This window comes from Elaeis guineensis, chromosome 12 (assembly GCF_000442705.2).
Source record: "Elaeis guineensis isolate ETL-2024a chromosome 12, EG11, whole genome shotgun sequence".
In the NCBI taxonomy this organism is placed as follows: domain Eukaryota; kingdom Viridiplantae; phylum Streptophyta; class Magnoliopsida; order Arecales; family Arecaceae; genus Elaeis; species Elaeis guineensis.
In genome coordinates this window covers 77156417-77223859 of record NC_026004.2, presented here as the reverse complement: position 1 = coordinate 77223859, position 67443 = coordinate 77156417, and the positions used below count along the sequence as shown (strand labels likewise).

The following is a 67443-nucleotide window of genomic DNA, read 5'->3' as shown; positions in this document are numbered from 1 at the left end:
AGATTTTAAATATTAGATAATAAAATTAGATCTAATATATAATAGATCTGAAATAGCATAAGATAAAAAATTTTAAATTATTCCGCCCCAGATTTGATGAAATCTGAAAGATCCTACAAAGAAAAAAGATGATTTTTCCTTCAACAGGTATCAGAGCCAGATTTTTGGCTCTATTTCAGATCTAATTTAGATCTAATTTTTTATTTATTTATCTAATATTTAAAAGATTTTAAATTATCATATCAGATATGATAAGATCTGAAATTAAAATATTTAAAATTAAATCTAAGAAGATCTAACATGCATGAGATGTATGACTAGACTAGGATTAGTTGAATCCATGAACAGTCTTAAGTTTTATATTTTAATGAGATTAAAATATAAATTAAATCTAATTTATTCTCTATTTTTTTGATATTATAAGTGTTATAATTAGATCAAAAAATAAAAAATAAAATTTTAATTTTTTCATAAATTGATCTGTTGCATGCCTAGACTAGTTGTAGAATTGTTTCAGTAACGTATCTAGAATAGATTTAATTTTGAATAGTTCAATTTAAATCTTATTTTTTAGATATTACATGTGATGTATCAGATCTGAAAGCATATTAATTAGATCAATTTTTGATACATGAGATGTATGCAAAGCATGTATTAGTTAGATCTTAAATTGTATATGAGATATGTAAATTTAGATCTAACAGTTTTGTAGTTAAATTTATATTTTTGATTAAGGTGTTCTTCATGGCCGTCCGGTCATAAGAATGAGGTAGAATTTCAAGACCCTCTCTTCTCATTCAATGGGGTGTTCTTATGATGTGTAGGAGTGCCGTGCGTTCATCCTTAATCAGAAATCAAAACTTACTTTTCTGCAAAATCTTAGATCCTGAAACCTTAAGATTTATTTTACATATTTTGTTTATGAACCCAAACTTAATTAATGAATTAAGTTTATGAAATCAATTTGGTCTAAAATTGAGAATTTCAGATCTAAGACATTTTCATAAAATTAGGTTCGGACTTGGATAGCTCAATTAGGTCTAGCGGTTGATCAAACTGAATCAAGAGTTGGTTAGGTGGGATCATGAAAGCTAATAATTAACAAGCCTAATAGGATTAAGTCTGGGTCAAAGTCGAATTACATTTAGATGTGACTCGATCAAGTTAAGACCTAATTTGGCTCAGTGGTTAGAGCCTGGATTGTAGGCTAACCCAATTAGTTTTGGTTCGATAATTTGGTGTCTAAGGTAAGTTGGGTAGATGCGATCGATTGATTTTTAATTGAGAACTATTCGACTCGAATACATTCTTGTCGAGTTAATGGCATATCCCTTCCACCGGTCTCACTTACCTGGCCATATGTGTTAACCTAGTTCTGATTTGAGGTGGCTAACAATTCGAGCTGACCTATGCTACTAGGTTAGTCATAATTGTTATGACTATGTTTAATGAGACCTAAATCAAATCTTTCTAAGAAAATATTAAGTCTAAATCTTCCACCATTATGGATGTGCGGGCCCTTCCCGGGGTTGATTGTTCTCGGCTGGTTACAGTGGCTCAGTTGCATCGAAAAGATGCAACTATATCCATTAGGCATTAGATGCTATGAATTAGAGGATGGATTGGGCTCAATATTTCGGATACGATGAGGGATCCAATCAGGAATCTAGTTCGTGCAAATGGTGGGTCTAACTTAACTAAAGATTGGAGCAATATTTCAGACACGGTGAGCTTCATGAATTAGAGACCAAATTTTGGATGCACCATGATTAGAGAATCATTGGACAAGAGTTGTCCATTCATCGGTTGACCCATCACCAATAACTGTTAGGTGAGGTGATGAGCCAGTTAGTGAGACCGCACCACCCACTAGAAATCACTGATCACGAAGATTTTCACATCTCTTCCAAGGGAGTGTAGGGATCTGAGAAAATAGTGGGAGCTTAATTTGTTTAAAAGTAAAATCTCTAAACAAATTGGTTAAGTCTGATTACAAAATCAAACTAGAAACTTTCGACTCTCTACAAGAAATATGTCTACCTTCAACCCCCTGACCAAAATACTAGACACCCATAGATTGACTGGATCAAATTTCAAAGACTGGTTGAAAAACTACAGAATTATTCTGGATTTCAAAAAATTGACTCATGTCTTGGACCAGGACCCACCTGCCATGCCAGCACGTCCGACTGCTGAACAGAGAGCGTCTCTAAAAAAGTGGACGGATGATGATAACAAAGTAAGGTACTACATGTTGGATGCAATGTCTAATGACTTACAGCACCAGCATGAGAATATTTTGACTACCCGCCAAATATTGGCTCACCTACAAGAGTTGTTTGGTGAACAGAGTCGCACGGTTAAGTATCAAGTCTGTCAAAGACTTTTTAAGGCCAAGATGCGTGATGGACAGTCAGTCCAAGATCATTGTTTGACAATGATCAAGGATCTTGAGGAGCTTGAGAAGCTCGGTATCATCTTAGACAAAGATTTTCAGATTGATGTGATCCTTCAGTCCTTGTCCGATGCATATGGTCAGTTCATCATGAACTTCCATATGCATAAGATGCAGTGTACCTTGGCCGAGTTAATGAACATGCTGGTTACGGCTGAGCTTTCTATGAAGGGTTCAAAATGCTCAGTTCTTACTATGGAGCAGACTTCTTCCAAGAGAAAATCTTTTGAAAAGAAAAAGAAGTCTACGGAGAAGCAGAAGGTGGATGGCAAGAAGAAGAAGACAGAACCGAATAAGAAGACTGCTGATAAGGAAAAATATTTTCACTGCCAATCAGACGGCCATTGGAAGCGAAATTGTCCTCAATACCTGGCCACCCTAAAGAACAAGAAGGATGGTTCTTCTGGAGGTATGCTCATTTTAGAATCTAACCTTACAATTTCTTCTGCATCCAGTTGGGTGCTTGACTCTAGTTCTAGTGCTCATTTGTGCACTTCTATGCAGGGTCTTGAGGAGAGCAGGAGGCTGAGGGATGGGGAGATGATCCTACGCATCGAGAATGGAGCAAGAGTTGCTGTTGTAGCCATGAAAACCTATCCTCTGTGATTACCGTTAGGATTAGATTTAGTTTTAAGAGACTATTATTATGTGCCTGCAGCAAGCAGGAATTTGATTTCTATTTCATGTTTAGCACAAGAAGGCTATGTGATTAGCTTTCATAAAAACCATTGTAATATTTTTTATGAAAATAATAAAGTTACAAATGATTTTATCATTAACGGTCTCTATCAGTTACATGTTGATGTATCTGTATTTAATATCGAGCAAAATGTGAATGCCATAGGAATTAAAAGGCCTAGAGATAGTCTAAATGATAGGTATCTGTGGCACCTAAGGCTAGGTCATATAGCGGAAGACAGGGTTAACAAATTAGAGAAATCCAGACTGTTGAGTCCGTTGACTTTCAAGTCATATCCAGTTTGTGAATCATGCCTTCAAGGTAAAATAATCAAGCTTCCTTTTGTGGGACATGGGGAAAGGGCCACAGACCTACTTGTCCTAGTACATACAGATGTGTGCGGTCTATTTGATGTGCCGGCTAGAGGCAACTACGTCTACTTCATTACCTTTATCGATGATATGTCTAGGTACGGATATGTGTTTCTAATGAAACACAAGTCTGAAGCTTTTGAAAGGTTCAAAGAATTCAGACATGAGATAGAAAAACAAACAGGAAAGCCCATTAAGGTTCTTCGATCAGATTGAGGAGGTGAATACCTTAGTCGGAAGTTTCTAGACTATCTTAAGGATAATGATATAATCTCTCAATGGACTCCACTTGGAATGCCATAACTCAATGAGATTTCAGAACGGAGAAATCGGACTCTATTAGATATGGTCTGTTCTATGATGAGCTTTACGGACCTCCCTGAATTTCTTTGGGGATAATGTCTCATGACAGTAATTTATGTATTGAATACGGTTTCCTCTAAAATCGTTCCTACCACACCGTATGAGATATGGCATGGTAAGAAGCCAAGTCTGAATCATTTTAAAATTTGGGGTTGTCCGGCTCATGTCAAGAGACAGCAGACGGACAAGTTAGAGTTCAAGTCTTTTAGAGCTTGATTCATAGGATATCCTAAAGAGTCATTAAGATACTATTTTTATATTCCGGAGGACCACAATGTGATTGTGAGTCGAAATGCTATTTTTCTTGAAAAATAGTTTATTCAAGATGGTGGCATCAGAACAATAATTAAGCTCAAGGAGAATGTCTTCCAAGAGCAACGAGCTAAAGAACCTGAGGAACCAAATCAATCAGAACCAGTCCTAACATAACCTCTTCCACCTCGTAGATCGACTAGGATTTTTCGTCCTCCTGAAAGATACTTAGGTACCATACAAGAGGATGTAGAGAAAATATTCCTCATGAAAAATGGGGTTCATGGTGATGATCTCAAAACCTGTGACAAGGCGATATCAGATATCAACTTTGAGAAATGGTTAGAGGCAATGAGATCAGAAATTGACTTGATGCACTCAAACCAAATCTGGACCTTGGTAGATCCACCTGAAGGTATTGTACCTATTGGGTGTAAATAGATCTTCAAGAGAAAGATAGGTGCAGATGGGAATGTAGAGACATTCAAGGCTAGGCTCGTAGCGAAAGGTTATAGTCAGCACGAAGGCATTGACTATCAGGATACCTTCTCGCCCGTAGCCATGCTAAAATCTATCTGCACATTGCTTGCTATTGCAGCCTATTTCGATTATGAAATATGATAGATGGATGTGAAAACGACGTTCTTAAATGGATATCTTGAGTACGATATCTATATGGAACAGCCGCTTGGTTTCATATCCAGTGATGATGATCACAAGGTCTGCAAGCTGCAAAGGTCCATTTATAGACTTAAGCAAGCATCTCGGAGCTGGAATACTCATTTCAATGATGTGATCAAAATGTTTGGTTTCATCAAGAACGAGGAGGAACCATGTGTGTTCAAAAAGGTCAGTGGGAGCGCAGTTGTCTTCCTCGTATTGTACGTAGATGACATCCTCCTAATTGGGAATGATATTCCCATGTTGACCTCAGTCAAAATATGGTTGTCTAAGGAGTTCTCTATGAAAGATCTAGGAGAGGCATCCTTTATACTGGGTATTAAGATCAATAGAGATAGACCAAATAGGATGCTCGAACTTTCACAGAAGATGTACATAGAGAAGGTGCTAAAAAGGTTTAGCATAGAAAACTCCAAAAGAGGTTTATTACCTTTTAGACATGGCATTCATCTCTCCAAGAAGATGTGCCCTAGCACACCTGAGGAGATTGAATGCATGAGCAAGATCCCTTATGCTTCGGCAATAGGGAGCCTCATGTATGCCATGCTATGTACATGACCTTATATAGCTCATGCTGTGAGTGTCACAAGCAAATATCAGTCAAATCCAGGCGAAAAGCATTGGACTTCTATGAAATGTATCCTTAAGTACTTGAGAAGGACTAAGGATATGTTTCTAGTCTTTGGGAATAGAGAACTTCAGATTCAGGGATATACAGACTCAAACTTTATATCTGATATAGATGATCGAAAGTCGACATCTGGGAGTCTATTTATTTGCAATGGTGATGCAGTTAGCTGAAAGAGTTTCAAGCAGATGGTGATTGCTGATTCCACCATGGAGGCAAAGAACATTGCTGCACGGAAGCTGTGAAGGAGGCATTCTAGTATAAGAAGTTTGTCGCAGAGCTTGGAGTGATGTCATCGGATGCCATACCTCTTTACTATGACAATAATGGCACCATAGCCCTAGCTAAGGAGCCAAGGTCTCACCAGAAGTCTAAGCAAATCGAGCGGCAATTCCATCTGATCTGTGATTACCTCGAAAAGGGTTATGTCGAGGTCAAGAGAGTCGACTCCACAGACAATATGGCAGACCCACTGACAAAGCCATTAGGCCAGCAAAAGATCGAAGCCCACCTTGAGAAGATGGGACTTAAATATGTAGCCAATTGACATTAGGTCAAGTGGGAGTTTGTTAGATGTGTGCCCTAGATGCCAGATTGGCTGACACATTCCTATACAAATCTAAGGACAAATTTATAATTTTGACTATAAATTAATAAATGGGTTATTCTTCTATCACATTGTGTATATTGTGTCTGTGATACATCCTTTGAGTTAGTAGGAATGTCAATTCATATTTTCAAGAGTTGAAAATTTAAGACATGAATTTACATAACTAACTCATAAAGAGCTCCTGACCATAGGATCATCACAAGGATGATGATCAATCCAGAAGGTTGGTGTACGATCGCTTTTTTAGGGTAGATGTGTCTTGAGTCTACGGTGTGGAGACATCGAAGTGAGAGTACAGGTATTCGTTGAGAACGAGAGTACTGAGCGTGACCATATCGAGCAATCATAATGAAGTCTACCTTCTCGTCGATGACTTGCTCGATGCTGCAGTTATGTGTCTAATTTTTTTGACTTGAGGTGCATCGATAGTTCACCTTGAGTGTGTTATAGTTTGACTACACCATAACTCGATCTCCTAGCCATTCAGAATCCTGAGGTGTATGTTGGCTATAGCATATTCATTGTAGGAACTAGGTCGCACCAAGACGGGATCTATCAACCTCGGTGATGAGAGGAGTAGCCCTATGATGATCGAAAGATCGAGTCCTTAAGCCCTGACCATGGCAGAGTGAAATAATGGAAAAAAAGTTTTCTATTAAGGTTTCACATCGGACTTGGATCGATCGATTGATTCATATGACTGATGTTGGGTTTGACAAGTTCACCTTAACCCTAATTCAGTCGGGACTCATGATAGAGGAACTCAATCACACAGGTAGCTGCACCGAGAGGTTCGTATTCAGTTCTGATGGGTTGCCACCACATACTGCTAGGTATCACTAGTGGATTTTGAGAGCAATTAGAATGATATTGATGATCGATCATTCTAATTGTCTGAATCAGAAGAGTTCTGATCCATCGAAAGGAGTTTCGATGATATCGATGATGAGATCACGACATGTCTCATTACCATACGGAATTGAACCTAACTAGATCACACAAACAAGGATTAGGGTCTGGATGTCATCAATTGGGATAACCCAATTGATTTGGATAAGATCCAATTAGGTTCAAAAAAATCGTGCTAGCACACAATTGAGCCTAACTTTCTCCTCGTGTAATCTTTTCTGTCTCTACTGAGCCAAATATGATTTGACTCATCCAGAGAATCTTGAGAAGGTTTCTCTCAGACTAAATAAAGCTTGTCCAGTTTAGAAAAGTCTTATCTTAATTCATGAGATGAATTTAAGACAACACCTAATTCCTGTCACCTGCCATTTTCATTTTAGGACATCTGTCAAATGTTGACATATGGGTCTTAAACTAAAGAGAGCTCATTGGAGGATTTTTGTGGAGTGTCCATATGCCAAATCCACATTGAATTGGGCACCATAATCAGATTATGGCATAAGCCCAATTGGATTAAAGTGAGTGCCCCAAGTGGATAAGGATGGAAGGTGTCTTGATCAACATGGACTCTTGGGCACCACCTCGCTTGTGCTTATCCAAAATTGGCACCAACATAGGAGAAAGGGTGGGGGTTCTTATCTGATGTGATCAGATAACATCACTCCATCAATCAAAATTTTTTTAGAATTTATTAAATTTTTTTGATTGGTCGAATGATATGGCACTGTGCAGCATACAGGGTCTGTAAAATCCCTGTCTGCGCTTTGGGTTTGAAAGTTTCTGCTCAATACCCAACTAAAATGAGAATTTTCTACTCTTCTCCACATCTTCCCTGCTCTCCTCTCTCCCCTCTTCACATCCAAGGAGTTGGATGTCATCTGGCAAAGGTCCAAGGCGTGGTGACGCTTGGAACAGGAAGGCTGCAGGACATCTTCGACAAGCTGCTGCTCCAACTTCAGAAAGAGTTTTGAAGTACTTCCAAATCAGATAGAGATCTAATTTTTGGAGTGTAGATTCGCAAGGAGAAGATGTTCCAAATCCTGCTTGAGTGGATACCGGTAGAGGCCAGACGCTTGCGTGGCTACATCAGAACCTCGGGCTGTGCAGAGATCATCTACAAGGTAATCAGATTACCCTTGAGGTATGTCTATACTTCTCATACTTTTAGATTTAATTTTAAATTTTAAATATCAGATAATAAAATTAGATCTAACATACAATAGATCTGAAATAGCGTAGGATAAAAAATTTTAAATTATTTCTCTCCATATTTGATGAAATCTGAAAGATCCTACAAAGAAAAAAGGTAATTTTTTCTTCAGAAGCTAAGTCTGAGTCATCTCAGAATTTGGGATTGTCCAGCTCATGTCAAGAGACAGCAAGCAGACAAGTTAGAGTTCAGATCTTTTAGAGCTGGGTTCATAGGATATCTTAAAGAGTCATTAGGATACTATTTTTATATTTCGAAAGATCACAATGTGATTGTGAATCGACATACTATATTTTTTGAAAAATAGTTTATTCAAGATGGTGGCATCGAAAGAATAATTAAGCTCAAGGAGAATATCTTCTAAGAGCAACGAACTAAGGAACCTGAGGAATCCAATCAATTAGAACCAGTCCTAACACAACCTCTTCCACCTCGTAGATCAACTAGGGTTTTCCATCCTCCTGAAAGGTCTTAGGTACTATACAAGAGAAAGTAGAAGAAATATTCCTCACAAAAAATGGGGCTCATGGTGATGACCCCAAGACTTATGACGAGGCGATATCAGATATCGACTCCGAGAAATGGTTAGAGGCAATGAGATCAGAAATTGACTCGATGCACTCAAACCAAGTATGGACCTTGATAGATCCACCTGAAGGTATTGTACCTATTAGGTGTAAATGAATCTTCAAGAGAAAGATAGGTGCAGAAGGGAATGTGGAGACATTCAAGGCTAGGCTCGTAGCAAAAGGTTATAGTCAGCGCGAAGGCATTGACTATCAGGATACCTTTTCGCCCGTAGCCATGCTAAAATCCATCCGCACATTGCTTGCTGTTGCAGCCTATTTCGATTATGAAATATGGCAGATGGACGTTAAAACGGCATTCTTAAATGGATATCTTGAGGAAGATATCTATATGGAATAGCCGCTTGATTTCACATCCAGTGATGATGATCACAAGATCTGCAAGCTGCAAAGGTCCATTTATGGACTTAAGCAAGCATCTCAGAGCTGGAATACTCATTTCAATGATGTGATCAAAATGTTTGGTTTCATTAAAAATGAGGAGGAACCATATGTGTTCAAGAAGGTCAGTGGGAGCGCAGTTGTCTTTCTCGTACTATACGTAGATGACATTCTCCTGATTGGGAATAATATTTTCATGTTGACCTCAGTCAAAATATGGTTGTCTAAGGAGTTCTCTATGAATGATCTAGGAGAGGCATCCTTTATACTGGGTATTAAGGTCTATAGAGATAGACCAAATAGGATGCTGGGATTTTCACAGAAGATGTACATAGAGGAGGTGCTAAAAAGGTTTAGCATGAAAAACTTCAAAAGAGGTTTAGTACCTTTTAGACATGGCATTCATCTCTTCAAGAAGATGTGCCCTAGCACACCTGAGGAGATTGAACGCATAAGCAAGATCCCTTATGCTTCCGCAATAGAGAGCCTCATGTATGCCATGCTATGTACATGACTTGATATAGCCCATGCTGTGAGTGTCACAAGCAGATATCAGTCGAATCCAGGCGAAGAGCACTGGACTTCTGTAAAATATATCCTTAAATACTTGAGAAGGACTAAGGATATGTTTCTAGTCTTTGGGAATGGAGAACTCTAGGTTCAGGAATTTACAAACTCAGATTTTATATCGGATATAGATGATCGAAAGTCGACATCTGGGAGTCTGTTCATTTGCAATGGTGGTGCAGTTAGCTAGAAGTATTCCAAACAAACGGTGATTGCTGATTCCACCATGGAGGCAGAGTATATTGTTGCATTGGAAGCTGTGAAGGAGGCATTCTAGTACAAGAAGTTTGCCACAGAGCTTGGAGTGATGTCATCGGATGCCATCCCTCTTTACTGCGATAATAATGGCGTCATAGCCCTAGCTAAGGAGCCAAGGTCTCATCAGAAGTCCAAGCATATCGAGCGGTGATTCCATCTGATCCGTGATTACCTCGAAAAAGGTTATGTCGAGGTTAAGAGAGTCGACTCCACAGACAATGTGGCAGACCCACTGACAAAGCCATTAGGCTAGCAGAAGATCAAAGCCCACCTTGAGAAGATGGGACTTAGATATGTAGCCAATTGGCATTAGGTCAAGTGGGAGTTTATTAGATGTGTGCCCTAGATGCCAGATTGGCTGACACATTCCTGTACAAATGTAAAGGCAAATTTATAATTTTGACTATAAATGAATAAAAGGGTTATTCTACTATCACATTGTGTACATTATGTCTGTGATACATCCTTTAAGTTAGTAGGAATGTTAGTTCATATTTTCAAGAGTTGAAAATTTAAGGCATGAATTTACATAACTAACTCATAAATAGCTCCTGACCATAGGATCATCATGAGCATGATGATCGATCCGAAAGATTGGTGTACGATCATTTTTTAGGATAGATGTGTCTTGAGTTTACGGTGTGGAGACACCAGAACGAGAGTACAGGTATTCGTTGAGAATAAGAGTACTGAGTGTGACCACCTCAAGCAGTCATAAGGATGTCTACCTTCTCGTTGATGACTAGCTCGATACTGCAACTGTGTGTCTAGTTCTTTGATCTGAGGTACATCGACAGTTCACCTTGAGTGTGTTATAGTTTGACTACACCATAACTCGATCTCCTAGCCATTCAAAATTCTGAGGTGTATGTTGGCTGTAGCATATTCATTGTAGGAACCAGATTGCACCAAGATGGGATCTATCAACCTCGGTGGATAAGAGTAGTCTTATGATGATCGAAAGATTGAGTCCTTAAGCCCATGGCCATGGCAGAGTGAAATAATGGAAAAGAGTTTTTCATTAAAGTTTCACATTGGACTTAAATCGATCGATTGATTCATATGACTGATGTTGGATCTGACGAGTTCACCTTAACCCTAATTCAGTCGGGACTCATGATAGAGGAACTCAATCACACAGGTAGCTGCATCGAGAGGTTCATCTTTATTTCTGATGGGTTGCCACCATATACTGCTAAGTGTCACTAGTGGATTTTGAGAGCAATTAAAATGATCTTGATGACCGATCATTCTAATTGTCTGAATCAGAAGAGTTCTGGTCCATCGAAAGGAGTTTCGATGATGTCGATGATGAGATCATGACATATCTCATTACCATACAGAAATAAACCTAACTGGATCACACAAACAAGAGTTAGGGTCTGGATGTCATCAATTGAGCTTGCCCAGTTCGATTGATTTGGATTAGATTCAATTAGGTTCAAAGAAATCGTGCTAGTACACGATTGAGCCTAACTTTCTCCTCGTGCAATCTTTTTCATCTTGACCGAGCCAAATATGATTTGACTCACTCAGAGAACCTTGAGAAAGTTTCTCTCAGTCTGACTAGAGTCAATTCAGCTCAGAAAAGTTTTATCTTAATTCATGAGATGAATTTAAGACAACACCTGTCAATTCCTGTCACCTGCCATTTCTATTTTAGGACATCGGTCAAATGTTGACTTATGGTTCTTGAACTGAAGGCCACTTGGCAAGAGGTCATTGGAGAGTTTTTGTGGAGTGTCCACCTGCTGAATTAGGTCTCAAAGTGGGCGCCAAGATCAGATTGGACGTGCGCCCCAAGTGGATAAGGATAGAGTCCCATGAGATGAGGACTCTATGCCTTGATCGACTCAAACTGTTAGGCGCCAATCTCACTGTGTTTATCCAGTGTTGGCATCAACAGTAGGAGGATTTGGTGGGGTTCTTATCTAATATGATCAGATGATATCACTCCACCAATCAAAATTTTTTCAAAATTAATTGAAATTTTTTGATTGGTCGAATGATGTGACACTGCATGGCACAGCAGGGTTTATTTAAACCCTGTCTGCGCCTAGGGTTTAGAGAATTTGCTCGATACCCAGCAAAAGCCTGATATCCCTCCACTTCTCTATGCCCCCTCTGGTCCTCTCTCTCCTCTCTTCACATCCAAGAAGTTGGGTGTCCATCTGATGCTTGTCCAAAGCGTGGTGGCTCCCTGATCAGAAGGCTGCAGAGATTTGTCGAGAAGCTGCTGCTCCAGTTTCAGAAGATTTTTTGAAGATCTTCTAGATCAGATCCAGATCTAATTTTTGAAGCAGAGATTCGCAAGGAGAAGACGATCCAGATCCTGCTCGAGTGGATACCGGTAGAGGCCAGGCGACTACATGGCTATTTTTGAACCTCGGGCATTGCTGCGATCATCTACAGGGTAATCTAGTTACCCTAGAGGTATTTCTCTAATCCTTAAGTTTTAGATTTAATTTTAGATTAAATATCAGATAATAAAAATCAGATCTAATAGATCTTAGATTTGAAATATCATAGGATAATTTTTTTTTTAAATATTCCACTCCAGATCTCATTAGATCTGGAAGATCCTACAAGGAAAAAGCCAATTTTTTCTTCAGTTTGACCCATTGAAAAGTGGAGGTCAGTTTGTAGATTGCCTCTCAGTCAGGGATATGCCAAATTCGACTGCCATAGACCTTTGGCTCTTGATGGTTAAATCAAGCAAGGACTAGAGCACCAGGCTCTGATACCACTTGTTGCCCAGATATGGAGCCCAAGAGGGAGGATGAATTGGATTTTTTTAAAATTTTTTAAGATTAGTACACTTAAGTAATATGCTAAAGTATTGAGTGGAGTGAGTTGATTTACAATGAAAATAAAATCAAACATAAATGATAGATAAGTAAGTATAAAGCACAAAGAATAAGTAAAGAGATGCAAGCACAACAAACACAAAGAATTTATAGTGGTTCGATACTAACCTTGCACCTACATCCACTCTCCAAGTCCCTACTTGAGAATTCAATCCACTAAAAAAATTTTAAAAATATAATATGTCGGACAATCCCGACCCTTGCTATCCAAGTAAGAATACTTATTTTTCAAGTACAAGCCAATCCTCAACAATCCGATTTCAGGTTCGAATCAATCCAACCGAGTTTTGAAACCTCTCAAAACTCAAAAACCTAAAATACAATGTGAAAAAAATAGGATACAAAAATTTCAGTACAAAATCTCCTTAAATAAACATAATAAATGTAATAGAAATATAATACTTAAGAGAAAGAAGCTTTTGTTGAACACCCTCAATAAATTGCATACTTGATTACAGCGAAGAGTGATTGATGAGCTGATTCAATGCTTCTTTTCCTCTCTATTAGAGATTTTTAAACTTTTCACAGATGTGAGCTTTGAATACTTGTAAACTTATGATTTTTCACTTCAAAAGAGCATTTATAATCATCATTTGCTCTTGAGAATGTCTTAGTGTCGGTTTAGAGCCATTGGAGAGTGTTTAATGTGTATTAAATACATCAAAAATGGGCTGAAAACTAATTGTTACGTGTGTTTGTCAGAATGGGACGTCTCATGGGGCACCCCACTGGTAATGCGACGTCCCATGGGATGCCCCAATTGGCCAGACAAAAAATTCAGCTTTCTGTTTTGGTCTCAGGGTCTCAGGGGTCGTCCCATATGGGTCGCCCCACTTCATGGATCATCCCATATGGGTCGTCCCACTGCATCCCATGAGTCAAAACAATACGTACCGGCTACCCAATGAAAGGGGATGATCCAGATGGGTCGTCCCATTTTGTACCAATTCAATTTTTCATGCATTTAAGGTTCAAAATTTATCAGAACACTTTCAAATACTCTCAAATGGATTCAAATTAATTCGGCACTCTCAAGAGGCTTCGAAAACTTCTTCAAATTGTAGAAACATCAATTTTAGCACACTTGATGAGGCTTTTCAGATCCAATCTTTTGGACTACCTGAAACATCGTAAAAATATTTTTCAAAAATAAGAAACTCATTAGTAGTCCTCTCAAATAATTTGCGATTATCAAAATCAATTCTTGGAGCAATAATTTTCATACAATGAAAATTGATGGATTGAAACATGATTTGCCACATTCACGGCACCAAATATCGTGGTAAATTGCAGCATTAGATATTGACCAATAAGCACCAAAACAAGTCATTCTACTCCGTAAATGATTTCAATATTATGGCCATTTGACAGGTTATGGTCTCCAAGAGGTCACATGACCTTCATCCATATGCAACTTTATATGCATAATCGAGTCACGAAGAGAGTCATCTCCATCTAAGGGGAGTGACTTTTCTTAGCCAACTCCTTCAGAATGGTGGAACTTGCATGATCACTAAAGTTTTCGACTCTCTGTGACACTAGAGGAGCAAGTTCGAACAACCCCACTTGAAAGTATGGAGGCTCCTCAGCATGAAAAGATAGACTACTTGGTTGTCTGACCACTGATATATTAATTTTCTCTTCTATGGTGGCATGATAACTACTATGCAATGGCCCTATTGGGCATGCCAAAGAAGTTATTTTGCCCTTTTTTATCTTTTCTAGGTGTACTAAAAAACTTTTTGGCTGGCAGTAAGGGTGATAAGTCCCATGACAAGGGGTAGCTAGATGCTCGGACATGCTATCGATGTTAGGATAGCTAGAAAAAAGATAATTGAAGGGAAGATATAAGAGTAGCATAAGTTTAAATGCCTTGACCTTCAATAACTCCTGCTACCATCAAACCATCATTTGAAAAAAATGAGTTAGGATAGGATGTTGCCTGAGCTATGGTAGGAAAAATCTAATTAACACTAAGATAAAATCCTACTAGCAAGTAAAGTATAAAATAAAATAAAGTTAAGATAAAATAGAATCTACTAATATGTTGAATTTCAAAAGGTCCCTATACAAAGTATAAGATTTACTGATTTATACACAACACAAAACCTATAAAACAACTGTTGGTCCTTTTAACCGCTTAAGTTGCTGTAATCCTCAGTGGTTCTGGAGGTTTGCTTCCACAATTTTGGGTGTAATATAACCGCAAACCAGACTATGATCCAGCATTCTTTGGCCTATGATTCGTACCTATGTATTGTGATTGATCATAGACAGGTGCCGATCCTTTGGCCTGCTTATTAATATCATGGCTTAATTCTACCTCTTCGGCATGTGTCTCTATAGTTGGTAGAATTTATCCCCACAACTGAACTCTATTAAATTTTATGAGGGTCATATGACTTTCACTTGTTTTGACTCCCCCTAATCCTGTCTACATGATGCTTGCCCACAACTATCAGGTAGGTAGGTTATTGAGATGTGATATAAACAATATGGTATAATGACCAACATCTTGTCTTCTACTAAAGTCCTAGCAGCATAGATTCCAACATAAATTACTGCCCTCACAGATTACTTCTTCCATTTCATGTCTTGTTGGAATTGGTTCCCTAACAAAACCATGTTTTATATATCACATACATTTTTGAAGCACTAATAAAGTTTTTTTTTTGTTGTGTTCATGTACATCTTTTGGTAATTTATAATAGCATTAGATGCCTATTTATTGTTAGAAACTTGAGATCCGAAGGAACAATATAGGAGACTTAGTCAATTGATAGGTCAATAAAAATGGAACTAAAACTCCGATCCCTTGTTCCCTAATTATCGCAACTAAAAAAAAAGAGATTTAGGGACCTCATTTACATAGCTGCTAATTGTTAATAATGATCATAAAATGGTGGTAGTATTTTTCTCAATTGCCCAAGAAAAAACTTAGCACCAATATGTAGTGTGATACATCATATATTAATTTTACATTGAGGGTATTTGGTATGGAGTGATCATCTCAAGATCAAGAGAGACATAGGTGGAGATGATAAGATCACTATGTCTAATTGCACCACAACGATCCTTCATAGTAATGATTTCAAATCACCTCCACTCCTCAAATCACCATTCAATTTAATAATGAGATACCCATCCTTGAGGTCGGTATCCAAGATCACCATAGGGTACTGATCTCGAGTTAAAATTTAGGGACAAAAATGCCCCTCAATCCAGTGAAAAAAATTGATAATATCAATATACCATTGGTATCTTATATCAATATTATGTATATTATATATATTTTATTGATATTACATATATCATATTTATGATATATACTATATTATAATATATTAATTAAACATATTATTGTCCAGTTATTATTCAATGATAATTCTAAATTATAATGAAAATATATTATTATACTTTATATTTATATAATGAATTATTGAATATATTGCTTCTATTTATTTTATTTTCTTAATAAAAATAAATATGATTATTAAAAATAATATGTTATGATTATAAATAAAAATATTAATTCTATAATAAAATATAATATATCTTTATAAAATTGATAACTATAATTTCATAAAATATATTAATAAGTAATATACTAATAAAATAATAAATATATTAATATATTATTATAATATATTTTTTATAATTAATAAATATATTTTTATAGAACATATCTAGAATAATTTTGATATTATATGATCAATGATCTTGAATTTTTATGGAATACCAAATAGTTTACTCATGGATACACATGAATCTTTAAACACTAGAATGTAGCATACCAGATGCTATGATCTTGGATCATCGAGGATCATATTACTCTAGGATGAGGATCATGAATGGTCTAACATAACCCCTGTGATCTTATCCAAGTCACCAAATACCACCTATACATTAATGCACTAACTCTCCCATTTCTCGATTTACACTATCTAAATGTCAATACAATGCAATCACTAACCTTAATATATGATCGCAAATTCGTCTCATCCAATTGGACATCAATCATCCAGACGCTTCATCCCACCCCTTTGATTAAAAAGAGATGCAACTTTCACCCCAAGGACTCTAAGCCACATGTCACATTTGGAGATGAACACCCCTTCACACCTAGATTGTCACTAACTGACCAATATTGTGTATCAATTAAATGCCAACCTAGATCATGTTTTCCACCACAAGTTCCCAGTAAAACGTCAATAAGGATGCAATGAGATGGGTGAGTTGGGTAGCCCATTACCCATACCCACCTTGTAATTGGAAAACAAGAACCTATACTTGCCTTGCGAGTGAGGGCAGATTGGAGCGAGTCGAGGTAAGCAAAGCTTAAAAAAAAATCATTTTTTGGCATACAAGTCTATATATATATATATATATATAAACAAATTCTAGCCCTTTATATAATATTAAATTAAGAATCGAAGATGAAAAATATAATAAATCAAAGTTTCAACAATAATAAAAACTAATGTTTCTTAGAAAGTTAAATATTCCTTAAACTAAGAAAAGCAATCAAACTAAAAAAATTGAACAACTTTGCATACAACCTATGACCTTTCATACAATAAATATTTTTATTGATATTGATCACGATACTTTATTTTCCCGTACTTAGGTTGAGTTTGGAGCCAGCATTGATCCGTTGCAAGTTTTAGAATGAAGACCGGTCCTTGCTGCTGATTATATACAAGTCACATAAAACCCACCCTATTAGGATTCGGTCAAGTCGATCCCATGCACATGGAAGGAAACATGGAATGTTGATATTTAAAGCAAACATGGAAGGAGAAACAGTGTGGAAAGTGGAGAAGGCTCACATGAAACGACGCCACACACAGTTCAACAAACATTTGAGTTAAACAATAACAAAATAATACTGCAAATAAAATGCCTGCCAATACACGAACAGGGAAATTCCTATAAAAATGTCCCAAGCAACAAGTGGTTTTTTTTGCGTGCATAACCCCAACATACCATGCATGGCACCGATCACATGAAATGCACGAGTCCCATTTTGCTCCATGGCATGAAGCTTTTATTTTGGTGGTGCCTCGTAACATTGCACTTATCTGATAGATGTACCCCATAGCTTATCATATTCTTAGTTCTTGAGAATCGAATGAGTTTTGACATTTAAGCAACTGCATTATAATACATGGCCCACATCCACTTCCAGTGATTAATCCACAAAAGAAACAAAGTAATTCAAGTGGCATTAAGTTTCTCATAACTTCATTTATTTACAGAAAGATACCATCATGAATACGAGATACTCCACTGTACAAAGCACACACTATACAAGATCTAACTAATAACATGGTTGCTGACGAAGATAAGGAGCATATACTTCCGTAGAACACCATGTAAGAGCTCCCTTTTCTGGAGCAATAAAAAGCATACCTGTGAGAAAATTGACTTCAGCACTGACATGATAATAAGAATCATTAAAATGCTGAAGAAAACTTAATAAATGGAAAGATGCCCTTTGCCAATTCACCTTAAATCTGCCAAGGCCTTATCTATGCAATATCATTCTCAATTTCATTTCTCAGCTGATACAGTATTATACCATCAAGCAGTCAATAGATTCAAATTAGGAGGAAAACCCAAACCATATTTTAAACTGTATTGATGGAGGTGGTTTAAGCAAAGCCAGCTGACTGCTTCCATGGTTCATATTTTGGTAGCAACATGATAATAACTGAATAACACTCCCATAAAGATGGAATATAGTCTAAGAGATAATGGTTCTTGTAATGCCTGCGGCAGCCAACTACCAAGGCAAAAGGCAAGTGAACACCTCAGGGGATGGTAGGCATCATGGTTTGTGATGATCGATCTATAGGTAATTGATGAGTTTACATACTGATAACCAGCAAAGGACAACAAAAATATAGAGGAGCCATCACCATAGAAACAATCTTGGGAACCACTAGGAAGTGGGTAGAGTCTGGTTCCACGGATGTGGAATCATCACCAATGGAAGAAGCTGAAATTCCAAGGCTCAAAAACAAAATTTTGGTTCCAGTTTCAGCCAAACAAAATGAGTTTCAGTTTCAGCAGTTTTGGCTTCAATCATAGTAATTTCAATTAAGAGTTGTGAGATATCAGAAATTGCAATTAGAATTAAGAAAATGATAAAAACTAAAATAAGTCAATAGAGAATATTAAACATCATTGATGTACAATATTGCTCAGGACCATTGTTTCGGAATTAACACTACAAAAAGCATAATTAATTTCAGCATTATAATGTTCTTATCTTTTTAGACTGTAATATATCAACTTACTGAATCATTGCATAATTCAACAAATAATGATCTAGATGCCTATAAAATTTAAGTATTCCAATAGCTAAAAAAAAAGCTACATCAAAAAAGAAAAACCTAAATCTCTTTTAAATGTATGGTTGCAATGCTTCAAAATCTTTTTAAAGTCATAAAATGTAAGTTCCCTTTAGATCAAGGTTCGCCATCTCGGTACCGGACCCCATACCAGCACCATTCTATTATAGTGTCTGAACATAGTACGGCACAAAACGGCAACGCATATTGAGTGTCAATATGGTAGTCTCGTACCAGTCCAGTTCAGTATGGTACATCCGATATGGTACAGCAGCGACCGTTAACTGCAAACCTTGCTATAAATCATATGATTTTATACATCTAAAATAAAGGCAACAATTTGGCATATAAAAATTCCATATACAAAAAAATTTGATTCTTATTAATGCCAACCAAAATTCCAAACTAGTTCTGGTTTCAAATTGGCTTCCTTGGACACCAAAATATTCCAATTTTGGTCTCAGTTTCCGACGGAACATCAAACCATGAAAAGTTGCTATTTTTCAACTGCAAAAGTATATCATATTTGTTCTTGTACTTCTAACAAAACAAAGCACCAAGAGAGGGAAAAAAGAAACTACATGAGAAGGCCAAGCAAATCAAATACGTAGAGAGGTTTTACAAAGTTCAGATTTCCTTGTTGTTCCATAAGGAAAACATGCAAAAAAAAATAAAAATCCTTAACTATACTGACATACATACTGACAGAGGAATGTATGTACAGACGTGTACATATGTACATAAATATGTACATAGGCACGTAGATATACATATTTACCTACTTACGTACCTACATACGTACATACCTAAATTCCTACATTCCCATGTACCTACATACATACAAACCAAAATAGATACATACATAGATATGTACACGCATGTGTGCATATCTGCATAAATACAAAGATACATGCATACATGCATATACATGCATTCAGAGATATGTGCACATATCTATGCATGCACAATGTATTTACACACATCATGCACACATACATATGCATTTCCATGCAAACAAGCACATGTGCATGAGGACATGTATGCATTACATACATCCATATATCCATGCGTACATCCATACGTCCATCCATCCATCAATACATACACACATTACATCCATCCATCCATACATTACATACATACACACACACACACACAAAAATACACATATATGCACGTACACATACACTTAGATATAATAGAGTTCCAAAACCAAGCAAAGATGGGCATAAGTGAATCTTAAAATTATAATAATAAAATTAATAATGGTAAAGAAAAATAACTATTAAGGCTCTGGTGTGTGCACGCAATTCGTGGAGGGAATCTTTCCTTTCACTACCAAGTCAAAATAATGTATGTTCATGATCAACTGATTGATCCATCCAATTTAACATTGAAACTAAGCGCGCGCGCGCGCGCGCGCGCACACACACACACACACACACACACATATATATATATATATATATATATATAATTATTTGGTGATCTGAAAGATGGAGGAATTAATTGACTTTCTAATCAATGACAGAGGAGATTAAGGACACAAGAAAAACAGATTTAACCAATATCCATGATAGAGACAATATACTTAAGCTTTATTAAATCTTCACCTATCAGGGAGGACCTTGCTCTACATATATAGGAGTCCATGAACCTTGAGAAACCTCCAACTAATCTAAAATATATAATAAAATATATCCGATTAGTAAATAAATAGGTTATTTGAGAAAGCAAGAGAAAAGGTAAATTACATCCAAGATGCCTTTCAAAGAACCTTTGAGCCATAATAAGTTTGTTTAAGCTAGGGGTGACGATCCAATCAACTCAGGTCTGATATGGGTTAGGTCAAAAAATTTGACAACCTGAACCCAACTTGTTTATTAAACATGTCAAAAACCTACTTATTAAACAAGTAATCCAACCCGACCCACATAACTTATTTACTAAACCGTTTGAATTGAGTTAAATAGGTTAAGTGAATTTTTAACTAACTAAATAAATTTAAATAGATTATACAAGTTAAGCATGCTGGTTTAAACGGGACAAAAATGAGTTAAGTATATTTTAAGCAGGTTAAACATGTCCTGAACTAGTTAAATGGGTCAGATCATGACTCGACCCAATTATTAAATAGGTCAAAACAGATTAAATGGGTCAAACGTGTAAACTTGAACAATGACCCATTTAACAATTGGGTCTAGGTAGGTTGACTTGTTTACGACACAAATCCGAACCTACTTAAATTAGGTTGTTTGTAGGTAGGGTTGATATGCCGGGTCATAAATTGCCACCCCTAGCTTAAGTGAACTCTTTTTTGGTTGTTTTAACATTTTTAAAAGATGCATCTTATCAAGGCACCTCAAAATCATACAGAGTTGGAAAAAATGTGCAGATCACATGCTATGCTTATGGCCCCTTAACGTAAGTAGACATAACTAAGCTTTAATCATAGATCCAACTTTTAGATCTGGTCAAATAGATTCCCAAATATATCAAGTTATGACACCCATAATAAGTAGATGCGATTAAGTCTGAAAGTTAAATCTTGGGTAACTTTTAGATCTAGTCACATCAATCTCCTTCCATTCCGTCTATCTCATATAAAAAAAGCCATCTTAATGAGCTTTACTTTCATGCCTCATAATTAGATGCTTTGATGTTGAAGACCTACTTAAGGCTTTCTTGCAATCAGACTATCAGATGGCTACTCCACTACGCCAAGATCATTCATGACAAGATACGTATTCAACCACTGGATAGGGTAAAACTTTTGTTTCATTACAATCTAAAATATATGAAATCATATAACAGGTGGCACTTGTTCATGGATTGACATTCTGAACTCATGATCAGGATCTTGTGATGAATGACTCTTTTATAGACCTCCAATGGCTAAAGTCTTACAGTCTTCATTTGCTCCATGAACAGGTTTTTCAATCAGATTGCTTGTTTGATTTTAGCTTATTGGACTTGCCACCACTATCTTCAGCTGGTAGAACTGGTAGAACTTCAACACTTTCACATTCATTGGTTGGGTCCTTCATAAAAGCCATGAACTCATCAAACTTATAAAGAATATCCATTTACTTCGCTAAACCAGCAATATGAAATCATTGATGCCTCCATGTGTTCTCACTTCGGCTGCTAAACCAGAAATAATGAGATCGAAGTGTGCAAATCACACATGATGTTAGAAAAATGACAAAGTCCATCAAGCTTTGACACTGGTCTGATGTAGATCAGTTCGTGATCAAACCTTCAAACAATATTCATCTGACTATTTAGTCAAATCATGTGAAAAGAGGAAAAACCAGAACTAATTGAATCCATATATATATTGGGGCAAATTGTCAAGTGGGACAAAACTTGAACAAGAAATCTACTTGTGTACAAAAAGGGGAGAAGAAAAGTGACTGAGATAATAGATCTACTTCACCTTTTAAGGATGACCTTACAACTGCACATATAGGCCATCACAACTCAACCCCCAGAAACCCAGACACAGTGTTTACCACTGATATTACTCTGACAGATCCTAGATGCTAAAATGATAGTGAAACAAAAAAAGGAAAAATTTTATCAAACTTCTATGAGACAAAAATGATGGAAATGTCTGTGAGAGAGAGAGAGAGAGAGAGAGAGAGGTGGAGGAGACCAAGCAGAAGTAGAAACACAACCAAAACACAAATGAATAAGAGGCCCCACGTGAAAAATTCTAACTGAAGTGATTCATTCTGAACAGAACCTCCAGAATAGCCCAAAATGCTGAACTACTGTGCTTAAGCAAAATAAAATTCAGAAACACTGGCTAAAACTTATATGTTTTCATTGGCCCCAGCTGTTTCAACCTGTTTTATGCAATTAAGATGTGAATTATCGTTAACTCAGCTGAATAAAGCAAGAAAAATGATCTTCAAGATGTGGATGGATGGAATCTCATTCACTTAAACCTGTTTCACAACAGCGAGCATGCCAATTAGGATTTTGAAGGAAATAAAGCATATGCAACTAAAGCCAAGCCAATATTTATTTTTCCTCAGACACAACTATGTTAGTCTAAGTGACAACTATTTCTTCTTTATCAATGCTTGGATATTCTGTGAAACCTTGTCATGGTGATGCATAATGATGACGATATGCATGACCCATTAAATCATGCTTTTCTAGTATCTCATGCTATGCTGTATGTAATTTATCTATAGAAATAATCTACAGAAAATAATTTGATATTCAAACATAAATAATCATATCTTTTTGATAAATGTTTTTAAATAGATCTGACTTTTTTTTTAGTTTTGATTTTTAAATTCATGACAGTTTTAACTCTTCTACTTTTAAATAGACACTTACTATTTTTTAACAGCGTGGAAAAGGATCTTTCCAATTTATACATATATCTCCTCATGCAATTCATGTAACCAAAAATTTGGTAATCAAGATATTAAAAGGACTCAACTTATTATTTCTCAAAAATTGGAAACAAAAAGATTTTTATCGCATCTCACTCGTCTTTGTCAGAGGAGTAAAAGGCATATTCCATAATACAAGCTTTCTCCCTCAATGCCTTTTACCTGTATTACATGTTGTGATTTCTCTATAATCTCTTAAATCCTATGTCCATGTAGCTCAGGATATTCCTTAATCACCCATTTGATGGGCAGTTCCAAAGTGCAAATAGAAACGATTCAAAGGAGCAGAGTAGTTTGTGCCAATCAATCTGTTCGTGCATAAACCTGTTGGTTCTGCAGATTGCGCTACTCATAATGAGGAACTACTGAGATCAATTGTTGATTAGATCAAAGTTACAGGAAGCTTCCAGTATTTCAGAAGAGACAGTACACAGATGTGTCAACAAAATGCTTTGACCAGGTAATTCCATGGGTGTGATTTGAATTAACCGTGCAGAAAAGGTTTTCAACCAGGTCATAGATTAACCTTTTCATTCTCATTGAAGGTTAATAACTGCTCATTCTTTAGATATTAGAAAATCTCTAAATCCTAACATAGACACTGGAATTCACCATGAGAAAGAACAACTGAACAGAACATAATTTAAGAATGACTAGCATATTCAGAACAGAGTGTTGATTTACACCAATCACAATCAGCATAGCTCCTCAGACAAATCAAAATAGAAATATCTAAGTAAGAAGATAGTCCTTTCTTTGTGATATCAACTACAAAAGGCTAACATACCCTCAAAAAAAGACTACCTATGGGAAGAACAATTCAACTATGACTTAAAGACAGCAGATAACATTTTAGCCATTATTAGCTAATAAATCAAATAAATAACAAAAAAACCAAATTATGCAAGACACTACAATATACACATAAACTTACCTCATGACTGGAAGAGAGTGACAGTAGCTATATACCCATTCTTCATTACCTGGTGCAACAATCAAAAAGATAGAAGTTCTAGTTTTTAAAAATCAATATGTTCATGATGGATAATGAATGGATAACATTTCAGATGAAAATATAACAAATGCTAAGGCCATGCACTTATCACCTCAAAAGCCACATTCTGGTATCCATAAACCAAAGTTGATCCAAAAGGATTGTTCATGGAACCTTGTGTTTGTATTGCAGCACGACCACCATCCCCAAGGATCTCCTAATATAGATGAACATAGGTCAATTTTTTTTAAGCATTAATTGCATTCTCAGATGGAGCTATACTTGAAAGAGGTCTACTTGTCACTAGCTACTTATCACTCTGAACATGGGTGGCTGGTACCCAAGTTGCTGAACCATGACTGTATTAAAATGCATCACTAAAGCTCTAGAATTATCTATTATTCTGGTAACAATTCCAGGTATATTATGATTCATCTCATAATTGGCTTAAACATCATTGATCCACCTTTTCTTTTTGGATTAGACTGGCATAAGGATTCTTGAACTGAAGATTAAGGCCCCATTTGGCAAAGCTTTTGGAGAGCTAGAAAGCACTCTCTAGACCGCCAAAAGCACTTTTGGATGGTATAGTGATTCTTGGTAAAAAATCTAAAAGTTATTTTGGCTTTGGTAGAACACTAAAAAGGTTTATTTAGGAGGAGCTCTATTTTGAAAATTCTTCCCAAAAATGCTTTCTGGCATATGTTAGGAAGCTGTTTTGGCTTTAATAATATTTTTATAGTGACCAAAATGCCTGCAAACAAATACCATAAAAATATTATCTATGTAATAATATATTAATATGTACTAATAATAATAATAATACTTTATATCAAAATTCTGTATTATAATCATTAACTGACATTAGCTATGTTATTATATTATATTATATTATATTTATCATATCATTATCATATCTTTACATTAGATCATAATAATATAATATTATATTATATTACATTACATTATATTCCAATAATATATTACATTATTATGATATAATATAATATTGTACAATGAAATAATATTTTAATATGTAATAATACTTTATTATACTATATCATATCATATTTTATCATATTATATTATTATAATATACTATATAATATTTATGACATTACAATATTATATCACATTATATCGCTATATTACATTATACTGATACTATACTATGCAATAATATTTTAATTTATAATATTACATAGTATTATGCTCTACTATATGATTCCATGTAATCTCCTTTATTGTTATTTTGTCATACCAAAAGCATTTTCTCAATCTGGTTATCAAACACATGTTAAAGTTCGATAATACTTTAAAAATCTAATTACCAAACAGTAAATAATTTTTTGTAAAAGCTTTACTTGCCAAAAACTTTGCATCTAAAAGCCAAGGCTTGCCATACTGATCAATATTGTAACATAATAGCATATCATACCATATTCGTATCAAATTGATACTCAATTTTGTACCATACTGATACTTAGAATGCCTCGCCATCTCGTATCACACTGCATACCGATATTGTAAGATGGTATCGATATAGGGTCCAATACCGAGATGGCGAAACTTATCAAAAGCTTTACTTTCAAAAGCTCCAAAACCTCTACTAGCTACAGCAATCCAAAATAGGGCCTAAGTCATTGATAAGAATTAATGGTTAAGAAACATTAATAAAGATGGCCACTATAAAATGAAGACAGATAATACATAACTTATTGGTTTGTCCAAGAAGCCAATACTCCTAGAGAACCCAAATCACCCAATATCTCAAAATGCACAAATGTCGGTGTTCAAAAGCTTTTCGGCCCTTTTCTGCTATTCTTTAATGCATTGTGTGTGTCTTTTTCTTCTGATCATGCAGGAAGACTGTATAATTATATAAAACATGTGGGTAATGAAAAAGCACAGCAAAATTAAGAGTCTTTAAGGTGCACCACGCAATATAGAAGCATCCATCATTACTAAAATAGAAAAAACTGAATGGGAGACCCTTAAAGACCTGCATTAACCATCAGTTGCAGGTCCGTAATCCAGAATATTTAACCCAAACCAATTTGCAGTTTCTATCTGAAAGAGCACTACAGAGAATGCAAAATTTTGACACATCTTACTTTTACTTGTTCCCACTTCGTGCTAGGTGTAATGCAACATTTAGGAGTACTTCCAGGACGAATGGTTCCTTCAACTGCACACAGAAAGTGAATCATAGATAATAAAGTTGCGCCATACAAACAACTTGAGGGACTTGAAGGAAATAATACTCACTGTCGACATCATAGATAACAAAGTTGCATTTCATATAGGAATTGAAGTCTGAATGTCCTGGGAAATTAGTGTGTAAAACAAACTTCTTGATTTTATGAGTCTGCATATTCAACATACAAGTTGTCATTTGAAATGGAAAAGACTAAGATTTGTTATACTTGATACGAAAGCAAAATTAAAAACAGATATACCTGTCCATCAAATAAAATGTCCAGGCCACGAGAAAAGTAATTATAGAAATAATCCCCACAAAGGGTTGTCCGAGGACGAGGATCTGAAGCAGAGTGTATGACCATTTGATCAACCTAAAATACAAGAGAAACATCACTTTTATCTAGAACAATCATATAATAATATGATTCAATAATGGCACATTGTCTAGAAAGAAAAAAAGGAAAAGAAGGAAACCCTTTTGGAAAAGTTGATGGGACTCGTTCTTTGATTTCGCTCAAATTGTAAGTTGTGCCTATGAGATCAATATAGTTATCTATATCCCAAATCTTATTTCTCCTTTTGTCTAGATATTTTCCAAGTCTAAGAAAACTTTGAAGGACTGCTGCCTATTTACATGTAGCTGCACAAGTTCCCAAAACCAGCCCAAACCACCCAGCTCCAGGAGTACCATATCGAACTAATGCAGAACCATGTTGATAAGGGAGTTCGGTTTGGGACTCGGTAGTAATTACCAATTTGAATGGAGCAGAACCATCTAGTTTTGCTCGGGTGGACTCAGTTGGAACCAGTTCTTGCTGGTTTCGCACTAATAATTGAAGAGGGAGAGGAGAAAGAGCCTTCCAGACCACTTTTGCCTCTCCATTGAACTTGGGATGCCTTAGGAGTGTGGGAGATCAAGGAAAAAAGGGCAAGGAGGTATTTTGCAGGCCAGCAGCTCAGAATAAATAAGAAAAAAGGTAAAAAAAACTTATTCCCTCACCTTTCTCCACTTTTTCCTTTCAAACCTAAAATACACTAAAAGTTGCTAAAACAAGGGGACATCATGTCAATTTTTTGTATTTTTGCATGAGTTTGTGATTTGTTGTAGATTTAAAGATGATCTACATAATTGAAGAAGAAATCATGATTACTCACTGATCATGCAATATTTTAGATTAAAAATATATATTTGGATACAAAAATAAAAATAATGTTCAAAAATTAACAATAAATTGTTAGTATGTTTGGGGGTATGCATGTTACTTGTTGTCTATTTTTGGCAGCATTTTTTTTAACTTGAAAATAATTTATGACTACCCAATCCTAAGTAAAAAGTCCAATAAATTTCAAAAATAAGTGCTGATTAAGACAATGCGTTGGACTAACAAAATATATGTAGTAAACCAAGTAAAAGGTTCTACATTGATCTGAACAAAAATTATATTTTCAACTACTTATAATTAAATATTATTTTTTAAATTCAAAGTTAATTTGAAATATTTCAAATAGAAAATATTAAAAATTAGTATTCTTTATAAATAATTTAGAAGTATTTTCTGAAGTAATTCAGCCATTGTTTGCATTACAATATAATTATCAAATTCTTAAATATCTAATAGCATAAAAATAATTCAACTAAAAATAATGAAAAATATGGCAATATTTAGGACCACATTTATAGTTTTTACATGATTTTATAAATTATCATATATTTTATAGGTCACTAATGTTTGAGAATATACAGTATGATGGCCCACTCCATAATGACTTCGTATATGATGATGAGAAACCCTTGATTGGTTGGCTTAAGAGCCAAGAACAATAATCAAAACTTGATGAGCTAGGATTATCTGGTCAACCGGCTAATATCATAGCCAAGGAGGCTAGGAGAATGCAAAGCAGTGGACAGAGCGACTTTTCCTATGTTCGCAACTAGTTGATGCCCAACAAAAGGAGCAAGCATAGAGGTCATGAGGAGCTGGTCAAGATTGCAAGGCTTTATGTATGGGGCCTCAACCTAGACATATGATAGGAAGATGTTGAGGAGAGCCCATAATGGAACCCTGTCCAGACACGGAGATGAGGCCAGTCAGATTGGTGGGTCTAATTGAGCTATCCACCATAACTAATCAGGCATGGGCAACTAAGGAAAGAAAGCAGTTTGTCAGAGTAGAAAGAAAGGGAAAGAAAAGAAAGCTACATATCTATTTGCAAGGGTTGACAAGGAGCCTATTCACACTGATTTTGAGACCACGAAAGGACCATCTGAGTTGCTTATATCATCTCCCGATACAAGTGAAGATGTCAATGACAGTCTAAGGACTAGCAGCTAGGGAGGTAGCAACGCACATGGCAAGTGTGCTAATGACTTGCAACCATATGGTCCGAGACTCCGAGTCCATTCACTAGCCAGTTTCATTTCACTCATGCCACATAGGATGTGGATTAGAGCACATGACGTAAAGCCCATGATGGTACAATATATGTAGGAAACAGACCCCTCGAGTTGGTTCAGGATCCAGCACTACTACAGCTAGTGCTGTAGCATGCAGTGGGGTCGCAGGATGTCTCTAGATCCTCGTCATATACTGGATCCTATTCTGCATAGCCAGCTTACAACCCATGTCCACATCCTTTGTCTGAGGTTTCGTATTCAAGTGACTAGCACCCTCCATAGCCTTAACCAAAATATATTTCAAAATTTGCTGATGCGATCTTCCTCCAGGTGGCTAGCCCATTAATTAACAAAAGATCAATATAAGGGTGGCTACCCATGAGGCCCAGATTATTGTATGTTGGGGTGGAGACAATATCTAGGTTAGAGTTAAGTCCAAGGCCTTGACTATGAATGAGATTCTGATGTTTACTAATAGCATAGACACTCAATGAGGGACTAGCTGTAGGTTACGAATTTTGTAATTCAAATAGGGGTCGCAATCTGGTGGGTTCAAGTCAGATACATGTCCGGTCGGATGCTAGTTGACTCAAAAATTTATCAACCCAAACTTGACATGATTATTAAACATGTCGAAGATTCAGATCTAAACTCGATCTTATTAAACAGGTAATCCAACCTGACCTACATAACCCAATTATTAAATAGATCGAATTAGATTAAACAGGTTAGACAAGCTAAGTGGGTTTTTAATGGATTAAACAGGCTAAACAAGTTAAGCAGATCCGGTTAACTGGGACAGAAACAGATGAAGACTTTCAATAGGTTAAACAAATCTTAAAAAGGTTGAATGGGTCAGATCTTGACCCAACCTACCTAGTAGATGGGTTAAAATGGGTCAAACGAGTCAATGATCTAAACCTAAACTCGGTCCATTTAATAAATGGATCTAGGCGGGTTAATCTGTTTACGACCCAAACTCATTTATGCCTACCTGCTCAAAGCAGGTCATTTACAGATTGAGTTAACGGGTCAAGTCATAAATTACCATGCCTCAATTCAAATCCATTTGATATATGCATTTTCAAGCTAAAAACCATGTGTTGCCTATTATTATTTATTACAAGTGCATTCATCAAGTAATCACGTGGTCATGAGACCAATCTGAAATAAAAAAATAATAATAAAATAACATTAAACCATATTTCAAAGATCCCTAAACTTTAAAATAATCATAAAACAACCAAAAAAGTTGAAAGATAAGAACTAAGAAAAGCACATCGATATCGTATTGATACACTCTGTGTACCATATTAGTATGACACAACATGGTACCATATCATATCAATAACAAACTGGTACAATACCCAATACTAAGATAGTGAACCTTGGTAGCCACCAAATATTTCCTTGTGGGGTTCACACTAATCTCCTTTATCACTAGAACTTGTCATGGCTACAAATCTAGCACAATTTAAGCAGATCATGGTTATGTTGATAGGAACATGCAATTCTGGGTGGATCCTACTTTAATCCATAAAGCCAAACAAATATCACCGAAATAAGCTTATCAGTTAAGAGAGATTAGCGGAACTTGTGTACCTATAATAAAATCAAATGAATTCCTACAAGATTCAAGGTGCAAAATAACTATCATTAATGCTAATGACACTCATAAGTGGTAAACTTTACGACATTATCATTTCTACTATCCGGTCTATTTCCTCTGGTAATTAATGGAAAAACTTACTTGCAAGAAGTAAGTAAAGGTTGTAGATAAATAATGATCCTTCAAATGTAGCATAAGAGTAACACACACCTTAATAAGTAAAAAAAATTGATGGGCACAACATGACACCAGCTGCCCAGAAGCAATAAAGCATGCATCATAACTTAAGAATATGAGCTAAATTTAGCTGCCACCTAGTTGTGTAAATTAAAAACTTTCAAACAGAATTGTAAAAGCAACTTTCAGAAGTCAAAATCAAATGCTACAACACTCATACATTGACCATGATTAAACAAAACTAACATCCTAAGGCTCTATTTGGTTCCAAATAGTTTTGACAATATATCTAAATGTCTTCAGGAAGGTGTTTATTCCTCATTAACCATATAAAACTATTTGACCTCTCCCCCGAGTAATTTTAAACCAGTTAAAGTCAAATAAGTATCAAAATGGAGCTTTTTCTGAAATCCCAAAAGGTGCTCGATTGAACCACACAGGAAGTTCTTTGGCTGAATAAAATCTAAATAATGTCGATAACATGGACTTTATTCATGTTTATTCTGGAATTAAACAGGACCATAGTAAAGAAATTAAGATGTACATTTGACTTTCACCCGTACCAAATGAGAAAGGGTCAATATTTTCAACAAATGACAAGCATGAAAATGCTGGAAAAAGGAGAAAATATAGAGACCTGATCTTTGAGCTACATTTACATTTATGAACTAGTTTATTTTTGCACTTTGATTCATGGCAAGTTCACATTATATAATTCCTGCATGTAGCTTATCCATTATATTTTCATACAGAGGTTTCAGAGCTTTATCCAAAGAAACATCCCCATTAGAAATCTACAAAATTAGAATCAACGAAAATTTAGAAGGTGTATTTTCATATTCAGGTCATGGAACAAGTCACCAATTACAGGGTTGGAAGCTCTACATGGATAACCATCCCACTTAGATATCCATTAAATTTGAGTGGTTGTAAATTCTGGAGCTACAATTTATGCATTAGGTACAATATATTTTCAAGAATGCATCACGAAGCTCTTTGCAGACCAAAAACCTTTTTCATAATTTGCCGTGAAAAAAAATTGCTCACCTGCTTCTGATGGATTCCACAGGGACGACCTAATTCTGTCCACACATCCTATAAAACCATTCAAGGGTACTGAGAAATATGAATATCTCTGTGATAAAATTGGTAGTTAAATAAAAACAAATACAGAAGAACAAGTAATACATATCTTCAGACACAATGATTTGGAAACAGTAAGAACATATTTACAAAAGCATGAGGAACATAAGTATAGGTTTAGCATATGAAATTTAATACGTGCAACAGTAATAAGCTAATATTCTTTCAACAACGAGAAATTTAATGAGGCATAAGAGTCCACAAACATTGAAATACGTAAAAAAGAATATACATGACAAACAGATATAATCATAACAAAAGAAATAAGCAAACAGTGAAAAGTGAGAGATCATAGACAAAGTAGATTTGAAAAAATGGAAAACAGATTACGGCTTTTATTTAAATACAGTTGCAAATATAGAAAATAAAAACATAATGATTTCGAATATATAGAGCAGATAAACTTAGCAGATACAATAGTACAGATTTTTTCCCCTTTAGCATACGAAAGCAAAAAAATATTAGAAAACTAAAAAACAAAAAGCTTGCCTGTGGTGATGCACCAAAAGGAATATGCTGACCTCCAATAGTGAACCATAGTTCTTCTCCAAGCTGAAGAAAGAAGCGGATATGTAGAATAACTGAGAGATTTAATTTTTGAATATAGAAATTCATACTACCAGACTTGCTCTACATGACTGAAAGAGTCCAAACTAAAATGAACAGCATATTACTATTATATTTAATTAATAAAATAGACTATGAAAACATAGAAATATTCTAAAAATATGAACCATAATATGTATGCAGCTAAAGCATGAAACTATACACACATTCCCCCTTTTAATCTTTTGCAAATCTCTTATTTGTTCCTTTATGACTGTAAGATATTCTGATTTGATCGTGAGATCAAAATCAAAGGAGAAAAAAAATCCAACATAAATTAGAGATTCAATTTAATATGATAGTTTATGAGGTAACCAAGATTGAATCATTTGTATGAACTAGAAATTGTAGAGAAAAATGGTCAACTGAAAAATGGTCCGAACCTTAGCATGCACCTCTTCCATGTAAAGACTGCCAGCAGGTAATGGAGGGACTGAAGCCTTATCCATCAAAGATCCCACGCCTACCTTACTATCTGAAGAACTATCATATACGGAGACACGGCATGTAACTGGTGTTGTTCCATCAGGAAATTCAAGAGGCAACTCTGCTGACACTGCCATGATAATCAGAAAACTGAGTTGTGCTAATCAGAAAAAGCCTAATAATGAAGTGAAATGTACTGATAATTAGCAATGGATAGGAGCCCACACCTTCGCCATCATGGCAGCAATTTGTATATTGTCTGGGAATGGGAAAAGCAAAGGACAACCCCTATGAACAAAAGGTATCAAGCAAGTCAGCAGACATATAAGTGACTGAAAAATATATGAAATCAAGATCATTGTTGCAACATATACCGGATAAAATAGGGTATATATTCCTCTATCTTTATCATAGATTCCAGGAAATGTTGGTCCAAATAGTGCATACACTCCTACAAATGTAGCTGGTGTAGAAGGACCACTATGAAGATAAATCAAAACAAGTGAAAAGTATTAATAAAAATGCCAAAAAAAAAAAAAATCAAGTCACAAAGCAAAAGGAAACATACAACTCACCCAATCAGAGAAGTTGCATAGCGCATCTGTAACCGTTTGACATCGTAAACCTCAATAAGACGCAGTCTCTGTGAAAGACAAAAAAACCAAATTGAGATGTAATCATAAAAAAAACCAAATTGAGATGTAATCAGTTTTAGAGGCAAAATCAATCAACAGCTGTCCCTTACTTTCTACTAAATCTAGATCTACTTCAACAATAGATATTCTCTCCCTCATTCCCATTTCCCTATGGGAAGATGGCCCAGGAGACAGCCCCCTTGCTCATAACTTAGATCAATCTTCGAAATGATAATATGAACTTCAAAATTTAATGACAAATATATTCCTTAAGGTGGGAAAAATTATTGTCTATATTATCTCTTTGAAATCAATTATCATGTAGTATTCTACAAATCTGCTTGCATTCGCTAGCAGTTCAGCATGACCAACTGATGGTGACACCAGTATGCTGTTTCCTGACTCATGCTTACTGATTAGTTATGCACTTCCCCCTTGTTATGCCTGTATAATTCAGGATTACATGGAACATGCACCCTTAACCCAGTTTATTCAACCAAGTGCTCATCCATAGCATATACAGCAAATGAACCAAAAGCCACCTTGTTGGAAATACATAGCATATGCATTTATAGCATATATAACTCAATCAATTCAAGTTGCTTCCATATATTGCAGTTGAGTGTAAAATGATAATATGAACTCCAAAATTCTTCAACTTTTACATTGAAGAAAAAAGCATACCTGTGACCAAGGATCAAAACGAAGATGGAAACCATGGTCCGGAAAGCTAATAACAATGTCCAATTTTAGAGGCTCCTGCTGGAAATTGATTAAAAAAATAAGACTCGCAGATGCAATATATGTAAATGTGCATTAGAATTCATAATAGTTCTGTCGAGACAATGACCTTGCAAAAACATTAGTAGTCTTGTTGGAAAGTTAGCTTCTAACAATGCATGTAATAAATAACATAAGCGTAATGCTTTGTCTTTTGTGCATAAGTTAATTCTAAATGACACATTTATTTTTCCTTACCATCAAGTGCTTTAAGAACAAGCAAATGATGTCATTAGAGATGCAAATTTAAGACATTATTATTTTAACTAGAGAAAATTATCGATGATTTTTAAATAAGTTAAACTACTTCAGACAAAACTGTCACAGGCAAATCCTTTTGAAGAAGTGCACCTTTTATCATCACCTAATCCTAGCAAAAACCTTCCTGTAGCTCATAGAATCACAGACTTAATTACTCGATTCAGAAAAGAGCAGATATTTCAATATAAATAAACCACAGGTTCAGCACTTTGGAGTCACACCAAAGATCTTCCTCGATGGCATCATTTTTAAAATAAAAGGAACCAGAAAAGAACTAGATGTCAAGTTATTTCTGTGCAAATGCTGAACAAACAATGAACACAATGAAGGGTGACATGATATTAAGACCTTAGAAGAACTTACTAGCCTTTAGAGCTCAATGGAAGGTATTTTTTGCTGGTTTGTCATCTTAATCTGTGATAGTTTTTGCTGGTTTTGTCAACCTAACATGTAATCTAAATCTTTGGCTTGACCATTCTCGCAGATGTTTTCAGTATAGTCTCCATTCTAGCAAAATTGTTTTCAAACATGCTTATAGATGTAGTTGATATGACTGACGCAATGAATGCATCTACTCACTCCTTGTTAGTGAAAGTAGTAAAAATAGAGATAAAGGGTTTCATCATAACCCTACAAAATTTTGACATAGATCTCATCTCTCAAAGTAGAATATCTCTAACAATTAACCTGTTCGTATCCTCTTCTCGCCTCCACCACATTTACAGAAGCAGTATAAATTTTGTGTGGAAACAATACAAAATCTTCTTACTTGAAGTAGTTATTGTCTCACGAAAAAGAAGACAGACAAAGAAGAAGAAGACAAATGAATGAAATTTTATGTGTGAAAGTAGTACAGAATATTCTTGCTCGAAGTAGTTAATATTTCCTTTAAGTAGTTATTGTCTCGGAAGCAGAAGCATGAAGAAGAGTGGAAGCAGGATAAAATTTTCTTGCTTGAAGAAGAAGAAAATGAAGAAGAGGAAGAAGATGAGAAAATGAACAGAAGTTTGGAATTCTCTATCTACTTTCCATGGTCAAAGACAAATAAATACAATTCAACTTATAGACCCTTGCCACATGGCATAACATCATGTACCACAAGGTATAACTTCAGTCCTACTAAAACAAAAGATTCTATAAAACAAGGTAAATATTTGACTAACATGCGCTCAATAATTCACGCACTATGATATTTTTATATATATGTATGTCGGTCCAAGCAAAGGTCATGTAGGCATTGAGACCTATCCATTGCCAAGCACTTAGAAAACTTACAATAAGAGAACCAAACAACCACACCAGCCTTATTATATGTCACATGTAAACCAGAGTATTTGCCAAGCCAAGCTAGAGCTGAGGATCAAGGCACAAAGGGCTGGCCCAAACCTGGCTCAGCTTAGCCTTAGGCCTGATTTTCCTAGCCAACACAATAAGAAGAGCACAAGCCCGACCAAGCCTGGGCCAACCCATTCAGACCTAGACCTAATTTAGGAACGTTGATCCAACATAAAAGACAGATGAAGGGTGGGAAGCCGGCAGTCTCAACACTAACAATGAGAATGGCCTCCACCGGTACTGACCATCTCAATGATTGATTGAATTAAAGAAGAGAGGTAGCAATCAGATCTCATAATGACTAATGACTATCTAACTAATCAAATCTATTTTGTTAAGAACTATAACATTCAGGTGTAATAGTTCTGATGCTCTCACCTTTATGTCTATTAACAATATATATATATATATATATATATATATATATATATATATATATTAAGTTGAAAGTTTTAGCACAATATTCATTCAGCTTTTAACAAAAAAAAAGTCATATGCTGATTAAAAAACATTTACTGACAGGCATCACTAAGTCAAGTCAATTACCAGCACACAGAATGTGTCGTGTTTCATATTAGATATAATAGCACACTATCTTAAATTGTGGATCAATCCAAATGTCATTAATTAGCAGATTCTGGCTTCGAAAGACTTCTAAAAATTGAGAAATGATAAGAGTAGGAACATTAAGAGGACAATTAGTATGCTACACAATTAAAACCAATATATCTCATGTGAAAAGTTGGACATGGGATTTTTAGAATACAGGTACACCTTTTGATGAAAATAAATTGAAGTTTCATGTAGAAAATGGTAAAATGTGGTGATTACCTCATACAGCCATAACCAGAGATTGGCTGCTACAAACTAAAGCAAGTTCAAATGGGCCAGCGTCAGCCTAGAAGGCACCTCAATCAAAATTTTCAGTGACAAATGGTCTTAGCTTGCATAAACTAAATGCCGTACAAATAGCTAGGTAGCATATAGGGCCATGCTGGCCAATTAATGCACATAGGAAGCATGTTGGAACAGCAGATGTATTAAGTCTACTACTGAAATAAACAGAAAGCAGCCCAAAAGGTATTGAATACCTACGGAGAAAAAGGAGCACTTAAGTAGCTTGATATGTTCAAGGTAAAACATCAAACTCTAATTTTTAACAAATTAAGGGATATCTATATCCGTCCACCCATTTCTATGTGTTATTTGTGCATATACACATGTAAATAATTTACATATGCATCCACATGGATGTTTATTTATGGAATAAAGCAGGTAATATTTCTGTTTGTTATTGTGCACAGACATAGATACATCAATGTTAATATCAAGGATTCAGTTCCCAGCGAGACGTCCCGTTGGACACCAAGACAGAGCACCATCTCATGTGTCGGGATAGGACTGTCCCGTCAGCATCCCAGCATCTCAATTGGGACGCTTTAGGACATTCTCTATCTCAAGTATCAGGATGAGGTGGGATAGCGACGCGTCCATTTCCATAGAAAAATCGAGACAGCCCTGTCCCATGGAATTTAAAATCTTGGTTAATATGTTAAACTGTTGGGCTTGCTCCTTGCACTTCTATTCTGGCATTAGTCCACTGTTTGTCCCAAAAAGAAAAAGCAATGCACATGCCATAAAATCAACATGAAATGTTAAGAATTGTGTACAAAGTAAGCAGTTCAAACCTCATCAAGATACTTCACATGGACCACATCGTAGATGTTTGGCTGATGTTCTATTTGAGCAAATGCTTCACATATAGGCATTCCTATATCAAAGTGTGATTTGCAATGTGTGAGGAGCAGATGGCACAAATTAAAATGAAAAAAGGCACTATGTCGGAGATTTATCAATGAAATTAATAATGAAACCGTAAACATAAACTACAAGTATTATCCCAGCAAGCTAATGATTTATGACCTAAAATGACAAATAGCATAACAAAAAATAAGACTTTTAATATTATCTCATGGTCTGAAAGATAATTTTCATGCATAAGCAAGCTAACATGTTACATAAACCTGAATGCAAACCTCCTTTTGATGACATTTATCCTCTATTTGGTACAAAAAATGGATGGAAGAAAGGATGGATGGAGGAGGAAGGATACATCTTCCATCCATCCTTTCACATGTTTGGTGACACATGGAAGGATAGATAGACATAATTTTCTCCTTTATTTAGTATAGGAGGAATGAAAGGGAGGATGGATAATATTTATATAACATTTTTACTAAACTATCCTTTGATAAAAATATTACTATTATCAATTTATAATACTTATTTATACTAAAAAATAAAAATATATAAATTTATAATCATTATAATCTATAATTACATGAAAAATTATATAAAAATATTTATTTTTAATTTAATTTAATAAATAATTTAATAAATTAAATATTAATTAATTATATATTAATTATACATATAACTAATTAATGAATAATTTAATTTAAATAGTTAATTAATATTATAAAATAGTTAATTATATTTTTTAAATAAAAATAGAAAAATAGAAGATAATTCTAATTATTTAATCATTATTATCAAAATTATATACTAAAATTAAAATAATTAGTAATAAAATTTAATAGTATATGATTAATAGTATATATAAACATATATATATATAATATGAATGAAAAAAATAAAAAAATATTATAGTTTTTTCAAAAAATTAATGAAGGATAATTTTGTTAATGCAAAAATCCATCCATCAATACCCATCCATCCTTCCTTGCATCCTCCAAATTTGAAAGGATGCAAATTGATGTGCCCGGATAGATGGACAATCCCTACTTTTTCATCCATCCTTTATGTAATTTTTTGAACCAAATGATGGATGGAGACTATCCATCCTTCCAACCTCATCCATCTATCCTCTCATGACCCCAACCAAATATAGGGTTAGTGATATTAACCAACCCACCCACCCACCCACAAGCCTTATGCTACCTATACAGAGTCAGCAGCAAGGACAGAGGTAAAGATCTATCAAAGATTAAGAATTTTATTAATAGCCCTTAACAAAACATTAGCCCTCTGAATTGGTTGCAACATTTTAGCCAAAGCAAATATTAGTAAAATACCAAATTTTTAGCCAAAGCAAATATTAGCAAAATTTCAGTATTCAGGATCAATAAAATCTATAAGGAAAGGGAGATTGAAGAGGATAAGATTAAAGAAGGCTGGATACAATGGAGAAGTACAACTAGAATATTATGTGATCATCGGATACTTACCAAGTTGAAAACAAAAAATTATAAGATAGCCATACGACCAGCTATGCTTCATAGTATACAATATTGGGCAATTAGAAAACAACATATGTATAAGATGAGTGCAGCCAAAATGAAAATGTTGAGATAGATGCATCATAAAACAAGAAAAGATAAAATAAGAAAAAAAAATCATTCATATCAAGATAGAGGTAGCACTAATTGAGGACAAATTATGAAAAAGAAGATTTAAATAGTTTGGATATGATGCACTAGTACAAAAGAGTGATTTAATCTATTTAGAAGGAAAGAGGGTAGAGGTAGACCAAAAATGTCCAATGAATTAGTAAGAAAGGACTTGATATCGTTAAATCTTCTAGAAAGTGTGACCTTAGACAGAGTAGAGAAAAAGGCTTTATATAGATGAACACAACTAGTTTGGGATCAAAGCTTGAGTTAAGTTGAGTTGAGTTGTGAGCTACCGCGTAGCCACTAACAAATACAATATAATATTTGTCACCTGAAATAAATGTGCAAGTTCTAAAGTTACAAAGTTTATCACAGAGAAGAAGAATTTAAGTCATTCTACTATGGCTTAAGGGCATTAAAGTTTTGTAAATGGCGTATCTAGGAATGATGATTCGATTTGGATCTTCAAGTGAAAGTTTGTATCCTATCAAATGTCACCTCAGAAAGAAAACCCTATCTCCCATTCACCTTTGTCTAGGCATTTCTCAAATCTATGTTATCTTGGAAAGTTGCTTCTGACTACTGAGAATATTAACATACACACTATAACCAGGTAGACAGATATCCTTACTACGTGATCTGTCCATTTTCATGGAATGTTCCTCTCTTGCATAAAGTTACCTCAGCTAAGGTTTTCACTGAGGCAAACAGAAAAGATGATGGAGGAATACAGGAAGAAGAAATTGGTTCTTTTCTTTTTCTGTGAGAGCGAGGTTTTAAAAGGGAATTAGACAAATAATAAAATATTGGGAAGCAAAAGGCAAGGAAGACAAGAAAAATAATGATCTCATTATTATACCATTTTCTCTAACGGGTTCCTCTTTCTCAAGAACATCCCTCTCGGTATATTTCACCTGTCATCACTCTTGGTGCAAAGGTCCGATTCTCTTCTTATCTTTCCAACGAAATTGGCAGATTGAAACCAGTGTTAAATCCTAAAACTCCTTTCCAATTTCCCAATTAACTTCGTTAGATCTTTATGGTCTAATGATCGCAAAAGAACACAAAAAAGGAAAACAAATCTAGCAAAGGGGCAAAAAGAGCAATCATCAAGCTACTTTTTTTTTTTTTTTTGCCAAATGAGATCCAATCCATGCAAATGCCCCCTTTTTGCAATACAAGATCATTAACCATCCATAAAATCCGACAAAATATCAAAAATTGAAGACAGCACAGGGTTAAAAAAAAATAATGATAAAACTATGGTTTTTAATTCTTAAAACAATTAGATCCAATCCCTAAATCTTTAGGGGCAAATCACGAATCAATAGAATTATGGGCATTCTAGAGATAACACGAACAAGGAGAAAAAACGGGCAGGAGGGAACGAGAGGAGGAGCTACCTAGAGTGAAGGGCCCGATGCCGAGGCCGGGGCGGAGGTCGAGGGTGATGGCGCCCATGGCCGTGCCCTCGCACCGCCTCCTCGGCGGCGCCGCCGCCCCAGCCGCCGTCGACATTGGGGATCTCTGGTGGTGCTGGAGCTGCTGCATCGTGATCTCCCCTCCCGGTTCTCCTCTCCCTCGTCTTCTTCCGGTTTCTCGTTTCCCTTATCTTCCTTCCGTCGGGCCTCCTTTTCCTTTTGGCGTTTGTTTTCCTTCCTCCGTTCCTTGCGCACCAAACCTGCTCGCCGCAGTAACCCGAGACAAATAATAGCGGAAGGCACGCAAGCGGCGGGTGGGATACCCAACCGGCGGGAGGGAGGGATCCGCTGTTTAGCTCGGAGCAGCAATGAGGCCACGTAGTCCAGAGCTGGTAGTCATAAAGCCGGGACGGTCCACCCGGCGCGCGAGCCACTAGGAATGGCCTGTTAGACCGAGTCCATGATATATTTTATACATTCATTTAATTGCAGTTTGAATATAAAATAATCGTTCATAGTCATTTTCTAAAAAATTATAAAAGATAATGAAATTTCTAATTAAATGAATATTTATTTATTATATATCTTGTGCTTCTAGTTAAATGAGTGACTAGATTGGATACCTACAACTCATTTTGGAGCCAAGAGACATTAGGTTGTAGGAAAGTGGTTCAAGTGAAAAATAATTTTCTAAAAATTGATTTTTTAATAAATATGTTTTTTTGAAAATGAATTTTGTTATTTGGTTTGTCAATGTCGAAAAATATAGCTCCAAAGGTTTGAATAAAATTGTATTATTAATTTTTTTGAATATTTTATTTTATTTTCTTACTATTATGAATTAAATAATATTCATTTTATTAGTTACTAATAGTACTAAAATAGTAATATTATTCCTCACAATTTAATCAAATAATATTGTTAATAAAATATTATTTTTGATATTTAAATAATATTACATCTATTATTTGATATTATTTATCACTATTTATAGATATTAGTATTAGATATAACAAATAAGATCATATTATTATTAGTAGATATTAATTATATCATATTAATATTGGTAACTAATAGTATTAGATTATTAATATGACTAACTATGATTGATAAAAAATTATTAAAATAATTATTTAATGTAAACAATATTATATTAACTTTATATTATTTATTAATAATAAATAACAATATCGATAATATTTTTATAATTTATTACTAAAAATATGATTAAAGTTGAGATTGAGGAAAAAGTTTCCCCATCTTTTTTCTCAATTTCTCCTCTTTCAAGTGACTTTCGATGGAGATGATTATCGGTACTTCTTTTGTCCCATTCGAATGAGTGATAGAAAACTTAAATTTCTAGAAAACTCAGTTAGTTAGTAAAGAAAAACATCAACTCTTAATGGCAATAAAGTTATTATGTACGGCTATGAAAATGGTGTAGCATGGAAAAATAGGGAGTAATATGGGTCTAGGTGCATTGACCTTTTAAAACTTTTGCCATTGTCATACCACTATTAAAGGGAGATTGAGATAGATAAATATGTAGCACTAAGCTACATTGAAAAAGATATAGCGCTGGGCTAACATAGGGGTATAGTGTCGGGCCATGATGATGATATAGCGTTGGGCTATAATAGAGAGCTTAGTTATGTCTACTCCTACGATAAATTGATTAAGGTTATAAAGATAAAGATAAAGATAAACTAATTGGATTGATTATTAAAGAGTCCATATAGAGTATAATTCTACTTATTTATACTAATGCACAGTAACTATCTATAAATTCAATAACTATCCACTCTAGCAATTACTTCTTGTTGGTATAAGATTCTGCAGGGTGCCGGGATGCTGGAGTGGATGGCAAGGTTGGGCCTCCGGGGGTGTGACCGGCAAAAAGTTTTGACCAGAGGATACTTCGGTGGAGATCTCTCGATGTTCAAGTCAAGATTCTTGCTCCACAGAAAAAAGAGCATGAGAGATAGAGTAACGACATACCTTTTTTTTTTTTAGGATCCCCTTTTATGGATGGAGGTGGGAGCTATGATTGGCAAGTCGGTTAACATGATCTCATCCGGCTAAAGTGCAATTTGTGTGTAGTGACAAAATTATCATTCGAGACTCTCGAGATATGATAGTTATGGTTGTCTTATCCACCTTGTGACAGCTATCGGCTAGAAGGCATTGGATTTTAAACTGTATGCTAACTAGTGTCACTGGATCGAGGACTGATCGATCATGATCAAAAGTCAGACATTTTGTGCGTCATCGGATAGGAAAGTCTGGAGCTAGGGTTTATTCAGTAGCATAAAGTTGGTCGGCCGAATGTAGTCGATGATGAAAAGATGAAAGCCATGGTCGACGATGGGTCAGTGGAGGCCCAGTAGGTGAGCCTGCTAGGCTAGGATGTCTTGGGCCCTGGACCTCTTCATCGGTCCATATGAAGTTTTCTCCAACATATGCCCTCTACTCTCAAGTTCGAGCTTTGATCGGATGAAGGGAGTACACCTAATTTTCTAAGTCGAGGATATGAAGAGATCTTTTGGTTAATGGGACGTGCGCGACTTTTGGGGCAGAAATAAGATGGCACGGCCAAACCATCATTACAAAATTAAATGAATATCTTTTCAAAATCTCTTTTTGAAGCATAGTGTCAATTTGTCCAACTAGTGGCTGTGGTTGACAAATAGAAAGGCACCACATCCTGCAGGTCATTTGGCAAGAAGCAATTGGATATCTCTGGAGATTATTTCTTTCGATCATAACTGGAAAAAAAGCTTATTCTTTATCCTTCAGTTGTTCTTAACCCTTTTCAATTTCCCTTTTTTTTTTCCATCTTGTTTGTCCGAGTTGATGCCGTACTGATTTTACTGCAGCCTCTCAGAAGGATTTCTGAAAGTGTTTTTCTGTCGTTCTATTCTTTCGTTGTTTGTCTTTATTATCAGGTGGGTTCTCGTTCATCCTTCCTCGTCCATCTATCTTCCCCTCTTTCTTTTTCTTCAGACTATTTTTTTAGCTTTTTCACTTTGATTTGAATGACAGGTTTTGATAATTCTGTAGGTGACTGTTGCCCAGCTATGCAACCTAAGAGGGGAGGGGTGAATTAAATTTTTGAAAATTTAAAATTAATCTAGAGCCACAAGGATTAAGTAATAAAAGTCAAGTTAGTTGAAGTGAGTAATTTAAGCAAAGTGAAGATATTAGATGCAAGAGTGCAAGAAGGAAAAAAAAATAAGATAGAGAATAAGTAAGTACACCACAAACAATCAAGATTTATAGTGGTTCGTGCCAACCTTGCACCTACATCCACTCTCCAAGCTCCTACTTGAGAATTCAAATTCACTAAACCATATTCAACAAGAATACAACGTTGGTACCTCCAACTCTAGCTATCCCAAGCTAGAACACTTATTTTTCGGATACAAGTCAATCCAATATAATCTGATTCAAGATTCGGATCAATCTTTTCACATTTTGAAATCCTTCCAAAACTAAAGATCAACTCAAAAACAGAGTATAACAGTTAATCACACAAAAATACAAATATAGCTCCTTTAATGAGCAAATAAAACTTTAAATACATTTTACACAATAAGAAGGAAGCTTTTCTAATTTTTTTCAAGATGGTTGAAGACTTGAATGAGCTCTTGAGGAGTTGGTGAACTTAAAATGAAAGCTTCTTTAACTTCAAGAGGGCTCTTTGCTTAGGACTGAAATGAATGCTTAAAAAAATTTTCTTAATCTTTCCTCCTTTAAGTGCCTTTTATAGCTTCAAATGATGGTGGAGAGTGATCTGGATAGTTTTAGAGCCGTTGGAGATCATTAAATGAGCATTAAATGCATTAAAATGAGCTAAAAAACTAGTCGTTACGAAATTTTTTCGATGCAGGGGTCGACTCATACACATGAGTCGACTCATGGGGTCGACTTCTGTGGCACAGAATAAAAAATGATTGTTCTGTAATTTTGACGTGTACAGCAACAGAGGTTGACTTATAGGGTCGACTCATGCACAGAGGTCGACTCAATTGGGTATGCCAGCTAAAAAATCAGTGTGTCGTTCAGCCCCATTTGACATGAGTCGACTCATGGGGTCGACTCAATTTTATAAACATAATTTTCTTTCAAAATATACATCCAAAAATATTAAAATTACCTTTAATAGATCACAAATCTTCTGTTCTTGCTTTTGAGACTTCTGAGTTAGGACTTGATGAAATTACGATTTTACCTCTGAAAAATAATAAATTTTTTTTCAAGTCAAAATCATTAGTAACCCCCTCAAATACTTTGTAATCATCAAAATCAATTCAAGGAGCAACAATCTCTTCCTTTTTGATGATGACAAAATACTTGAGCAAAAGTAGAGTATAACATATATAAGGCATTGAACATGAATTTCAAATTTATAAAAATATATCACTTAAACATCATAGCCAGTTATTTGAATGAAATACATCATGAGTAGTTTAAAGATCAATTTAAAATTTACTTATTAGATCATTTGCTTTGAAAATTGCTAACAATTTTGGTTCTTTGACACATTTGCTTTGACAATTTTGCTCATTTGCTTTGACAATTTTGCTTATCTTTGATAATTTTGCTTATTACTCTCGATTCTATTTCTCTATTGCTTATTGCTCGATCTCAATTTTTGATTCTCTACTCCTCTTTTTTGACAGCATCAATTAAGATCTTAAGGGATTTTGAAGAGAGAAAAAAGGATAACATAAAGAACATATTTTCTTTACTCCTCCTTTTTGATACCATATTTTATTTCTTTACTCTTCCTTTTTAATTGTTTATTTCTGTACTCCCCCTCACTATAGCAATTATAAAAGACATATCAATTTGCTCATTTAGAAGATATTACTATTCATAATATTTCATCATACATATATGAGTCATTAAAACATTTTAATTGATCCCATTCATAAACATTAATTGAAATTCAAAGCATATAAATATATATATCCAAAATGTGACTGAATACATAGGTGTCCTAATACATATGAGTCAACTCAAAATATAAAAGTCATAGATAAAAACTATCCAAGAGTCAATCAGCCAATAAAATACAAAGGCCATAAGATAGATCCTAGACAAAAATAAAAAAAGATTAACTATTCTAGATCTAATAGATATCATGGCTAGAGGAATCAGAATCTGAAGAGTCAGAGATATGATGAGGAGATATAGGATCAAATCCACAGACACGACCTCGACCATGTCTACCTCGACCATGGGTAGAAGTACCAACACGAGTAAAGGGACGAGAGGATCCTGGAGCTTGGGAAGCTACGGACTGTGCTAAAAGAGAAAGTCTGATGGTGTTCAAAAGATCCAAGGCTCTCGACACAAACTGCATCAGGATACTAAACTGATTAGAGGCAATCTCACTGGAGCCCCTAATCTCTCTCCTCAAAAAGTCAAATCCACTCTTTAAAACTCTCCGATGTCTAGCCACCTCTGCAGATAGATTGGAGACCTCTGTGATGTCCTCATGCAGCTGAGGATGGGCTAAGGCTAAAACTTACCTCTACAAATCTAGAACTCTGTCTGTCAGTTTCAAAATATATCCCTCAAGCTGCTCAATACGTACGGACTGAGCAGTAAGCATCTGAAAGATGGTAGAGATATGAGGGAACATGGTCTGATCTGAAACAGTCTGAGAAGTCATCCTCTGAGGAAAACCTGAGGTGGCAAACAGCTGAGATAAAATGGAGGCAACACATTGAGACATCATCTCAATCTGATCGTCTACTAGTCTGATCTCTGAATGATCTACTCTGCTCTCAGACTGTGATACAGAAACATGTCTCTTCACAGACTCTGAAGGATTAGCCTCGTGATCAGACACGAACTGAATATCTGGAGATGCTCTGTGATCACGAGGAGGTGAAGACAGTCTCTCCTCCTCTGCTCTCTCCTCAACTGGCTCCTCTGCTCTTTCCTCGACACCCTTTAACCAACTGCATCAGTCTTTGAAAAATCTATGTGGTGCAGTGTGTGGCAGTTGATGGTGTCAGAATGAGACAACCTAGTAACTGTCTCCCTCTCAAAACTGACTCCGAACCTCCTAAAGACCAGGGTGAGTGCCATACCAAAAGGCAAGTGAGCCTTAGACCTATTTAGGATCTCTCTCATGGCCTCAATCATCAGAATAGGAAGGTTCAAGGGGGTCTCAGTAATCACATGATATATGATGCAAATGTTTCTACCAGATAGGAGGTCATGTCTGCCACTCCTAGGGACAAATAGTTTGGTTATCATGTGATGTAACAGTCTCATCTCAATAGAAAAAATTTTTACTTCTAATTTATTCAAACTTTCAGTAAAAATTTTGCCTAAGATAGCATTAATTTCTTTTTCTTTAATTGGGAGCTCCATATTAGTATAGCCTTCACAAGGCAAGTATAAAATTTATCCCAAATGCAAAGGAACAAGAATAATATCAATACCTTTCACTGTAGACTTTACTGTTCTATTGAAGTAACTCAAATTCAAATAAAATTATCTGACCAGATCAACATAAGTATTTTCTTTCAGTAGACAGTAAAACTCCCATCCTTGATTTTTAATCTTTATTCCAATGGAGAACCCTTCTTTTTCAAAAAAACTTGAAATCTATATTCTTCCCAGATTTTACTTTTCGATCAGAGAGAGGTACCTTGGTTGGACTAATTGGGGATTGTGTAGAAGCTGAAGCAGGATCTAGAGCTGGGATTGGAGCAGAAGAGGGCTCGACTGTCATTCTTTTTCTGTGCTCAGTCTCTTCCAACCAGCGAACAGATTTTCTTCTCTGTGGGAGCTTCATTTTGAGAGCCATTTGGACAAGGACTTGCAAGGAGTTTAGGAGACTAAATGAGATAGAGAGAAAAGGATTCTAGTGGAAAAGCCAAGATTTTGGAGAGGTGAAGCACCGATTTAGAGAAGAGAGGTGGAATCTAGGGCAAGCTCGAACTGCCCAAATGAGGAAGAAAGAGAAGAGGAAGTTGGTTCCTAAACGGGCGATTTGAAGAATGAAAATCGGTGGGAAGAAAGATTTGAGAGAAATCTTTGGTTTGAGGGAGAAGAGAGGGAGAGCTTTTGGTTCGGTGGGAGGAAGAAGAAGAAGGGCTGAGTCGGCTCAAAGAAAATTTTTCAATAAAAAGAGAGCGTTCGAAGGGTTTTGACAGAATTACAAGTTTACCCTAGGGTTGACCTTGGGGGTCGACTCATGGCACAGAAAAATTCATAAGAATGATGGAAAATTTTGAAAAAAATCTAAAACTTTGAGAAAAAAGTATCTACCTAGAGATTGATTATGTGAAGTACATTTTTGAGCTTTGAAGAGAAAAGAAGAGATGAGAATTGAGCTCAACAAATTTGGTTCAATGAATTTTTGGCATTAAGAACTTAGAATTAGAGAGATATTTAAGCTGATAGATCAAAGATTCCTAGTTCTCTTCTAATTTTATAAAATCTACCTTCACTTAAGGCCTTGATAAAAATGTCAGCCAATTGTTTCTCAGTACATACATAGTCAAGAATTATATTATTATCTTGAATATGTTCTCTTATGAAATGATGTCTAATCTCAATATATTTTGATCTAGAGTGTTGAATTAGATTTTTAGTTAGATTGATAGTACTAGTGTTATCACATCTTATGGGAGTTTTATTGAGTTTGATGCCAAAGTCCTCAAGTTATTGCTTAATCCAAAAGATTTGAGCACAACAACTTTCGGTTGCAATATATTCGGCCTCGGCCATAGACAGTGCTACCGAATTTTGCTTCTTGCTAAATCAAGAGATTAAGTTAACTCCAAGAAATTGACAAGTTTCACTAGTATTTTTTCTATCTAATCTACATCCAACAAAATCGACATCTGAATATCCTATTAAGTCAATTGATGAGTCCTTAGAATACTATAGTTTTAGAGTTTATGTACCATTTAAATATCTAAGGATTCTTTTAACCGCATTCAAGTGTGATTTTTTTGGATTTGATTGAAAGTGAGCACAAAGACATACACTAAACATAATATCTGGTCTACTAGTAGTTAAATACAATAGAGAACCAATCATGCCTCTATAAAATTTTAAGTCAATATTTTTACCTCCTTCATCCTTGTCAAGCTTACATGATGGGCTTATGGATGTACCAATTATGGTGAATTTCAGTGTAGGGGTAAAAAGATAATTTTAAAACTTTTTTAAATTATAATTTTACAGTAGAAATTATTAATTAATCTAATTAATTAACATGTATTAACCCTACACAAGGATCTAAATATGATATATATAGCATGCATTTAAATTTGAAATTTTGAATTCTACAGTAAACGTTTTACTGTTATGTGTTCAGAACACATTACCTTCGTGCAGGTAGTCGATCGCTACAGTCTGATCACCGTCGAAAAAGTCTGATCGTTACAATGCAGCCACACAGTATATCTGACCTCTGCGGATCATCCACACAAAGCTCTCGATCTGATCGGCTCCTCATGAATGCTAGTTTGTTGCAGAACCCTTTCGATGGCCGATGCTGATCGAACTCCTTCGACCGATGTCTGCCGACTCCTCGGATACTCTGGATTATCAGCAAAAAAACTTGAGAGATTGATGAAGCTCTTTCTAAAGTTTGGTGGGCTTGCGACACTCATAGCTCACCTTCTCACTTCCCAAACCTTAGGCAGAAACCCTAGGATACTCACAAAAGAACCCTGCACCTTTTCTGTTTCTTTTTTTTTCTCTTCTTTTCTTTTCTTTTCTCATGCACAGAGCCTTTCTCAGGCCACCCTTTCTCTCTAGGATCAGATATCGCATGCCCCACCTTCTCTCTCATTTTAAAATGGTGCAAGACCGCATCTTTTCAGTATTTTCACCGCGTGAGAGGATAAAGCTAGGTGGTTGCTCACTTGAATTCAAATCGAATTTGAATTCAAATGCCAACCAACCTATCCTTATCCACTCAAGGCATGAGAAGAGAAGGGGCGTGGGTTCTTTGTGTGTGGAGAATTTACACGAGAAACTTTTTCTCGTGTAGAGCAAGTGGCGCACAAGAGGATAAGATGGCGCATGGGATTAGTTGCTCATTCAAATTCAAATATCATTTGAATTTGAATGACCAACTAATCAATCTTTATCCATTCAAATGGTGCACAAGGGAGGGGCATAGGAAGGCTTCTGCATGGGAGAAAATTTATGAGAACTTGTTTCTCATGAATTCAAATAGGCGCAGGGGAGGTGAGATGGCGCAGGGAGATAAGTTAAGGTGGTTTCAAATATTAAATCAACCTAATTGAACCAACCTTATTAAAATAGGTTAGGCACAATTAGACAAAGTTAAACCCAACACAATTAAGCTTAATTATGCTCAATAAAATCCTAATCAAATAAAAAATTGACTAAGCCCAACTCCTGATCAGATCAGGGATCAAACCATCTCGACGATTAGGTCAACTCTTAACCTAATTGGGTCAAACACAACTGAATCCAATTCAATTAGACTTGATCCAAAAATAATTACTCAATCAAATTGAGTTAATTAGTGATCAGATCACTAATTAAATCTCTCATAAATACTGAATCTAAATCCGATCGGCAAACGGACATCAAAGTCCATCGATATGAAACCCTGATCGAAGAGTCCCAAACCAGTGGGACTCTTGACCCCGATACCCAAAATGTGTGAAACTCGTGATCAGAGAATCTTGATTTTTGATCACAGAGTCTCAGACACGTAGGACTCAAAGTCCCTGAGCATTAGGACTCTTGGTTGAAGAGTCCCAGTCTAGTGGGACTCTTCACCAGCCATCAGATTAGATAGGAACCTCTAATGTGTGTGACCCCACAGGTTCGAACCTAAACCGGTAGCACAGGAACCAATTCCTGTACTAATTGAAGTGACCATCTAGCAATGATATCCGACATCCGGATAGGTCGAATAGTCACAATCGCAACATTCAGAACCTACGCGAATATGGTTACTATATAACTCATCCTTTTTGACCCCTGTGTATAGGACGACTCTGGGTTAAACTGTCAACCCTGATCAGATCATCTGAATCGTGCTCAACTCAAACAGTCCCGTGACTCCTCACTAGGACTACCCTGGCCAAGGTTTTGCTAAATTGAAATAGGACTGTACATAGCTCTTGAACTAGAGTGATCAATCCCATCTTGACACACGCACCGACAAGTCAAGTACTTGACTACACTCAGCAGCCTTCCGTCATTGAATTAGAAATTCAGGTAATCCAGTGCCTAAGTGCAGTGAATTGCTTGCAAGTCACTATGGTAGTATCAGGTCAGAGGGACAGTTATACCCATATCCCATCGGAGCAAATCTTGACAGCAGAAAAAGCTCCGGAGTCAGTCACGTTCAGTACAGATGTACCCTTATATCTCACCTGTATGCCATACCAGTATCTCCACACTCCTTGATTAAGAGGACAACCAACCCATATGGCACACAACGACCTATGCTTGATAAACGTTGTTATCCTTGGTAACAACGTATCATTTGGTCGCGAATATGTGTAAGGACTAAACGATAAATTCTTCTTTGTCGAGTCTAAATAGTCCTAAGAATTTCACCACAACACAGGAGTTCATTAGAAGATGAAACAATTTGTGATGAAAAATATCAAAATAATTTTTATTAATTTATAATTCATATACTAATACAAGAAAGAGCACAACCATCAACAGGCTGACGATTGACTTTGGGATACTATTCCCAACAATCTCCCACTTGGCCTAAAGCCAATCAGTGCAGTATCTAATACCCATCTTTGATTTGAAGTCGTCAAACTCCTTCACCGTAATGGCTTTAGTGAATGGGTCGGCCAGATTCTCCTTCCTGTCGATCTTCTGAAGGTCGACGTCACCTCTATCCATGATTTTTTGGATAAGATGGTAGCGGCGCAGAATATGTTTCATCCGCTGGTGTGCCTTCGGTTCCTTTGCCTGAGCAATGGCTCCAGAGCTGTCACAATAGAACAGAACTGGACCAACAAGAGAGGGTACTACTCTGAGCTCGATGATGAACTTTCTCAGCCACACTGCTTTTTTGACAGATCTGATGCAGCAACATACTCTACCTCGCAAACTGAATCAGCCACAATGTGCTGCTTGGAACTCTTCTAGCAGACAGTCCCACCATTAAGGGTAAAAATAAATCCCGACACACTTTTACTGTCATCATGATCAGACTGAAAACTGAAGTCTGTAAACCTCATAAGTCTCAAATCCGATTCACCATAAACAAGCCACTAGTCCTTCATATTTCTTAATACTTCAGGATGGTTTTAACAACTTTCCAGTGATTTTCTCCTGAATCAGATTGGTATCTACTCACTACCCCTAGTGAGTATGCCACATCTGATCGTGTACATGTCAAGGCATACATGATAAATTCCACTGCCGAAGCATATGAAATTTTAACCATACGCTCTCTCTCTTGAGGTGTTGTCGGACAATCCCTCTTCGAGAGAGAAATTCCATGGCCTATTGGTAGATAGCTTTTTTTGAAATTCTCCATGCTGAACCTCTTCAGCATAGTATCAATGTACTTGAACTGAGATAAGCCAAGTAACCTTTTAGATCTATCCCTATAGATCCTCATCCCTAGGATGTAGGAAGCTTCTCCCAGATCCTTCATGGAGAACTGTGACGACAGCAAAATCTTTATTCCCTGTAATGTAGAGACATCATTCTCGATTAAGAGAATGTCATCCACATACAATACAAAAAATATCTCTACTGGACCATTAGCCCACTTATAAATGCAAGACTCTTCTCCGTTCTTAACGAAGCCATATATTTTGATCGTCCTATCAAAACGTATGTTCCAACTCCGGGATACCTGCTTAAGTCCATAAATGGACCTTTGTAGCCTGCACACATTAGACTCATCTGTGGATGTGAACCCTTCAGGTTGTATCATATATACCTCTTCGTCCAGCTCTCCATTTAGGAAAGCTGTCTTCACATCCATCTGTCAGATTTTATAGTCCAGATGGACAGCTATCGTAAGCATAATCCGAATGGATTTGAGCATTGTCACAGGAGAAAATGTCTCGTCATAATCTATACCATAACGTTGACGATATCCCTTGGCAACCAGACGGGTTTTATAGGTCTCCACCTTTCTGTCTGTGCCCCTCTTCCTCTTGAAGATCCACTTACACCCTATTGGTTTTACTCCTTCGGGTGGGTCAACCAATGTCCACACATCGTTGATCTTCATGGACTCCATTTCGGATTTCATGGCCTCTAGCCATTTCTCAGAGTCAGGTCTCTGCATTGCATCCATGTAGGTGATCAGATCCTCATCATTTTCATCAAGTTCGACAGGATCGCCATCTTAAACCAAGAAATCATAGTATCTATCCGGTTGACGTGGTACTCTACCAGACCGCCTTAAGGGTGCAGGAACAATGGGCTCCGGATCTGATCTAACCAAATTCGGTTCAGGTTCAGCAACTTGTGTCAGTTTTTCCACCTACCGAACTTCCTCAAGTTTGACCTTAGAGGCAACAGTTTCTTCACCAAAGAACTCCTTTTCCAAAAAGATTGCCTTAAGGCTGACAAACACCTTTTGCTCATCAGCTAGGTAGAAATAATACCCTTTGGTTTCTTTTGGGTACCTTATGAAATAATACTTGTCAGACCTAGGTCCAAGTTTGTCCATAATTAAACGTTTAATATAAGCTAGACACCCCAAAATCCTAAGGTGCGAGTGTTAGGAATAGTGTCCCAAAGCCAATCGACAGTCTGTTGATGGTTGTGCTCATTTTTGAATATGTACATGAATTATGAATTAATAAAAATTATTTTGGTATTTTTCATCCCAAAATATTTCATCTTCTAATGAACTCCTATGTTGTGGTGAAGTCCTTAGGACTATTTAGACTCGACAAAGGAGGATTTGTCGTTTAGTCCTTAAATCTGTTCATGACCAAATGATATGTTGTTATCAAGGACGATAATATTTATCAAGCATAGGTCGTTGTGTGCCATATAAGTTGGTTGTCCTCTTAACTAATGAGTGTGGAGATACTGGTATGGCATATAGGTGAGATGTAAGGGTACATCTACACTAAATGTGACCGACTCCGGAGTTATTTCTGCTGTCAAGATTTGCTCTGATGGGATATGGGTATAAATGTCCCTCCGACCTGAGACCACCATGGTAACTTGCAAGCAACTCACTGCACTTAGGCACTGGACTACCTGAATTTCTAATAAGTGACCGAAGGCTGCTGGGTGTAGTCAAGTACTTGACTTGTCGGTGCGTGTGTCAAGATGGGATTGACCCCTCCAGTTTAGGAGCTGTGTACAGTCGTGTTTCAATTTAGCAAAACCTTGGCCAGAGTAATCCTTGTGAGGAGTCACAGGACTGTTTGAGTTGAGCACGATTCGGATGATCTGATCAGGGTTGACAGTTTAACCCTGAGTCGTCCTAAACACAGTGGTCAAAAGGATGAATTATACAGTAACCATATTCATGTAGGTTCTGAGTGTTGCGATTGTGACTCTTCGACCTATTCGGATATCGGGTACCATTGCTAGATGGTCACTTCGATTTGTACAGGAATTGGTTCCTGTGCTACTGGCTTAGGTTCGAACCTGTGGGGTCACACACATTAGAGGTTCCTATCTGATCTGATGGCTGATATAGAATCCTACATGTTTGAGACTCAGTGATCGAGAATCAGGATTCTCTGATCATGAGTTCCACACATTATGGGTACCGGGGTCAAGAGTCCCACTGGTTGGGACTTTTCGATCAGGATTACATATCGATGAATTCTGATGCCTGATTGCCCATCGGATTTGGACTCAGTATTTATGAGAGATTTAATTAATGATTTGATCGCTAATTAACTCAATTTGATTGAGTAATTATTTTTGGATCAAGTCTAATTGAATTGGATTCAGTTGGGTTTGATCCGATTAGGTTAAGAGTTGACCTAATCGTCGAGATAGTTTGGTCCCTGATTTGATCAGGGGTTGGGCTTAATCAATTCCTAATTTGATTAGGATTTTATTGAGCCTAATTAAGACTAATTTAGTTAGATTTAAATTAGTCTAATTGGACCTAACTTATTTGGTTCAATTAGGTTGGTTTAAATAATTAAACCACCTTGACCCAATCTCCATGCGCCACCTCACTTCCATTGCACCCATTTGAATTCATGAGAAGGAACTTCTCATAAATTTTTTTCTCATGCCAAGCCCTCTCCACGCCCCACTTTAATATGTCAAATGAATGGATAAGGATGATTGGTTGGCCATTCAAATTCAAAATAAAGTTTGAATTTGAATGGGTAATCAATCTTTGCACCTTATCTCTTTTTTTACGCTCCATTTATTACATGAGAAAAGGTTTCTCATGAAATTACTCCATGCACAATTTAAGCCACGCCTCACGCCTTTAGTGGATAAGAGATGAGTTGGTGTCCATTTGAATTCAAAATTTGATTTGAATTCAAATGTGCAATTACTCATCTTTATCCTTTCTTTTGGATAAGACGTTTGACGTTGTTATAAAAGGAGGAGAAGAGTGGGGCGTGCAAAGAAGAAGATTTTTGGAGAAAAATTCTGGAGCATGAGAAGTCTTGTGTGTGAGAAGGAAGTCCATATCCTTCCAAGAGAAAAAGAAAGAAAAGAAAGAAAAGTGGGTGCAAGATTTCCGGTGAGTTCCCTAGAGTTTTAGCCTGGGGTTCGGGAAGTGAGAAAGTGAGCTACGAGTGTCGTGAACCCACAAAATCTCAGAAAGATCTTCAACATCCTTTCAAGTATGTCTGTTGATTATCCGGAGTATCCAAAAAATTGACAGACATCGTTCGAAGGAGTTCGATCAGCATCGGCCGTTAAAAAGGCTCCATAACGAGCTAGCACTCGTGAGGAGTCGATCAGACCAGAAGCTTCGTGTGGATGATCCGCAGAGATCAGACATACTGTGTGGCTACATCGTGATGATCAGACTCTCCCGATGGTGATCAGATTGCGACGATCTACTACCCGCACAAAGGTATTGTATTTTGAACACATTATAGTAAAGTGTTTACTGTTCGAATTTGAATTTCAAATTTAAATAAATGCATACTATATATCATATTTAGATCCTAGTGTAGGATAAATTTTTATTAATTAATTAGATTAATTAATAATTTTTGCTATAAAATCATGATTTTAAAAAAGTTTTAAAATTACCATTTTACCCCTGCACTGAATTTCCCCACAAATGGTATCAGAGCGGATTCTTAGATATGATATATATATATTTGTATACGTAGATTAAGTTGTAATCTAAAAGTTTAAATTTAAAATTTAAAATTTAAAATTTGAAATTTGAATTTTGAAAGTTGTTCGAAATTCAAAATTCAAAATTTTGAAATTCAAAAATTTAAAATTTAAATTTTGAAATTTGAAATTCAAAATTTAAAATTTAAAAATTTGAAATTTGAAATTCAAAATTTGAAATTTGAAATTTGAAATTTAAAATTTGGTTGAAATTTCAAATTTGAAATTCAAAATTTAAAATTCAAAATTTGAAATTCAAAAATTTGAAATTTGAAATTTGAAATTTGAAATTTGAAATTTGTTTAAAATTTAAAATTTAAAATTTAAAATTTAAAATTTGAAATTTAAATTTTGAAATTGGTATATTTAGATATACTTGATCCAAGTAGCAAGTAATCGAATTGGATTGGTTGCCATGACCGTCCGGTCATAGGAGAAAAGCAGGGTTTAAAGGTCCTCTCCTCCCATTCGATGGGGTCTCCTATGACGGTAGGAGTGCCGCTGCAATTATATCCCATATAGATGAAGCAGCGAAAAGAATTAATTGAATTATTTTCTGTTATGTAATTAGCAATAGGATTGCTATTTATGAAATGTGCTGATCTATTTGTGAAATGAGTCAACATATTTGGTGAATAGAAAATAAAACCTTTCAAATTTAAAAATTATTTTCGAAATACCAAACTCTGACCCATCAGCCTAAATACTTAATTAAAAGAATTAAGTGTTGTCTAGTAGGTCTAGAATTATGAATTAAGACCTAAGACAATGGCATAAACTTATGGGTCAATGGGTTAGATGGATTAGGTCCATAATTGGGTTAGACCTAAAGTTAGCTTAAAGAAATGGACTAAATTAGAGTAATTGGTCAAATCTAATCAAAAGTTGAATTAGATTAGGTCAAGGATACTCTAAACTCAACTCCAATAGTTGTAGTTGAATGGGTCCATGTCTTTAACTAGACCAAGATGGACTTAATTCATGGCTACGCGGTGGAACCCTATTTACTAAGTTGATCAAATTAAAACTAATGAACCGGTTGGTGTCTAAGGTAAGTTTAGTAGTTTGATCAATGATTTTTAAGCGGGAGCTACTCGCAATGATTTGATCTCTGACGAGTTAATGGCTTATCCCCACCACTGATCTCACTTACTTGGCCAACCTGGTGAATTAGGTTTTGATTAGATCACTTGGTGATTAGGGCTCACCCATGTCATTAGGTAAATTAGTTTGACTGATTTAGGTGCTCCTAATGCCAGCTTTAATTAAATCCTTTATTAATCTGACTTGGTGAAGTCAGTGGGAAGATTGAAATTGGCTGAATATTTTTTTCTCACTATCCTTTAATAAAATTCTCAAAAATTATTAGGTCCCTAAAAATGATTAAGTTATATTGATAACTAAGTCATAGCCTCCCATTAAGTGAGTGATAATGAGTCCATTAGTTTAATAATCATTAGAGGCCCAAAGGCCTGGTGCTTATTGACTAATGGAATTATCATTCATAATATGATAATTTGGTTTGAGTCTTTCTGATGGTGGTCAGGTTGGCCAGCCAAAGTTGGGCCTGATCATTTATTGGTCCGATTCACCAAATCAAATCATGTTAATGGTTGGACCTAACCAGATCTTTTCAGTGGAGGCCAAAGCCTACTGATTAGGTTCTGGGGCAAAATCAATTACTAGAAGTTGTTTAGAGAAACAACTGGTTATGAACCTACCCATAGATGCACATGGGTTGACCAACCAAAGTTGGGCTCGTGTGTAGTTTGTGTGGATTCTAGTACCCACTAAGGAATTAAAGTAATTCTTCGAATTGGAGGTTGAGGATACCAGTTCGTAAAAATACTGGGAGAAACTTTAGACTAAAGTCCAAGTCTTTAGTATTTATAATTTATGTACTAATAGAGGTCTGGTTTTCCTTTATGCAGCTATGGCCACTACCCTGTTGCTCCGGTCATTTTTAGATAATGACAAGCTCATGGGACCTAATTTCGATAGCTGGTATCGAAAATTAAAAATCATCCTTGAGCATGAGTGGATCTTTTATATAGTAATGGATCCGGCACCTGAGGAGCCAGCCCCGAACGTTAGAGGGACGATCCGAGACACTTATCAGAAGTGGCTTAATGACCGCACCACCATTCGGTGCATTATGCTGACGGCAATAAATGATGAGTTCAGCTGCAGGTTCGAGAATGCCCAACCACAGGAGATGCTTCAAATGTTGAACGACTCCTTTGGCACGCCTGACGACATTGAAAGGCACAAAACTAGTTGTGCCATTTTCAATGCTCGGATGAGGGATGGAGCCTCAGTCACTGATCATGTACTGTACATGATCGAAATGATTGAGCGCCTAAGTAAACTGGGCTTTCCCTTGCACGAGCAGCTTGGTAAGGATGCAATCCTTAATTCATTGCCCAAGTCCTTCCTCCCCTTCCTTACTCATTTTCGGATGACAAAGCCTGCAGTGAACTACCACGGCTTGTTGGGGTTGCTGCAGAACTTTGAGAAGGATCACCAGCTCCATAAAGAGTCGGTGAATATTGTGGGAGGGTCTTCTTCTGGTCGTCGACCCTTTAAGAAAGGGAAGAAGAAGAATAAAAAGAAGAAGAATAAGAAGGTGCAGCTGCATGCTGGGACATCTGCACAGGGTCAGACCAAGAAGCGCAAGCTCGACCAGAGCCAGGCAAAGTGCTTCTTTTGCAAGAAGCAGGGGCACTGGAAGAGGAACTGTCCTCTATACATTGCTTCCCTGGACCCGAATAGGCCGAAGAAGAAGCAAGGTACTTATATGATAACACTTTGCAACTTTTTCATTTGTGATACTACTGTCTGGGTATTGGATACTGGAAGCTCTTATCATATTTGCAATTCGATGCAGGGTCTGCAGGTCAGTAGGAGATTTGATGAAAGCGAGAGATTTCTGAACGTTGAAGATGGAAGCAAAGTTTCAGTTCTAGCATTAGGAATCATGAACCTTGTAATCAATTCTCGAAATGTAATTCTGAGTGAATGTCACTATTGTCCAAGCTTTTTATTAAATATTATTTCTGTAGGCCTTTTGGCCATGAACGGTTATCAATTTTTAATAAAAGGAAATGTTTGCAATATCATTTTGAATGGTGTTACAATGTTTGTTGGACAACTTAATAATGGAATTTACTTACTATCACAGCCTGTTAATGTGGTTCAAACCTCCGGTAAATACCCTAGAATGGAAAATATATCAGAAGTCTATCTTTGGCATGTAGGCTAGGTCATATCAATAAGAACAGGATAAACAGGTTGGCTCAAGAAGGAATTCTTGAAGTTGATGATTGTGAATCACTTCCAACCTGTGAGTCCTGTCTTCTTGGAAAGATGACCAAATCACCTTTTACTGGAAAAGGTGAGTGAGCCAGTGAACTCTTGGGTCTGGTACATTCTGATGTATGTGGATCCATGAGCTCAAGTGCAAGAGGTGGATATTTCTACTTCATAACCTTCACAAATGACCTATCGAGGTATGGGTATGTCTACTTAATGAAGCATAAGTCGAAGTCGTTTAAAATGTTCAAACTATTCCGTAATAAGGTAGAAAAATAAATTGGGAAGTGTATTAAAACTCTTCGATCTGATCGAAGAGGTGAATATCTTTCCAATGAGTTTCTGACATATCTTGGGGAGAATAGGATTCTCTCTCAGTGGACTCCTCCTGGAACACCACAGCATAATGGTGTGTCTGAAAGGAGGAATCGGACCTTGTTGGATATGGTTCGATCCATGATGGAGTTTGCTGGTCTGCCGATCTCTCTTTGGAGATATGCGCTCAAATCGGCTTGTTACCTTTTAAATAGGGTTTCGAGTAAGTCTGTAACCAAAACGCCATATGAGATATGGATAAGACGTAAGCCAATACTCTCGCACCTTAGGGTTTGGGGATGTCCGGCTTATATTAAACGTTTAATTATGGACAAGCTTGGACCTAGGTCTGACAAGTGTAATTTTATAGGGTACCCAAAAGAGACCAAAGGGTATTACTTCTATCTAGCTGATGAGCAAAAAGTGTTTGTCAGCCTTAAGGCAATCTTTTTGAAAAAGGAGTTCCTTGGTGAAGGGACTGTTGCCTCTAAGATCGAACTTGACGAAGTTCGGCAGGTGGAAAAATCGACATAATTTGCTGAACCTGAACCAGATTTGGTTAGATCAGATCCGGAGCCCATTGTTCAAGCACCCTTAAGGCGATCTGGTAGAGTACCACGTCAACCGGATAGATACTATGGTTTCTTGGTCCGGGACGACAATCCTATCGAACTTGATGAAAACGATGAGGATCCGATCACCTACATGGATGCAATGCAGAGATCCGACTCTGAGAAATGGCTGGAGGCCATGAAATCCAAAATAGAGTCCATGAAGGTCAATGATGTGTGGACATTGATTGACCCACCCGAAGGAGTAAAACCCATAGGGTGTAAGTGGGTCTTCAAGAGGAAAAGGGGCGCAGATGGAAAGGTGGAAACCTATAAAGCCCGTCTGGTTGTCAAGGGATATCGTCAACGTTATGGTATAGACTATGACGAGACGTTTTCTTCTGTGGCAATATTCAAATCCATTCGGATTATGCTTGCGATAGCTGTCTATCTGGACTATGAAATCTGACAGATGGATGTGAAGACAGCTTTCCTAAACGGAGAGCTGGATGAAGAGGTGTATATGATACAACCTGAAGGATTCACATCCACTGATGAGTCTAAGGTGTGCAGACTGCAGAGGTCCATTTATGGACTTAAGCAGGCATCCCGAAGTTAGAACATATATTTTGATAGGACGATCAAGACGTATGGCTTCATTAAGAACGGAGAAGAGCCCTGCATTTATAAGTGGGCTAATGGTCCAGTAGTAGTATTTCTTGTATTGTATGTGGATGACATTCTCTTAATCGGGAATGATGTCCCTGCATTACAGGGAATAAAGATTTGGCTGTCGTCACAGTTCTCCATGAAGGATCTGAGAGAAGCTTCCTACATCTTAGGGATGAAGATCTATAGGGATAGATCTAAAAGGTTGCTTGGTTTATCTCAGTCCACATACATTAATACTATGCTGAAGAGGTTTAGCATGGAGAATTCCAAAAAAGGCTATCTTCTGATAGGCCATGGAATTTCTCTCTCGAAGAGGGATTGTCCGACAACACCTCAAGAGAGTGAGCGTAGGGTAGGATTCCATATGCTTCAGCAGTGGGATCTATCATGTACGCCATGACATGTACACGACCAGATGTGGCATACTCACTAGGGGTAGTGAGTAGATACCAATCTGATCCAAGGGAGAATCACTGGAAGGTTGTTAAAACCATTCTGAAGTATTTAAGAAATACTAAGGACCAATGGCTTGTTTATAGTGAATCGGACTTGAGACTTATAGGGTTTACAGATTCTAGTTTCCAGTCTGATCACGATGACAGCAAAAGTGTGTCGGAATTTATTTTTACCCTTAATGGTGGGGCTATCTGCTGGAAAAGTTTCAAGCAGCACACAGTGGCTGATTCAGTTTGCGAGGTGGAGTATGTCGCTGCATCAGATGCTGCCAAAGAAGCTGTGTGGCTGAGAAAATTCATCATCGAGCTCGGAGTAGCACCCTCCCTTGTTGGTCCAGTTCTGCTCTATTGTCACAGCTCTGGAGCCATTGCTCAGGCGAAGGAACCAAAGGCATACCAGCAGATGAAGCATATTCTGCACCGCTACCATCTCATCTGAGAAATTGTGGATCGAGGTGACGTTGATCTTCAGAAGATCGACAGAAAGGAGAACCTGGCTAACCCATTCACTAAAGCCATTGCGGTGAAGGAGTTCGACAACTATAAGTCGAAGATGGGTATTAGATACTGCACCGATTGGCTTTAGGCCAAGTGGGAGATTGTTGGAAATAGTGTCCCAAAGTCAATCGTCAGCTTGTTGACGGTTGTGCTCATTTTTGAATATGTACATGAATTATGAATTAATAAAAATTATTTTGGTATTTTTCATCACAAAATGTTTCATCTTCTAATGAACTCCTATGTTGTGGTGAAGTCCTTAGGACTATTTAGACTCGACAAAGGAGGATTTATCGTTTAGTCCTTAAATCTGTTCATGACCAAATGATATGTTGTTACCAAGGACGACAACATTTATTAAGTATAGGTCGTTGTGTGCCATATAAGTTGGTTGTCCTCTTAACCAATGAGTGTGGAGACACTGGTATGGCATATAGGTGAGATGTAAGGGTACATCTATACTAAATGTGACCGACTTCGGAGCTATTTCTGCTGTCAAAATTTGCTCCGATGGGATATGGGTATAAATATCCCTCCGACCTGAGACCACCATGGTGACTTGCAAGCAACTCACTGCACTTAGGCACTGGACTACCTAAATTTCTAATTCAATGACTGAAGGCTGCTGGGTGTAGTCAAGTACTTGACTTGTCGGTGCGTGTGTCAAGATGGGATTGACCCCTCCAGTTTAGGAGCTGTGTACAGTCGTGTTTCAATTTAGCAAAATCTTGGCCAGGGTAGTCCTTGTGAGGAGTCACAGGACTGTTTGAGTTGAGCACGATTCGGATGATCTGATCAGGGTTGACAGTTTAACCCTGAGTCGTCCTAAACACAATGATCAAAAAGATGAATTATACAGTAACTGTTGGTGCAAAAATCTGCCTGTGCCGGAGAAGCTGGAATTGAGGAAGCCGCGGTCACCGCCGGGACCTGCAAGGGAAGTCTAAACCGGAGGTGGGGTTGCTCCGGCAAGACCCTCCGTCGCTCAAGTCTAAACGGAAGTAACCATATTCATGTAGGTTCTGAGTGTTGCGATTGCGACTCTTCGACCTATCCGGATGTCGAGTACCATTGCTAGATGGTCACTTCGATTTGTACAGGAATTGGTTCCTGTGCTACTGGCTTAGGTTCGAACCTGTGGGGTCACACACATTAGAGGTTCCTATCTGATCTGATGGCTGATATAGAATCCTACATATTTGAGACTCAGTGATCGAGAATCAGGATTCTCTGATCACGAGTTTCACACATTATGGGTATCGGGGTCAAGAGTCCCACTGGTTGGGATTTTTTGATCAGGGTTACATATCGATGAATTCTGATGCCTGATTGCCCATCGAATTTGGACTCAGTATTTATGAGAGGTTTAATTAGTGATTTGATCGCTAATTAACTCAATTTGATTGAGTAATTATTTTTGGATCAAGTCCAATTGAATTGGATTCAGTTGGGTTTGACCTGATTAGGTTAAGAGTTGACCTAATCGTCGAGATGGTTTGATCCCTGATTTGATCAGGGGTTGGGCTTAATCAATTCCTAATTTGATTAGGATTTTATTGAGCCTAATTAAGACTAATTTAGTTGGGTTTAAATTAGTCTAATTGGACCTAACTTATTTGGTTCAATTAGGTTGGTTTAAATAATTAAACCACCTTGACCCAATCTCCATGCGCCACCTCACTTGCATTGCACTCATTTGAATTTATGCGAAGGAACTTCTCATGAATTTTTTTCTCACACCAAGCCCTCTCCATGCCCCACTTTAATGTGCCAAATAAATGGATAAGGATGATTGGTTGGCCATTCAAATTCAAAATAAAGTTATAATTTGAATGGGCAATCAATCTTTGCACCTTATCCCTTTTTTTACACCCCATTTATTACATGAGAAAATGTTTCTCATGAAATCACTCCATGCATAATTTAAGCTACACCTCACACCTTTAGTGGATAAGGGATGAGTTGGTATCCATTTAAATTCAAAATTTGATTTGAATTCAAATGTGCAATTACTCATCTTTATCCTTTCTTTTGGATAAGACGTTTGACGTTGTTATAAAAGGAGGAGAAGAGTAGGGCGTGCAAAGAAGAAGATTTTTGAAAAAAAATTTTGGGACGTGCGAAGTCTTGTGCATGAGAAAGAAGTCCATATCCTTCCAAGAGAAAAAGAAAGAAAAGAAAGAAAAGTGGGTGCAAGGTTTCTGATGAGTTCCCTAGAGTTTTAGCCTGGGGTTTCGGAAGTGAGAAAGTGAGCTACGAGTGTCGTGAGCCCATAAAATCTTAAGAAGATCTTCAACATCCTCTCAAGCATGTCTGTTGATTATCCGAAGCATCCAAAAAATCGACAGACATCGATCAAAGGAGTTCGATCAGCATCGACCGTCAAAAGGGCTCCACAACGAGCTAGCACTCGTGAGGAGTCAATCAGACCGGGAGCTTCGTGTGGATGATCCGTAGAGGCCAGACATGCTATGTGGCTGCATCATGATGATTAGACTCTTCCGACGGTGATCAGATTGCGGCAATCTACTACCCGCACAAAGGTATTGTGTTCTGAACACATTACAGTAAAGTGTTTACTGTTCGAATTTGAATTTCAAATTTAAATGAATGCATGCTATATATCATATTTAGATCCTAGTGTAGGGTAAATTTTTATTAATTAATTAGATTAATTAATAATTTTTACTGTAAAATCATGATTTTGAAAATATTTTAAAATTACCATTTTACCTCTGCACTGAATTTACGCTTCAGCGAGAGTACTGGCTTACGTCCTATCGATATCTCATAAGGCGTTTTGGTTACAGACTTACTCGGAATCCTATTTAGAAGGTAACAAGTCACTTCGAGCGCATATCCCCAGAGAGAGATCGACAGACCAGCAAATCCCATCATGGATCGAACCATGTCCAACAAGGTCCGATTCCTCCTTTCAGACACACCATTATGCTGTGGTGTTCCAGGAGGAGTCCACTGAGAGAGAATCCTATTCTCCCCAAGATATGTCAGAAACTCATTGGAAAGATATTCACCTCCTCGATCAGATTGAAGAGTTTTAATACACTTCCCAATTTATTTTTCTACCTTATTACGGAATAGTTTGAACATTTTAAATGACTCCGACTTATACTTCATTAAGTAGACATACCCATACCTCGATAGGTCGTTTGTGAAGGTTATGAAGTAGAAATATCCACCTCTTGCACTTGAGCTCATGGATCCACATACATCAGAATGTACCAGACCCAAGAGTTCACTGGCTCACTCACCTTTTTCAGTAAAAGGTGACTTGGTCATCTTCCCAAGAAGATAGGACTCACAGGTTGGAAGTGATTCACAATCATCAACTTCAAGAATTCCTTCTTGAGCCAACCTGTTTATCCTGTTCTTATTGATATGACCTAGCCTACAATGTCAAAGATAGACTTCTGATATATTTTCCATTCTAGGGTATTTACCGGAGGTTTGAACCACATTAACAGGCTGTGATAGTAAGTAAATTCCATTATTTAGTTGTCCAACAAATATTGTAATACCATTCAAAATGATATTGTAAATATTTTTTTTTTATTAAAAATTTATAACTGTACATGGTCAAAAGACCTACAGAAATAATATTTAATAAAAAATTTGGACAATAGTGATATTCACTCAGAATTACATTATGAGAGTTGATTACAAGATTCATGATTCCTAAAGCTAGAACTGGAACTTTGCTTCCATCTCCAACATTCAGGAATCTCTCACCTTCATCAAATCTCCTACTGACCTGTAAACCCTGCATCGAATTATAGATATGATAAGGGCTTTCGGTATCCAATAACCAGACAGTAGTATCATAAATGGAAAAGTTGCAAGGTGTTATCATATAATTACCTTGCTTCTTCTTCGGCCTGTTCGGGTCTAGAGAGGCAATGTGTAGAGGATAGTTCCTCTTCCAGAAGCACTCCACCTGGCTCTGGTCGGGCTTGTGCTTCTTGGTCTGACCCTGTGCAGATGTCCGAGCATGCGGCTGCACCGTCTTATTCTTCTTCTTCTTCTTATTTTTCTTCCCTTTCCTGAAGGATCGACGATCAGAAGAAGATCCTCCCACAACATTCACCGACTCCTTATGGAGCTGGTGGTCCTTCTCAAAGTTCTGCAGCAACCCCAACAAGCCGTGGTAGTTCACTGCAGGCTTTGTCATCTGAAAATGAGTAAGGAAGGGGAGGAAGGACTTGGGCAAAGAATTAAGGATCGCATCCTTACCGAGCTGCTCGTGCAAGGGAAAGTCTAGTTTACTTAGGTGCTCAATCATTTCAATCATGTACAATATATGATCAGTGACTGAGGTCCCATCCCTCATTCGAGCATTAAAAATGGCACAACTAGTTTTGTACCTTTCAACGTCGTCAGGCGTGCCAAAGGAGTCATTCAACATTTGAAGCATCTCCTGCGGCTGGGCGTTCTCGAACCTGCGGTTGAACTCATCATTCATTGCCGCCAGCATTATGCACCAAACGGTGGTATGGTCATTGAGCCACTTTTGGTAAGTGTCTCGGACCGTTCTTCTAGCGTTCGGGGCTGTCTTCTCATGTGTCGGATCCGTTACTACATAAAGGATCCGCTCATGCTCAAGGATAATTTTCAATTTTTGATACCAACTATCAAAATTAGGTCCCATGAGCTTGTCATTATCTAATAATGATCGGAGCGACAGGATAGTGGCCATAGCTGCATAAAGGAAAACCAGACCTTTATTAGTACATAAATTATTAATACTAAAAATTTGGACTTTAGTCTAAAGTTTCTCTCAGTATTTTTACGAACTGGTAGCCTCAACCTCCAATTCGAGAAATTATTTTAATTTCTTAGTGGGTACTGAATCCACACAGACCACACACGAGCCCAACTTTGGTTGGTCAACCCATGTGCATCTATGGGTAGGTTCATAACCAGTTGTTTCTCTAAATAACTTCTAGTAATTGATTTTGCCCCAGAACCTAATCAGTAGGCTTTGGCCTCCACTGAAAAGATCTGGTTAGGTCCAACCATTAACATGACTTGATTTGGTGAATCTGACCAATAAATGATCAGACCCGACTTTGGCCAGCCAACCTGACCACCATCAGAAAGACTCAACCAAATGATCATATTATGAATGATAATTCCATTAGTCAATAAGCACTAGGCCTTTGGGCCTCCAGTGATTATTAAACTAATGAACTCATTATCACTCACTTAATAGGAGGCTATGACTTAGTTATCACTATAACTTAATCATTTTTAGGAACCTAATAATTTTTGAAGATTTTATTAAAGGATAGAAGAGAAGAAATTAACTAACCAATTTCAATCCTCTCACTGACTTTAGC

The 67443-nt window shown here is 36.6% G+C and overlaps 1 protein-coding gene across 7 annotated transcripts; it reads right to left on the bottom strand.

The window, feature by feature from the left end:
* Positions 1–18009: 18009 nt before the first annotated feature.
* LOC105035613 (PHAF1 protein At3g51130) lies at positions 18010–41335 on the bottom strand. 7 transcript variants are annotated; one of them, XM_010911224.4, is made up of 15 exons: positions 40966–41335; positions 37838–37920; positions 34458–34532; positions 33714–33781; positions 33513–33618; positions 33366–33426; positions 33096–33268; positions 32596–32658; positions 32011–32058; positions 27040–27153; positions 26849–26948; positions 26695–26768; positions 24693–24797; positions 24521–24569; positions 18010–18230 (listed from the first exon to the last, which is right to left on the bottom strand). In XM_010911224.4, the coding sequence occupies exons 1-14, from the start codon at positions 41111–41113 to the stop codon at positions 24522–24524; spliced, it is 1266 nt and encodes a 421-aa protein (XP_010909526.1). In that variant the 5' UTR covers positions 41114–41335; the 3' UTR covers positions 18010–18230; position 24521. The 7 variants fall into 7 exon arrangements, with proteins under 7 accessions (XP_010909526.1, XP_010909520.1, XP_010909521.1 ...); XM_010911218.4 differs by having other exon boundaries at positions 24521–24572; positions 24690–24797; positions 34458–34535; positions 40966–41250; XM_010911219.4 differs by having other exon boundaries at positions 18010–18209; positions 24521–24572; positions 24690–24797; positions 34458–34535; positions 40966–41250.
* Between the last annotated feature and the right edge of the window lie 26108 nt (positions 41336–67443).

Bases quoted from the DNA above. Each gene is read 5' to 3' on its own strand.
- LOC105035613 (XM_010911218.4), bottom strand. From the start codon at position 41,113: ATGCAGCAGCTCCAGCACCACCAGAGATCCCCAATGTCGACGGCGGCT. The intron at 33,427-33,512 runs GTATATGTTGCA...TTTTGTTCATAG, and splicing joins TATATACCCTATTTTATCCG to GGGTTGTCCTTTGCTTTTCC. The intron at 27,154-32,010 runs GTGAGCAATTTT...CTTGTATTTTAG, and splicing joins GTGGAATCCATCAGAAGCAG to GTTGATCAAATGGTCATACA.